The sequence below is a fragment of the Chiloscyllium plagiosum genome, unplaced genomic scaffold (genome assembly GCF_037043375.1).
Source record: "Chiloscyllium plagiosum isolate Xiang-an unplaced genomic scaffold, Cpla_swu_hap1 HiC_scaffold_28, whole genome shotgun sequence".
Classification (NCBI taxonomy): Eukaryota; Metazoa; Chordata; class Chondrichthyes; order Orectolobiformes; family Hemiscylliidae; genus Chiloscyllium; species Chiloscyllium plagiosum.
This window is the reverse complement of record NW_028270166.1, coordinates 1,558,287-1,612,235: the sequence shown is the minus strand read 5'-3', so window position 1 is coordinate 1,612,235 and position 53,949 is coordinate 1,558,287. Positions and strand designations below refer to the sequence as shown.

General features: G+C 45.9%; 2 protein-coding genes across 2 annotated transcripts; one reads left to right on the top strand and one right to left on the bottom strand.

The window, feature by feature from the left end:
* The first annotated feature begins 20,417 nt into the window (after window positions 1-20,417).
* LOC122565065 (proteinase-activated receptor 2-like) lies at window positions 20,418-36,416 on the top strand. Its single transcript, XM_087975871.1, has 2 exons — window positions 20,418-20,553; window positions 32,484-36,416. Exons 1-2 carry the CDS (start codon window positions 20,475-20,477, stop codon window positions 33,518-33,520), a joined length of 1,116 nt encoding a protein of 371 aa, XP_087831997.1. The 5' UTR covers window positions 20,418-20,474; the 3' UTR covers window positions 33,521-36,416.
* Window positions 36,417-36,527: 111 nt separating this feature from the next.
* uba52 (ubiquitin A-52 residue ribosomal protein fusion product 1) lies at window positions 36,528-43,756 on the bottom strand. The gene is made up of 5 exons (XM_087975872.1): window positions 43,715-43,756; window positions 43,275-43,382; window positions 38,380-38,466; window positions 38,163-38,265; window positions 36,528-36,696 (listed from the first exon to the last, which is right to left on the bottom strand). Exons 2-5 carry the CDS (start codon window positions 43,375-43,377, stop codon window positions 36,603-36,605), a joined length of 387 nt encoding a protein of 128 aa, XP_087831998.1. The 5' UTR covers window positions 43,378-43,382; window positions 43,715-43,756; the 3' UTR covers window positions 36,528-36,602.
* Between the last annotated feature and the right edge of the window lie 10,193 nt (window positions 43,757-53,949).

Below are 53,949 nucleotides of genomic sequence, written 5' to 3'. Positions count from 1 at the left end.
TAGAGTGTCTTAAGTCTGTGAGGGGTTGCATATGTGTGTGTCTGTAAGGGTGTGTGTGAGTGTCTGTGTGCATGTCTGTGTATATGTGTGTCCGTGTGTATGGGAATGTGTGTGTATATAGTGCAATGGTGATCACCTGTAGTGTGACATGAACCCAAGGTCCCGGGTGAGGCCCTCCCTATGGGTACTGAACTTAGCTATCAGCCTCTGCTCAGCCACTTTTCGCTGCTGCCTGTCCCGAAGTCCGCCTTGGAGGATGGTCACCCGAAGGTCCGAGATCGAATGTCCTGGACCACTGAAGTGTTCCCTGCCATGTACATGGGGACACCTCCCACCATGTACATGGCAGGTACTCATGTGACTCAGCCAACATCTATCTCACACACTGCAGGCAAGGATGCCCTGAGGCATGGTACATTGGGGAAACCGAGCGGAGGCTACAGCAACGGATGAATGGGCACCGCACAACAATCAACAGACAGGAGGGTTCCCTCCCAGTCAGAGAACACTTCTGTGGTCCAGGACATCCGACCTCGGACCTTCGGACCTTAAATTTATGAAGAACAGTATAGCAGAGAAACAGGCCCTTCAACCCACCAAGACTGTACTGACCATGATGTCATCCTAAACTAATCCAGTCTGCCTGCATATGGTCTATTTCTCGCAATTCTCTGCCTGTTTGTGTGTCTGTATGAATGCCTCAACCTTTGCTGTCGTGTTTGATAGTTTTTGGAAACTTTCCTGAGAAGTGCATAAGTTAAACAGATAATGTTGATGAGAATGTTGATGAGAATTTGCAGACTTCCAGCAGATTCTCATCAGAACTTTGAGTCATTTTTAACATTCTTTCAGGAGACATGGTCATCGCTGGCTGGGCCCAGCATTTATCACCCCGTCCCTAGTTGCCCCTTGAGAAGGTGGAGATGAGCTGCCTTCCAGAACCGTGTGCAGTGGGTAGACCCAGAATGCCCTTAGGGAGGGTATCCCAGGATGCTGACCCAGCAACAATGAAGGTGATGCATTTCGAGGTCAGGACTTTTTGGAGCCTCAATGAGTTATCTCCTGTACTCGGCTGGGTTTGCACTATCATATTGTGGACATTGGAAAGGACACAATTCTGCAACAATACAACCAGCACACTTTTCAATCTCTTATTCAAACGTTTGCTGTGTTTTTCTCCGTGTTCTCTGTGCTCCCCCTCCTGGCCTGGGCAGCAAGTGTTTCTGTAAGTGACAAGGGAGAGATTCCTTCAGGGTCCTGCAGTCTCCAGTTAAAAGGTGTCACTGAGTGAGGGGTGAGCTGTGACCTACACACACTAGGGACAGCTGGAGTCTGGGACATGCTCACTGACAGGGTGAGGGGATGGGCTCCAGAGTCCAATTCTAATTGGGTGAGAGCGCCACCTGGGACTCCAGGATGTGAAATTTCCTTCCCACACCCTCCTCCCCCACCCCCCACTCTCGCTTTCCCCCTTGTCCACACCCCACCCCCTACCGTTGCTTCCCTCCTTGACCAGGCATTTCTGTCAGACTTGATTTGAGGAGATACTGAAGGTGGAGAGACTCCAGGAGAACTGGGAGTGGTTTTGGGAATGAAGCAGGATAGAATGAAGGTGCAATGTTGAGGGGCTGAAGGGCTGTGTGGGGTGATTAGCTATGCTGCAGATATGTTTGACACCATGGAAGGAGGGAAAGGATGTGGAAAGGAGATTGGTGCACTGTGTGTACCTTCCATACCGGGTTTGATTTGGCATCTGGGGACCAAGCAAGGATTTTAAGGACATTTTGAATTGGGGGGTGTAGAAATTCAGGTGAAAAGCCAGTGAGAAAGAAGCAAAGCTCTCTTAGGACAGCACCTTCCGAGATCAAACAACACATTTCCGCAGCAGTTAACCATAAGAGATATGGGCGGCACGGTGGCACAGTGGTTAGCACTGCTGCCTCACAGCACCAGAGACCCGGGTTCAATTCCTGACTCAGGCGACTGACTGTGTGGAGTTTGCACGTTCTCCCCGTGTCTGCGTGGGTTTCCTCCGGGTGCTCCAGTTTCCTCCCACAGTCCAAAGATGTGCGGGTCAGGTGAATTGGCTATGCTAAATTGCCCGTAGTGTTAGGTTAAAGGGGTAAATGTAGGGGTATGGGTGGGTTGCGCTTCGGCGGGTCGGTGTGGACTTGTTGGGCCGAAGGGCCTGTTTCCACACTGTAAGTAATCTAATCTAATAATGAGAGCAAGAACTGGGTCAGTTAATTAACTGATCCTCTCACCTCTATTTCTGTCTGTATTATTCAATGAAAACCACAGCTCACTATGTTTAAATGTGTGAGTCAGTGCTTCACAAGCTCTCATTGTGACCAAAAACTCTATTTGTTGGTAAGAAATCATACAATGAAGAAAGCTATTCATCAGAGTAAATGCCAATAAATTATTAACCAAACCCAACTCAAAGTTAGCTCTTCCTGACTGAGCTGTGGGCACAGATACTCTGCTCCGTGAGAACTTGTCTGTTTTGCCAAAGTGAAATTTGTCTTTCTGTTGTTCCACTTTGGTTTTGTTACTGACACGATTAAAGTAGGCACTTTCCAATTGGAAGTGATGGTTATGGGTGATGTTTTGCAGACTCTCAGTCACTGAGCAGCTCCCCTTGTTCACCGGAGTGAGATTTACTCACTGCTGTAAGATTCCTTTGATGATCATCACCTCAGATTTTCCATTGGATTGGGGATAGTGTGTGGATGATGTGTGGGATTGAATTTCTCAGTCTTTACTATGTGTACATTTGCCTTCATCCCGATTGTTGGAATGCTGGAGCAGCTGAAGTTGTGTTTTCTCAGGCAGCCTACAATCCCATTGGTATTTGCTGAAGTCAGTGAATCTAGCTCCCAGTTCCTCTGGATAGACATCACTGGGACCATGAGAGATTGAAGAGGTTTACTCCCAGCTTCATTTGTGCTCCCTCTCGGTTCGCGTGCACCTCTTTAGTTTCCTGAGCTCAAGTCTTCACAGTCACTGGCTGATGAGATGTTTATTGCTTGTGTTTGGTCAGTAGAGCTTTCCTCAGACTAGACTCAATCCCCAACAGCTCAGTTGGAGATGTTTCAGTATCTCTTCTCATCTCCTTAAGGATAATGACTATTTCCTTTCTCCAGAACATCACCTCAGGATATTACTTCTGCCATGCTGCCCAGTCTACTGGAGTTATCCCTTCCTTGATTATTCTTTTCAGCTCATGTTCAGGCTGAGTAATATTGGAATCTTCCTCAGGTGGTACCATGGTGCTCTCACTCACTCATCGACTTAAAGTCATAGAGTCATAGAGATGTACAGCACGGAAACAGACCCTTCGGTACAACCTGTCCATGCCGCCCAAATATCCCAACCTCATCTAGTCCTATTTGCCAGCACCCGGCCCATATCCCTCCAAACCCTTCCTATTCATATAACCATTCAAATGCCTTTTAAATGCTGTAATTGTACCAGGCTTCTCCACTTCCTCAGGAGAACACAGGGGGCCAACACCTTCAACATATTGTCTAGCTATCACCATTGTTAACAGCTAACCCGAGAATGCAACTTTTTAAAAAAAGGTTGTGTGATTTACACATGAAAGAAGTGAAACTATCATGGTATTCTAACAGATGAAAGACTTAACAGACAATCAATTTTTCAATGTATAATTTCAGCTACATCACACTGTAAATTATTGCTATAAATTCTGTGTGTTAGGATTGAGCCCTCCACTACCACCTGATGAAGGAGCGTCGCTCCGAAAGCTAGTGTGCTTCCAATTAAATCTGTTGGACTATAACCTGGTGTTGTGTGATTTTTAACTTTGTACACCCCAGTCCAACACCGTCTCTTCCAAATCTAAATAAGTCAGCTTCCAGTTGTCCAAAATGGCAGGATTCTGCTATTAGTGCAGACATCTGATCAATAGTCTCCTTCTCCCCTTGTATCCTGACATTGAACACACAACTGCTCATAAGCAAGATTAAAATGGGCTTTAAAGGATGTTTTTAACACTTTCAAAATCTCTCCTGTTTCATTAATTTGATCTGAATTTGAAGCACTCATTCCCTTGCACTGATATGAGGCTCGCTACTCTTGTTTTATTTAATTCTGCAACTAGTTCATAGGTTTGCTATTGAGAGTAGAAAAAATTCTAATTCTGTCTGACACTTTCTTTCTTTTCTACATAAGTAGGGGGTGGAAAGTTCAGACCTATTCTGACATACACAGACACTTACAGTTATAGATTTAGTTCAGATAGTTAGAGTGTGCTGTTACTAACACTAAGGTCATGGGTTCAATCCCCACCCTAAGCAGGTGTGTCATTGGGGCCTACAAGTTGCGTGTTCATACTTGAAGGATGTATGGTTTCTTTACTCAGAGAGTAGTAAGGGCGTGGAACGCCCTGCCTGCAACAGGAGTAGACTCACCAACTTTAAGGGCATTTAAATGGTCATTGGATAAACATATGGATGAGAATGGAATAGTGTAGGATAGATGGGCTTCAGATTGGTGCAACATCAAGGGCCCAAGGGCCTGTACTGCGCTGTAATGTTCTATGTTTATTTTGTTTTCTTTCACAATAGCTGGTTCTGAAGTTTCACACAATCTCAGTTGCACATTTCTGACATCATGTGACATACAATGTGTTTAATGGATTCCACAATGCCAAGTTGCAGACAGGGAGGACTCATGGACTAACAACAAGGCAATGATGTATAAAAGCACCCAGGACAGCAGCTGAGACTCTTCCCAGGTTCAAACCTATCCCAGGGAGAGCTGCCAGCATCTGGATTAGCATGAGATGGGTCCCCAGGCTCTCAGCGACCAGCCGCCAATCAGAGGTCTTTCAGGTTCAGAGAGGGCAGCTGGCTGTGACGGGAGGTAAGTATCAGAGTGGGACTTTAGCAAGGGAGATGCTCCCTCCCAACTCCTTGTAAATGTGATTAAAATAGACAACAAACTACCATTGCTGCCTTGGATTGGAGGCAGCTCTCTACAGAATGGCCTTTAGCTGTACTCAGACCCAAAGAGGCTGGGGGCAGGGGGGTCCCTCTCTGTCCCACACACCCCCACCCAAGGCAGTAAAACCATCCTCTGAAAAGTGGAGAGACTGCAGGCTGATTGGGACATCACACCGAACAGAGATCTTCACGAGTCTGCTTCGTGATTTGTTGAAGTCAATCTGGAATTTCTGAGCTACCGTCACCTTGTCCACACTTTCCACAGTCTGGGTCACTGACTAAATCAGAAACAGTTGTTTCCTGCTGTGACTCACAAAACCATACCAGTCAACAAGAAAGTTCAAATAATCGCCTGGAGGGAAGTGAAGCACTTTTTAAAAAAATCAATGAACCAATTAATATTAATGCTTCAGCATCAGGGCAGATGGTGGTGTCATGACAATGTCACTGGAGTAGTAATGCTGAACCCCAGACTAATATCCTGGGGTACATGGGTTCACCTCTTACCCAGGCAAATTGTGAAATTGGAATTCAGTTAGAAATCTAAAATAAAAAGATAGTCAAATGGTGAACATGAAACCATTATCAATTTTTGTAAAAACTCACCTGGTTCACAAATGTCCTTTAGGGAAGGAAATTACCATCCTCACCCGGTACCATGGGGCTGTGACTCCAGACTCCCAGTAATGTGGTTAGTTCTGAATCTCTCTCTGAGACAGCCCAGAAAATTCAAGGGGCAATTAGGGACAGATAATATACGCTGGCTGAGCCCATATCTAGAACATAGAACATGGAACATAGAACATTACAGCGCAGTACAGGCCCTTCGGCCCTCGATGTTGCACTGCCCTGTCATACCAATCTGAAGCCCATCTAACCTACACTATTCTATGTACGACCATATGCCTGTCCAATGACGACTTAAATGTACTTAAAGTTGGCGAATCTACTACCGTTGCAGGCAAAGCATTCCATACCCTTACTACTCTCTGAATAAAGAAACTACCTCTGACATCTGTTTTATACCTATCGCCCCTCACTTTAAAGTCGTGTCCCCTCGTGTTTGCCGTCCCTATACTTGGAAAAAGGCTCTCCCTGTCCACCCTATCTAACCCTCTGATTATCTTATATGTCTCTATTAAGTCACCTCTCAGCCTTCTTCTCTCCAACGAAAATAGCCTCAAGTCCCTCAGCCTTTCCTCGTCAGACTTCCCTCCATACCAGGCAACATCCGAGTAAATCTCCTCTGCACCCTTTCCAAAGCTTCCACATCCTTCTTATAATGCGGTGACCAGAACTGTACACAATACTCCAAGTGTGGCCGTACCAGAGCTTTGTACAGCTTCAGCGTAACCTCCTGGTGCTGGAACTCAATCCCTCTATTAATAAAAGCCAAAACACTGTATGCCTTCTTAACAACCCTGTCAATCTGGGTGGCAACTTTCAGGGATCTGTGTACATGGACACTGAGATCTCTCTGCTCATCTGTACTCCCAAGAATCTCACCACTAGCTCAGTACTTTGCATTCCGATTACTCCGTCCAAAGTGTATCACCTCACACTTGTCCACATTAAACTCCATTTGCCACCTCTCAGCCCAGCTCCCATCTGTGTCTCTCTCAACCTACTACATCCTTCGTCACTATCCACAACTCCACCGACCTTAGTGTCGTCTGCAAATTTACTAACCCACCCTTCTACACCCTCATCCAGGTCGTTTATAAAAATGACGAACAGCAGTGGACCCAACACCGACCCTTGCGGTACACCACTAGTAACTGGACTCCAGGATGAACATTTCCCATCAACCACCACCCTCTGTCTTCTTTCAGGAAGCCAATTACTGATCCAAACTGCTATATCTCCCACAATCCCATTCCTCTGCATTTTGTACAATAGCCTACTGTGGGGAACCTTATCGAATGCCTTGCTGAAATCCATATACACCACATCAACCGGTTTATTCCCATCTACCTGTTTGGTCACTTTGTCAAAAAACTCAATAAGATTCGTTAGGCACGACCTACCCTTCACAAAACCGTGCTGACTGTCCCTGATCAGATTATTCTTTTCTAGATGGTTATAAATCCTATCTCTTATAACCTTTTCCAACACCTTACCAACAACTGAAGTGAGACTCACTGGTCTGTAATTACCAGGGTTGTCTCTACTACCCTTTTTGAACAGGGGAACCACATTTGCTATCCTCCAGTCCTCAGGCACTATTCCTGTAGACAATGATGATTTGAAGATCAATGCCAAAGGCTCGGCAATCTCTTCCCTTGCTTCCCAGAGAATCCAAGGATAGATCCCATCTGGCCCAGGACACTTGTCTATTTTCACACTCTGCAGTATTTCTAATATATCTTCCTTGTGAACCTCAATCTCTTCTAGTCTAGATGCAAGTATCTCTGTATCTTCTTCGCCAACATTTTCATTTTCTATAGTGAACACTGTCGAAAAATATTTATTTAGTGCTTCCCCATCTCCTCTGACTCCACACACAACTTCCCACTATTATCCTTGATTGGCCCTAATTTAACTCTCGTCATTCTTTTATTCCTGACATACCTATGGAAAGGAGGAGAAAGTGAGGTCTGCAGATGCTGGAGATCAGAGCTGAAAATGTGTTGCTGGAAAAGCGCAGCAGGTCAGGCAGCATCCAGGGAACAGGAGAATCGACGTTTCGGGCATAAGCCCTTCCTTAGGGTTAACCCTGATCCTATCCGCCAACAACTTCTCATGTCCCCTCCTGGCTCTTCTGAGCTCTCTCTTTAGGTCTTTCCTGACTTCCTTGTAACCCTCAAGCGCCCTGAGTTTTCACATTTTGTCCTATCATAAGCCTTCTTCTTCCTCTTGACCAGGGATTCCACTTCCTTAGTAAACCATGGCTCATGCGTTCTATATCTTCCTCCCTGCCTGACAGGTACATACTTATCTAGGACACACAGGAGCTTTTCCTTGAATAAGCTCCACATTTTTAATGTGCTCATCCCCTGCAGTTTCCTTCCCCATTCTACGCTTCCTAAATCTTTCCTAATTGCATCCTAATTTCCCTTCCCCCAGCTGTAACTCTTGCTCGGTGGAGTACACCTATCCCTTTCCATCACTAAAGTAAAACTGACAGAATTGTGATCGCTGTCTCCAAAGTGCTCACCTACTTCCAAATCTAACACCTGGCCAGGCTCGTTACCCAGTACTAAATTTAAAGTGGCTTCGCCCCTTGTAGGCCTGTCCACATACTGTGTCAGGAAGCCCTCCTGCACACACTGGACAAAAACTGACCCATCTATAGTACTCATACTGTAGTGATCCCAGTCAATATTTGGAAAGTTGAAGTCCCCCATGACAACTACCCTGTCTCTCTCACTCCTATCGAGAATCATCTTTGCTATCCTTTCCTCTACATCTCTGGGACTATTCGGAGGCCTATAGAAAACTCCCAGCATGGTGACTTCTCCTTTCCTGTTCCTAACCTCAGCCCATACTACCTCAGTTAACGAGTCCCCAAACATCCTTTCTACAACTGTAATATTCTCCCTGATCAACAATGCCACACCTCCCCCTCTTTTACCGTCTTCTCTGTTCTTACTGAAACATCTGAATCCCAGAACCTGCAACAGCCATTCCTGTCCCTGCTCTATCCATGTCTCCGTAATGGCCACAACATCGAAGTCCCAGGTACCAACCCACCCTGCCAGTTCACCCACCTTACTCCGGATGCTCCTCGCGTTGAAGTACACACACTTCAAACCAGGTTCTCGCTTGCCAGTGTTAGATACTTGATTTGGGAACTCCCTACTCTCAGCCTCTTCTGTACCTGTCGTACAATTTTGGTTCCCATCCCCCTGCTGTATTAGTTTAAATCCACCTTAATAGCTTTAGCGAATTTCCAACCCAGGACATGGGTACCCCTCTGGTTTAGATGAAGACCATCCTGCTTGTAGAGGTCCCACCTACCCCAGAAAGTGCTCCAATTATCCAAAAACCTGAAACCCTCCCTCCGGCACCATCCCTGTAGCCACGTGTTCAACTCCTATCTCTCCCTATTCCTCACCTCACTAGCACGGGGCATGGGCAGGAAACCAGAGAAAACAACTCTGTTTGTCCTAGCTCTAAGCTTCCATCCTAGCTCCCTGAATTTCTGCCTCAAGTCCCCATCTCTCTTCCGACCTATGTCATTGGTGCCAATGTGGACCACGACTTGGGGCTGCTCCCCCTCCCCCCAAAGGATCCCAAAAACACGATCAGAGACATCACGAACTCTGGCACCTGGGAGGCAACACACCAACCGTGAGTCTCTCTCGCCCCCACAGAACCTCCTACCTGTCCCCCTAACTATCGAGTCCCCAATGACTAATGCTCTGCTCCTCTTCCCCCTTCCCTTCTGAGCAACCACGCAATATAAACTGTTCTACTTACCCTTCCCAGAAGTCCTTTGCTCACTCCTCCCTCACTGGCCTGAAGGTAAGAAGTTTAAATATACTTACTGGCCTTCCCAATAATCATCTCGCACCAACCTCACTTCCTCCCGGCTCACGCCTCTCGCTGCTCCTCAAAGATTTTTTGAAAATGCCAGTCTGATCCCTCACTGATACTTTTTGATTGTATTTGTAGTTTCTGTGGGACAGAGTGGGATTGCTGACAGTGTTATCCAGGACAGACTGCATCAGCCATTGCTCTGGAACTGAAACTGGAGCTAGCCAGCTCAGTCAGCACACTGCTCTCTCATTCAGCTGAGCTGGCTTTATTAATCCTTTGGAAGGTTAGCTGAGGGAAGGTCCTCGCCCACTGACCCCATGGTTTCAGTGAATAAACATCAGGCCTGAGCTACCTCAGAGAAACACAAACAACGTGAACAAATAAGACAAGTCTTGGGCACAGCTGCTTAGTGAAGACTCTGTAAGTTGGATCCATTTCAGTGCCTCATTCCTCAGTGTCTGTGAGAGTGTGGTTCACCTTTCACATTTCCTGCTGTATATTATCACTTCTTTTAGTTCACGAGCATTTATTGTCCGTCCCTAGTTGCCCCTTGAGAAAGTGGGGTTCCGCTGCAGTCCGTGGGCTGTGGGTAGACCCATAATGCCCTTAGGGAGGGAATTTCAGGATTCTGACCCAGCGACAGTGAAGGAACAGTGATATATTTCCAAGTCAGGATAGTGAGTGGCTCGGAGGGGAACTTGCAGGGGGTGATGTTCCCATGTATCTGATGCTCTTGTCCTTCAAGATGGAAGTGGTCGTGGGTTTGGAAGATTCTGTCTGAGGAAACTACAAAGTACAGTTTGAGGAGACTTTGAGAAGGAGAAAATATTTCAAAACACTCCACTATATTGTGAACTCAGCATGTACCATCAATGCAGCTGTGTTTGATAGCATTTGTTACTTTTACTTCCCCTATTGCAGTGACTGGGTGATTGTAACTCACCACCAGTGTCATCAGCAGAGATTCCAGTACAGGAATTCAGTGACGGTGTCCTCATTGTCTTCAATACCATTGGCAGTTCCTCAAATACTGAAACAGTCCATGTCCACACCCAGGCTTGGTAAGACAAGTGGCAAATAGAATCCCGACAGTACAGATAGAGGCTGTTCAGACCTTTGGGTCTGCACTGACCTTGCACAGAGCATCCCATCCAGACCCAGACCCAGACCCAGACCCAGACCCAGACCCCTACCCTGACCCTGTAAACCTGCATTTCCCATGGCTGACCCACCCAACCTGCACACCTTTGTATCGTGGGAGGAAATAATTATTGGATAATGGAACTCTTTCAGGGGAAGGTGGGACCTCTACAAACAGGATGGTCTCCACCTGAACCAGAGGGTACCAATATCCTGAGTGGGGGGGGACTTTGCTAATGTTCTTCGGGTGGGGGGGGGAAATGGGAACCTGAATTGCAGTTCCATTGTACAGGAGGTTGAGGATAGTGAGGTCAGGGATAGGTTTACAAGGTCACGAGAGGGCACCAGCAATTAGGATGTTGGTTTGAAATGTGTGTGTGTCAATGCCAGGAGCATCCGGAATAAGGTGGGTGAACCTGCAGCATGAGTTGGTACCTGGGATTTCGATGTTGTGACCATTTCAGAGACATGGCTAGAGGGACAGAAATGGTTGTTGTAGATTCTGGGATTTAGATGTTTCAAGTAAGAACAGAGAAGATGGTAAAAAGAGGTAGGGGTGTGGCATTGTTAATCAAGGGTAGTATTACAGCTGAGAGAACGTTTGAGGACCCATCCACTGAGGGAGTTTGGGCTGAGGTTAGAAACAAGAAAGGAAAGGTCACCCTGTTGGGGGTTTTCTATAGACCTCTGAATTGTTCCAGGGATGTAGAGGAAAGGATAGTAAAGGTGATTCTCGATAAGAGTGAGAGTAACAGGGTAATTGTTATGGGGGTTTTAACTTCCCCAATATCTCCAGCATCTGCAGACCTCACTTTCTCCTCAAAGATTTCAACCTACTGCGAATCCTCTTACAAGGATGCCTTCCTTGAAGAAGCTCTCTTTCTCTCTCTACAAAGGTTTCAGTGAGTCCCTCTCTCACTGCACCCCCCAGGTCATCTCCTCTGCACAGAAGCTCTTCAGCCACATTCTCAAACAGACTCGCTACCACAGCCACATCTTCCTCAGCACCTGCCTACGGAACCGACTGATCCCGCACGGACTCCGGACTATGTTCCGACCAACAAAACTTGGACCTAACCAGGACAACCAGTACCTACAACAAATCCGAAGCCTCCAGCAACAGACGTCCCTCCGGATCCTCCACTCCACGCTTGCAGCCATGCGCCGCTACCTACATTCCCTGCAACTCGACCTGGCCCAGCTCAGGACAACACTCTCACAGACCTGCCCCAGCTCAGAACAACACTGTCACAGACCTGCCCCAGCTCAGAACAACACTGTCACAGACCTGCCCCAGCTCAGAACAACACTGTCACAGACCTGCCCCAGCTCAGGACAACACTCTCACAGACCTACCCCAGCTCAGAACAACACTGTCACAGACCTGCCCCAGCTCAGGACAACACTCTCTCAGACCTGCCCCAGCTCAGGACAACACTCTCACAGACCTGCCCCAGCTCAGGGCAACACTCTCACAGACCTACCCCAGCTCAGGACAACACTCTCACAGACCTACCCCAGCTCAGGACAACGATCTCACAGACCTGCCCCAGCTCAGGACAACGATCTCACAGACCTACCCCAGCTCAGGACAACACTCTCACAGACCTACCCCAGCTCAGGACAACGATCTCACAGACCTGCCCCAGCTCAGGACAACACTCTCACAGACCTGCCCCAGCTCAGGGCAACACTCTCACAGACCTACCCCAGCTCAGAACAACACTGTCACAGACCTGCCCCAGCTCAGGACAACACTCTCTCAGACCTGCCCCAGCTCAGGACAACACTCTCACAGACCTGCCCCAGCTCAGGACAACACTCTCACAGACCTACCCCAGCTCAGAACAACACTGTCACAGACCTGCCCCAGCTCAGGACAACACTCTCTCAGACCTGCCCCAGCTCAGGACAACACTCTCACAGACCTGCCCCAGCTCAGGGCAACACTCTCACAGACCTACCCCAGCTCAGGACAACGATCTCACAGACCTGCCCCAGCTCAGGGCAACACTCTCACAGACCTACCCCAGCTCAGGACAACACTCTCACAGACCTACCCCAGCTCAGGACAACGATCTCACAGACCTGCCCCAGCTCAGGACAACGATCTCACAGACCTACCCCAGCTCAGGACAACACTCTCACAGACCTACCCCAGCTCAGGACAACGATCTCACAGACCTGCCCCAGCTCAGGACAACACTCTCACAGACCTGCCCCAGCTCAGGGCAACACTCTCACAGACCCGCCCCAGCTCAGGGCAACACTCTCACAGACCTGCCCCAGCTCAGGGCAACACTCTCACAGACCTACCCCAGCTCAGGACAACGATCTCACAGACCTGCCCCAGCTCAGGACAACGATCTCACAGACCTACCCCAGCTCAGGACAACGATCTCACAGACCTGCCCCAGCTCAGGACAACACTCTCACAGACCTGCCCCAGCTCAGGGCAACACTCTCACAGACCCGCCCCAGCTCAGGACAACACTCTCACAGACCTGCCCCAGCTCAGGGCAACACTCTCACAGACCCGCCCCAGCTCAGGGCAACGATCTCACAGACCCGCCCCAGCTCAGGACAACACTCTCACAGACCCGGCCCAGCTCAGGACAACACCCTCACAGACCTGCCCCAGCTCAGGACAACACCCTCACAGACCTGCCCCAGCTCAGGGCAACACTCTCACAGACCTGCCCCAGCTCAGGACAACACTCTCACAGACCTGCCCCAGCTCAGGGCAACACTCGCACAGACCTACCCCAGCTCAGGACAACACTGTCACAGACCCACCCCAGCTCAGGACAACACCGTCACAGACCTCCCCCAGCTCAGGACAACACTCTCACAGACCTGCCCCAGCTCAGGACAACGCTGTCACAGATCTGCCCCAGATCAGGACAACACTGTCACAGACCTGCCCCAGCTCAGGACAACACTGTCACAGATCTACCCCAGCTCAGGGCAACACTGTCACAGACCTGCCCCAGCTCAGGACAACACTCTCACAGACCTGCCCCAGCTCAGGACAACACCCTCACAGACCTGCCCCAGCTCAGGACAACACCCTCACAGACCTGCCCCAGCTCAGGACAACACTGTCACAGACCTACCCCAGCTCAGGGCAACACTGTCACAGACCTGCCCCAGCTCAGGGCAACACTCTCACAGACCCGCCCCAGCTCAGGACAACACTGTCACAGACCTTACCCAGCTCAGGGCAACACTGTCACAGACCTGCCCCAGCTCAGGACAACACTCTCACAGACCTGCCCCAGCTCAGGACAACACTCTCACAGACCTACCCCAGCTCAGGACAACACTCTCACAGACCTGCCCCACCTCAGGACAACACTGTCACAGACCCGCCCCAGCTCAGGGCAACACTGTCACAGACCCGCCCCAGCTCAGGACAACACTCTCACAGACCCGCCCCAGCTCAGGACAACACCCTCACAGACCTGCCCCAGCTCAGGACAACACCCTCACAGACCTGCCCCAGCTCAGGACAACACCCTCACAGACCCGCCCCAGCTCAGGACAACACCCTCACAGACCTGCCCCAGCTCAGGACAACACTGTCACAGACCAGTGTTAATTCTAACTAATCAGATCTTATTTGAATTTGACTCACAACCCTGAAGAGAAAGCATGTTTAATTCAAAGGCTAATGAGTCAGTTTAAATGCAACCTTACAATAACATCTCAGCCTCAGGTTCAAAATGATTCAGTGCTTAAAAAGCAGGAGTCTGCTTCTAGCTTAGAAATTATTCTAGGCCAAACATTGAAGAGATTCTGGCACAATGTGTCAGGGAGCCATTTTATGGTCAAATGTTTGCCCTCTTTACTAAGAAGCCATTTTGTAAAATAATTATATCAGATATGTGAGTTGTGCAAGGTTGCATCATGAACTCTCCAATTAGCTCAGACTGGTACCTCTTTATGATAGGAGTTTATCTCGCTAGCAGGCGCCTAACTCGGCTGGGTATGTTTTTCCCACCTGATGAATGGCTTAGGCCTGTAGGAGTGACACAGACCTGTCAATTCACTTTTCTTGTCTTTCACTGTTATCTGTTTAATTAAAAACATTTGTAAACTTTTGTATAAAGGAAGGCACTTTGTATCAGTACATCAGAGTAGCCTGCTGGGGCACCTGAAGAGCTGGTACCCTACTCTCCAAGGTTATCAGAACCTAGTTAGTTTAGCTTATAGGTATCAGTGTTATGTTGTAACAGTGATGCTATTGGTAAATAAAGGGGGTGACTAAAATTAAACTAAACTGTCTGTAAGAGGCTTTTATTCCAGACTTCCAAAGAATATGATCTCAAGATGAACCAAGAGAGAGGTTTTACAAGGGATTCCCTGGGCCATCGCAAATCCTCACTTTAACAAAGGAATGCAGAGTATTGGGCTAATGGTAAAATTCTTGGCCGTGTAGATGAACAGAGAGATCTTGGTGTCCAGGTGCATAAAACCCTGAAAGTTGTCACCCAGGTTGATAGGGTTGTTAATACAGCATATGGAGTTTATTGGTAGGGAGATTGAGTTTCTGAGCCATGAGGTTATGCTTCAGCTGTACAAGACACTGGTTCAGCCACACCTGGAGTATTGTGTACAGTTCTGGTCACCGCATTATAGGAAGGATGTGGAAGCTTTGGCAAGGTTTCAGAGGAGATTTACCAGGATGTTGCCTGGTATGAAGGGAAGGTCTTACGAGGAAAGGCTGAGGGACTGAAGGCTGTTTTATTAGAGAGAAGAAGGTTGAGAGGTGACTCAATCGAGATGTATAAGATAATCAGAGGGTTAGATAGGGTGGACAGGGAGAGCCTTTTTCCTCGGATGGTGATGGCGAGCACGAGGGAACATAGCTTTAAATTGATAGATTTAGGACAGATATCAGAGTTAGTTTCTTCACTCAGAGAGTAGTAAGGGTGTGGAATGGCCTGCCTGCAACAGTAGTAGACTCACTGATATTAAGGGCATTTAAATGGGCATTAGACATACATATGGATAATAATGGAACGGTATAGGTTAGATGGGCATCAGATTATTTTCACAAGTCGGTGCAACATCGAGGGCTGAAGGGCCTGTTCTGCGCTGTAACGTTCTATGAAACTGGTGTACCCGGAGGACATCCACACAGGCAAGAGGAGAATGTGTAAACTCCACACAAACGGTTGTCCGAGGGTGGAGTTGAACCTGAGTCCCTGCGGCTGTGAGGCAATAGTGCTAACCACTGAGCCACCGTGCCACCCAAATGACAAGAAGACAAAGTCATGAGTGAGGAAGGAACAAAAGGAAAAGCCAAGGGGGTGAGATGAGACTGATATCAGCAACAGCCACACAAATGTCAGGCAATGATCATCTCCAGTAAGAGAGAATCTATCATCCCTTGACATTCAATGGTGTTACCATCACTGAATCCCCCACCATTAACATCCTGAGGGTTATTATTGACCAGAAACTGAAACATTTTAGCCCAAGGTCCTCTTACAGAACATAACTCGCACATGTTCTGAAATGCTGGCCTCTGCTTTGGTAGGTGGGTTCACCTTGTACACGACTTTTCAGATGTTTTTCGGATATTGCTGATGACTATGGGAGCTATTGTAAAGTCAGCCACTTGCAGATGTTGCTACCTGTCCACAATCACCTCAAACATATAACCTTCCTCGAGCAGTGGGGCCACCTTTCAGAAAGGCTTGGTCAGTTTAGACACAATGAGCAGTTTCAACAGCTTTTAGTGAAATTAGATTCCCGTCAAATTCCATTCTGTATCTTTGCATCGAGTTCTGCGACTGAACTATTTGGAATTTTCACCTGCTATTGACAGGATGACATCAACTCAAGCCCGAGATTCCTGAAACTCGGGCTAAAACCTGCTCTTCTAGGATTTGGAACATTCCTTCAGAATCTTTACAGCAATCACTGGAAACTTCAAGAGATTTTATTTTTCTTAACCCCTCTTTTCTCAATGGGATCAGCTGTGGCCTCCTTTTATTTAAAGAGAAAGAGTGTGTGAAATCACAACTGTTTCTCTGCCACAACCACTGTGCTTCATCACAGCTTATCAAGGGAAGCCTTCAGGAAGTATTTCAAATATCTCCTTTGTCCTCTTTATCAAGTGCCTTCCTTGAGCCAGGTGAAGAACATCTGCTTTGGAAGTGTTCCTGTGTATGTGGCTGGCCCAGATGATTATAGCCTTGACACTGGTGCTATTACCTGTGATGTCACCTATACCCACAGCTGACATGGAGGATCTGTCCCCAACAGCAATGATGGATTTTCTCAAGGGTCTTGAGGTGGTATCTCTACCTAGTCCATGTTTCTGAGCTATATAGAAGAGTTGGAAGGACAAAGGAATTACACAAGGATTTTGGTGTCAGCACAGATGTCATGGTCGCTGAAGCCTCTCATCGTTAGGTGTCTGAAGGTGGTGCACACAGATTGGATGCCATGTTGAATTAATGTCAGCCTTAGATGAGAGTTACCTTCCCAGGTTAGGGAAAGATTCCATGTTCGGGGCGATTTTGCCATTAATCTTAATGGAGGGATGGACCTGACCTTGACTCGGGACAGATTGGTAAAGATGAGTCTTCTTGAACTTGAAGCTGAGACCAATTCTTCAGTGTGCTTCTGTGTGAAGCCATTGAGCTAGACTTGAAGACTGTCTTCCAAGAGAGCAGTGATGATACTGTCACCTACATACTGAAGTTCCACAAGTAGGGTTGGTGTTGTTTTCTTCTCGGATTTCAACCAGTGGAGATGGAAAACGCTTCTGCCCATCCTGCGGACAATGTTCACAGCATTCAGAAGCCAATTCTTGACAAGATGGGGATGAGGCTGGAGAAAAGGGCAGGGCTGATGGCACATCCCTGCTCGAGTCCAGCCTTGACCTGAGAGGATTGTGTCATATTACTGTTGGTGAGGACCATCACTGACATCTTCTTATGAAGGAAACAAAGAATGTTGATGAATTGCTCCAGACAGCCGGAATTTGACAGGATCTTCCATAGATTCTACTGATTGACTGAGTCAAAGCTTTGGTCAGATCGATGAAGGCCATGTACAGTGGCTGGTGGTGTTCCTATTGTGGCATTTCTCTTGGAGTTGCCTAAGAGTGAAAATCATGTTCATGGTCAGAAGCCATATTGGCTTTCAAGGAAGGAATTCCTCAGAGACTGGGAGAAAGCTCCTACTGAGGATTCAGGCGTTGATCTTGTCAGTGATGGAGAGTAGGAAGACTCCTCGGTAGTTCTCACCATCCACGTTGCCTCCTTTCTTGAAGACAGTAATGATGACAGCATCCCTGGGATTGGCAGGATACTTTATCCCAGATTTTCAGTAATAGTTGGTGGAGATGATGCTTCTCCAAGTTTGAAAATCTCCATTGGAATCCCATCTACTCCTGTCGCTTTTCCATTCTTCATGTGTATAAAGGAGAAGGTAGATGGAGTTTTGTTTGGCAATAGAATCTAAAGTTATCAGGAATTGATGCAATGTGGGATTAGGTATAGAAAGACAATCACAATCTTATCAAATTGTGGAACATGCTCAAGGGTCCAAATGGCCCACTTTTACTTGTAATTCATATGTTTGAGATCTTTACAGAAAACAGAAGTTTGAGAAACTTGCCACCATCCAGGATAAAGCAGTCCATCTGGTTGAAACTGCATCCTCTTCCTCCACCACCAATGCTCAGGAGCAGCAGTGTGCACCATTGACAAGATGCACAGCAGAAATGTGTCAATGCTCCTGTACCATCTCAAAGGGACTTTGGATTTTTCTGCTGCAGAGATGCTCAGTCATTGATTTTTATCTGTCAGAGCTCAGTGGATCAAAACAGAAATTGCTGGAGAAACTCAGCAGGTCTGGAAGCATCTGTGGTGAGAGAAAAACAGTTAATGTTTTGAGTCTGGTGATACTCCTTCAGGATGGATGGTAGCTAGGAAAAGTTTGCTGAAGGTAGGGGGGAGACAGAGAGAAGGAAAGTATAGGTCAAGATAGAGCCCAGAGATAGAATAGCATTTGGATAAACAAAGGAGTGAGTAAAGGTCAGAATGGGGACTATTAGCGGCTGACTATGGATTGATTGTGGGAGCAACCCATGTGATGACAGGGCTTGGTTTGTGGGAGTTGGGCTAACAACATGGAAGAAGGTGCTCAGCCTTAAAATTATTGAAACAAAAACAAACTGATGGAAAGGTTCAGCAGGTCTGGCAGCATTAGATTAGATTACTTACAGTGTGGAAACAGGCCCTTCGACCCAACAAGTCCACACTGACCCTCCGAAGAGCAACCCACCCAGACCCATTCCCCTACATTTAGCATGGCCAATTCACCTAACCCGCACATCTTTGGACTGTGGGAGGAAACCGGAGCACCCGGAGTAAACCCACGCAGACACGGGGAGAATGTGCAAACTCCACACAGACAGTCGCCCGAGGCTGGAATTGAACCCGGGTCCCTGGCGCTGTGAGGCAGCAGTGCTAACCACTGTGCCACCATCACTGGAGAGAAATCAAAGTTAATATTTTCAGATGAGTGACCCTACCTCAGAACTAAAATTATTGAACTTGATATTGGGTGCAGAAGGTTGCAGGGTCTCTAAGCAGAAAACAAGGTGGTGTTCCTCCCACTTGCACTTAGCTTCTCTGGAGCACTGCAGCAACCCTGAGCCAGGGATGTTGGCCTGGGAACAGAGCAGAGTGTTAAAGTAGCAGCAAGTGGACGTGCAGGATCATTTACTGGATCTTTAGTCTCAGGGGAATCAAGGGATGTGGAGCTGAATGGCAAGGTGAAGATCATGTAGAGGATCAGCCATGATTGTAGTGAATATTGGAACAGATTCAAGGTGACAAATGGCTGGCTCCAGCTTCTAAATATTATGGACTTCTGTTCCTGGATTTGAGCCTTTGGCGACTCTCGATAGGCAGAGACTGAGAATTTCTCTACCTGCAGCCATCTTGCTGAAGGCTGTTACAGTCAGACTGCTCCACACATCTCAAAGCCAGACAATCCTTTAATTTGGGGCCAGTCTATTCTTCATAAATTTGCAATGAACACTTTATACTCTGCAATGGCAATGACTCAGAATAATCTTTTTAAATGTAAGCTTCTTGAAATCAAGTTAATTATCCAAAGTTTATAGAAAGAGATGAACTGTATAATTTGAAAAAAGTCCCAAGAGCTATAGGAAGAATATTATTAAATTAGAGAGGATTCAGAAAAGGTTTACCACAATGTTCCCGGAATGGAGGTTTTGAGTTTAAGGAGAGGCTGTATAGGCTGGGGTGTTTTTCCATTGGATGTAGGAGGTTGAGGGGTGATCTTATAGAGGTTTATAAAATCATGAGAGGGTTAGATAAGGTGCATAGCATTTGTCTTTTCCCTACGGTGGGGCATATATCTTTAAGGTAGGAGGAGATTTTAAAAAGACAGGAGAGGCAATTTTTTTTTTACACAAAAAGTAGTTTGTGAGTAGGATGAACTTCCAGAGGAAGTGGTGGATATGAGTACAGTTACAATGTTTAAAAGACATTTGGATAAGTTCATGAAGAGGAAAGGTTTGGAGGGATAGGGACTACGCACAGGGGGGTGGGACTGGTTTAGTTTGGGATTATGGTCGGCATGAACTGGTTGGACCGAAGAGCCTATTTCTGTGATGTATGACTCTAGACTTTATACAAATCGATCTTTTTTGTTTTGGGAATACCCATGACAGCAAATGTTTGTTGAGTTTTGGTCTGACCTCTTTGATGAGTTGCCCAAAAGGCTGTGGTGTGTGCAGAGTTGTGGTTTTGAACTGAGTTACAGACTCATTGCCTCCAGATCTCTGTCACAGACGCAGCCTGAACAACTGGCAGCTGGAGCCTGAAAATGAAGTCTCTACGAATAATCGTATTGTTTGTTCTGGTCAGTTGTTTTACAAACTGCTTTGCCACCAAAGGTACCAAAGGTAAAGAAAAGATTTTTGTTTCAAGAAAGATCTGTGAACTATTCTTGCAACTTCTTAATCAATAAAAGTTACTTTGTGGAGATGTGTAATTCCAACAGTCAAAGTCCAAGTCACTCGATCCAGAAAGTTCCATCTCCAGTATCAATGTTGAGAAATTCTGTACAGATGAATAATTTGATATGAACTATTCTGTTGCTATTTTATTTAGAATATCATATCTAGAGTCTTTTGTCTTCTTATGATGAGGTTTGAATTTATGTCATTACTTTGTGTGAGTCATGGAAACATGAGAGAGCTCGGAAAATAGACATTATTAAAATAATTGATCCACAGAAAGTTCCGAACAGATACTGTCACTTGGTCACTTATATGACAGGAATAGCAATATTAAAAACAGTCCTTTAATTGTCAGTAATATTTCATTCTGAGTAGTTAAATGATCACTGTGGTAAAGGTAGTTGTGGAACTGAAAGTTGTCCCTAGTCTGAGCTCCACATCAGCTCAATGAGGAGCTCTCAGTCCAGGAAGCAGCTGCAGTCCACCATCCCCGGCTTTCTGCGGATGTCAGCAAAGAGGAACTCAGTGCAAATAGGGGCTTGTGACATTCTCCACAAAAACAGTCACTATGTAGCAGCCTTACCAGAATCATATGACCTTTCACTTGGCAACAGGAGATGATTCAGCTCCTCAAATCTGTTCCAGAATTCAATGAGGTTTTTTCATTCACTTATGGGATGTGGGTGTCGCTGACTGGGCCAGCAGTTATTCCCCGTCCCTAATTGCCCTTGAGAAGGTGGGGAATGACCTGCCTCTTGAACCGTGGCAGTCCATGTGCTGTAGGTTGACCTACAACGCCTTTAGGGAGGGAATTCCAGGATTTTGACCCAGCGATACTGAAGGAATGATGATATGTTTCCAAGTCAGAATGGTGAGGGTCTTGGAGGGGAACTTACAGAGGGTGATGTTCCCAGGTGTCTGCTGCCCTTGTCCTTCCAAATGGAAGCGGTCATGGGTTTGGAAGGTGTTATCTGAGCATGTTTGGTGAATGTTTGCAGTACAACTTGTACCATTTACTGCTGCTACTGAGCGTTGGTGGTGAAGGGTGTGGATGTTTGTGGTTTGTAGTAACAGGATAGGACAGAGTCAGCATGGATTTATGAAGGGGAAATCATGCTTGACTAATCTTCTTGAATTTTTTGAGGATATAACTCTGAAGATGGACGAGGGAGATCCAGTAGATGTAGTGTACCTGGACTTTCAGAAAGCTTTTGATAAAATCCCACACAGGAGGTTAGTGAGTAAAGTTAGGGAGCATGGTATTGGGGGCAAAGAACTAGATTGGATTGAAAGTTGGTTGGCTAATAGAAAACAAAGAGTAGTGATAAATGGCTCCATTTCGGAATGGCAGGCAGTGACCAGTGGGGTACCGCAGGGATCAGTGCTGGGACTGCAGCTTTTTACAATATATATTAATGATATAGAAGATGGTATTAGTAATAACATTAGCAAATTTGCTGATGATACAAAGCTGGGTGGCAGGATGAAATGTGATGAGGATGTTAGGAGATTACAGGGTGACCTGGACAAGTTAGGTGAATGGGCAGATGCATGGCAGATGTAGTTTAATGTGGATAAATGTATGGTTATCCACTTTGGTGGCAAGAACAGGAAGGCAGATTACTACCTCAATGGAATCAATTTAGGTAAAGGGGCAGTACAGAGAGATCTGGGTGTTCTTGTACACCAGTCAATAAAGGCAAGCATACAGGTACAGCAGGTAGTGAAGAAGGCTAATAGCATGCTGGCCTTCATAACAAGAGGAATTGAATATAGAAGCAAAGAGGTGCTTCTGCAGCTGTACAGGGCCCTGGTGAGACCACACCTGGAGTACTGCGTGTAGTTCTGGTCTCCAAATTTGAGGAAAGACATTCTGGCTATTGAGGGAGTGCAGCGTAGGTTCACAAGGTCAATTCCTGGAATGGCGGGATTACCTTACATTGAAAGACTGAAGCGACTGGGCTTGTATATCCTTGAGTTTAGAAGATTGAGAGGGGATCTGATTGAGACGTACAAGATTATGAAAGGATTGGACACTCTGGCAGCAGGAAACATGTTTCCGCTAATGGGTGAGTGCCGAACCAGAGGACACAGCTTAAAAATATGGGGCAGGCCATTTAGGACAGAGATGAGGAGAAACTTCTTCACCCAGAGAGGGGTGGCTGTGTGGAATGCTCTGCCCCAGAGGGCAGTGGAGGCCCAGTCTCTGGATTCATTTAAGAAAGAGTTGGATCGAGCTCTCAAAGATAGTGGAATCAAGGGTTATGGAGATAAGGCAGGAAGAGGATACTGATTAAGGATGATCAGCCATGATCATATTGAATGGCGGTGCAGGCTCGAAGGGCTGAATGGCCTACTCCTACACCTATTGTCTATTGGTTGTGGTACCAATCAAGCGGGCTGCTTTATCCTGGATGGCTTCTTGAATGTTGTTGGATCCACACCCATCCAGGCAAGTGGGGAGTATTCCATAACACTCCTGACTTAGAGTCATCAAGATCTACAGCACGGAAACAGACCTTTCAGTCCAACTTGTCCATGCTGACCAGATATCCTAAACTAATCTAGTCCCATTTGCCAGCACTTGGCCCATATCCCTCTAAACCCTTCTTATTCATATACCCATCCAGATGCCTTTCTGTCGGTATAACAGGAATAAAAGGATGACAAGAGTAAGATTAGGGCCAATCAAGGACAGGAATGGGAAGCTGTGCGTGGAGGGGAAGCACTAAATGAATATTTTTCATCAGTATTCACCTTGGGAAAAAACAATGTTATTGAGGAGAATACAGATTTACAGGCGACTAGACTCGATGGGATTCAGATTCACAAGGAGGGGATGTTAGCAATTCTGCAAAGTGTGAAAATAAATAGGTCCCCTGGGCCAGATGGGATTTATCCTCGGATTCTCTGGGAAGCCAGGGAGGAGATTGCAGAGCCTCTGGATTTGATCTTTGTTATCATTGTCTACAGGAACAGTGCCAGGAGACTGGAGGAGAGCAAATGTTCCCTTGTTCAAGAAGGGGAGTAGAGACAACCCTGATAACTCTAGACCCATGAGCTTTACTTCAGTTGTTGGTAAAGTGTTGGAAAAGGTTATAAGAGATAGGGTTTATAATCACCTAGAAAGGAATAAGCTGATTAGGGATAGTCAACATGGTTTTGTGAAGGTAGGTTGTGCCTCACAAACCTTACTGAGTTTTTGAGGAGGTGACCAAACAGGTGGATGAGGGTAAAGCGGTTGATGTGGTGTATATGGATTTCAGTAAGGTGTTTGATAAGGTTCCCCACGGTAGGCTATGGAACAAAATACGGAGGCACGGGATTGAGGGTGATTTAGCAGTTTGAATCAGAAGTTGGCTAGCTGAAAGAAGACAGAGGGTGGTGATTGATAGGAGTTCAAGATTGTTCATCTTGGAGTTCAGTGACTAGTGGTGTACCACAAGGATCTGTTTTGGGAGCACTGCTGTTTGTCATTTTTATAAATGACCTGGATGGGGGCAGGGAAGGGTGGGTTCATAAATTTGCAGATGACACTAAGGTCGATGGAGTTGTGAATACTGCTGAAGGATGTTTTATGTTATAGAGAGACATAGATAAGCTGCAGAGCTGCATATGTGTGCACACACAGACCCACATGCACACATATACATATATGTTTGTGGGGTGAATTTGTACTTGCAGAGTTACATTATACTTTGCTCAAAAACTGCATGAATCCATGTAAGACTCTTATCTCACTTTTTAGATTAGAATCAGTCTAAACATTATGGCATAGACAGGGAACACAGGGGGCTAACACCTCCAACATATTGTCTGGCTAACACCAATTGTTACAGTTAACCTGAGAATGTAACGTTTTAAAAAGGTTTTGTGATTTACACATGAAATAAGTGAAGCTATCATGGTATTCGAACAGATGAGAGACTCAACTGACAACCAAGGTATTTTTCAATATATAATTTCAGTTACATCACACTGTAAACTTTTGCTATAAATTCTGTGTCTTACAATTGTGTCCTCCACAATCACCTGATGATGGAGCGGCGCTCCGAAAGCTAGTGCTTCCAATTAAACCTGTTGGACTATAACTTGGTGATGTGTGATTCTTAACTTTGAACACCCTAGTCCAACACCGGCATCTCTAAATCAAAGCTAGTAGTAAAATCCTTTGTAGTGTGGATGAGCAGAGAGATCTCAGTGTCCATGTATATAGATCCCTGAAAGTTGACACCCAGGTTGATAGGGTTGTTAAGAAGGTGTGCTTTTATTGATAGAGGGATTGAGTTTCAGAGCCATGAGGTCATGCTGCAGCCACAGTTGGAGTATTGCAAACAGTTCTGGTCACTACATTATAGGAAGGATGTGGAAACTTTGGAAAGGGTTCAGAGGAGATTTACTGGATGTTGCCTGATATGGAGGGAAGGTCTTATGAGGAAAAGCCGAGGGATTCAAGGCTGTTTTCATTAGAGAGAAGGTTGAGAGGTGACTTAATAGAGACATATAAGATAATCAGAGGGTTAGATCGGGTGGACAGTGAGAGCCTTTTTCCTTGAAGGTGATGGCTAACATGAGGGGACATAGCTTTAAATTGAGGAGTGATCGATATAGGACAGATGTCACAGGTAGTTTCTTTACTTTGAGAGTAGTAGCGTGGAATGCCCTTCCTGCACCAATAGTAGACTTGCCAACTTTAAGGGCATTTAAATGGGCATTGGATAAAAATATGGATGAAAACGGAATAGTATTGGAGAGTTGGGCTTCAAATTGGTTCCACAGGTTGGTGCAACATTGAGGCCCTGTACTGCACTATAATGTTCTATGTTTTATATGCTCTATGTTCTAAATGTTGTAATTGTACCAGCCTCCACCACTTCCTCTGGCAGCTCATTACATACATGCACCACCCTCTGTGTGAACCTTTTGCCCCTTAGGTCCCTCTTTGATCTTTCCCCTGTCAACATAAACCAATGCTCTCTAGTTTTGGACTCCCCTACCATTTAGGGAAAAGAACTTGACCATTCACACTACTCATGCCCCTCACATTTCCATAAACCTCTGTAATGTCACCACTCAGCCTCTGACTCTCCAGGGAATACAGCCCTAGTCTATTCAGCCTCTCCCTAATGCTCAAATCCTCCAACCCCTGTAAATCCTTGTAAATCATTTCTGAACTCTTTCAAGTTTCACAATATCCTTCCTAAAGCCGGGAGACCAGAATTGCACACAGTATTCCAAAAGTGGCCTAACCCATGTCCAAACTCAATGCATTGACCGGTAAAGGCAAGCATACCAAACACTTCCTTCACTGCACTATCTACCTGCGACACCACTTTCAAAGAACTATGAACCTGCACTCCAAGGTCTCTTTGTTCAGCAACACTCCCGAGGACCTTACCATTAAGTATATAAGTCCTGCCCTGAATGCCTTTCTAAAATGCAGCACCTCGTATTTATCTAAACTAAACTCCATCTGCCACTCCTCATCCCATTGGCCCATCTGATCAGGATCCCGTTATACTCTGAGCTAACCTTCTTTGCTGTCCACTACACATCCAAATTTGGTATCATCAGCAAACTTATTAACTGCACCCCCTATGTTCACAACCAAATCATTTATATAAATGACGAAAAGTACTGGACCCAGCATCGATCCTTATGGCACTCCACTGGTCACAGGCCTCCAGTCTGAAAAACAACCCTGCACCACCGCCCTCTGTCTTCTACCTCTGAGTTAATTTTGTGTCCAGATGGCTAGTTCTCCCTGTATTCCATGAGATCTAACCTTGCTAACCAGTCTCCTATGGGGAACCTTGTTGAATGCCTTACTGAAGTCCATATAGATCACATCTACCACTCTACCCTCATCAATCCTCTTTGTTACTTCCTCAAAAAACTCAATCAAGTCAGTGAGACATGATTTTCCATACACAAAGCCATGCTGACCATCCCTAATCAGTTCTTGCTTTTCCAAATACATGTAAATCCTGTCCCACAGAATCCCCTCCAACAACTTACCCACCAACGACACACTCCCTGGTGGACTTGTGCTTTGTAGATGATGGACAGGCTTTGGGGAGTCAGGAGGGGAGTTACTTGCTGCAGTATTCCTAACCTCTGACCTGCTGTTGTAGCCACTGTGTTTATGTGGCAAATCCAATTAGGTTTCTGGTCAATGTAACTCTCAAGATGTTGATGGTGGGGGATTCAATGACGGTAACACCATTCAAGAGATTTCCTTTATCCTAAGTTAATTTATATGCCACCATCCACTCCAGGGTTTACTGTCCTACATCTGCTAATGGCAGCAATATGCACTGTATAGGGCTAAGTAATCCTATGGATCTGAGTAGAATTTTAGATATAACTTTACAGTACAGAAGGCCATTTGACTCATTGTGTCTGTACCGGCCCCTGAAAGAGTACACAGCTAATCCCATTCTCCAGCACTCTCAATCGCTGTCTAACTTAATCCCTTTCAAATAAAGATGTAACTCTGTTTTGAACCCTCCAGTGGAATCCCCCTCCACCCCTCTCCCAGGCAGTGCATTCCAAATCCTAACAACTCTCTGAGTAAAGATGTTTCTCCTCATCTCACTCCTAGCTTTCTTGCTGACAATCGAAGTTGTGAGCCCTAATTACTGATATACCAACTAGCGGAAACAGAATATCCTTCTTTACCCTGTTAAAATTGTTCATCATTTTGAACACCTCAATAAGGTCACCTCTTCATCTTCTCTGCTCCAAGGAAAATAAGTCCAATCTCTCTAATCTTTTCTCATTCCTGGGATCATTCTAGTAAATCTCTTTTGAACTCTCTCCAGGGCTTTAACAAGCTTTCTTAACTAGAGTGCTCAGAACTGAACACAATGCTCCAAATGTGATCTGACCAATAATTTGTAGAGGTGTAGCATCACTTCCTTTCTTTTATATTCTATGCCCCTATTTATAAACCTAAGGATCCAAAAAGCATTCTTAACAACTGTTTCAATTTGTTGGTCACCTTCGAGAATCATCCACATGAACCCTGAGGTCCCTCTGCTCCTGTACTCCCCTCAGAGTTGTCCCATTGAGGCCTGTATGATCTCTCTGTGTTTCTTCCAACAAAATGCATTCCCTCACATTTCTCTACATTGTTTCATCTGCCAGGTGTCAGTCCATTTGGCCAACCTGTCAATGTCCCTCTGAAGTCACTCAGCATTCTCAACATAATCCACTACTCTCCATAGCTTAGTACCATCTGCACGTTTAAGGATTTTGCCCTAAACACCTGTCTCCAATTAATTTATCTAATTTAGAAAAAGCAGGGGTCCAAACATCAATCCCTGGGGAACACCACTTTCAACTCTGCAAACAAATAAATGGTGATGGGCAACTAAATGATTAACTGCAGGTAGGGGGTCCAAAAATATTCCCATCCCAATGATTATAGATCCTAGTGTCTCAGTGTAAAAGATAAGGCTAAAACATTGCAATAAGGTCCAACCTGAAGTGGTGACGAGATGATCTATCTCGGCCATCTCCAGTGGTCCCCAGCATCACAGACACCACCTTCAGCCAATTCGATTCACTCCACATATCATGAAATGGCTGAAAGCTGAAGCCAGTAGATGTGACAATATTCTGGCAATTGTACTGGATTAGTAAAGACGGTGTGAAGGGAGCTTTAACTTGTGTTTAAAACATGTTGGGGGTTTGTCATTTTCATTTGTGAACAAATTCAACAAGATGATCTCAGTGATATTGCCCTGGGCTGTACATTCCCACCAGCCTCACCCTAAAGTAAAGCCAAATGCTCAGGGACACGGATCACCATTTTATTTTCTCTGTTTCACATTTCCTTATTGTCCGACAGATTCAAACTTGAAATGCTTTGGCTAATCTAGTCAATTTCTAAAATCCTGGAATTCCATTTGTTGGGAAAATTGAACTTTCTATCTTGTGACACAATAACACTTGGTGTTACGGCCACCGTTCCATACACTAACCTTACTCTCTGTAAACATTCCTCTGTCCTTCCTTCTTCCTATCTGTGTTTCATTTATCATTAAACTCTTGATTAGGCAGAGGGACTGTGGGTTGAAAATTCACTCGGGGGACATTGGCATTGTTGGATGGATTAGCAATTACTGCCCGTCCCTAGTTACCCCTTGAGAAGGTGGGGTGAGCAGCCTTCTCGAACCATTGCAGCCCACATGATGTGGGTTAACTCATATTGCCCTGAGGGAGGGAATTCCAGGATTTTGACCCAGTGACGGCGATATATTTCCAAGTCAGGATGGTGAGTGGCTTGGAGGGGAACTTGTAGACGGTGATATTCCCATGTATTTGCTGCCCTTGTCTTTCTGGGCCATATCACAGGAGTCTCGGGGAGTTTCTATGATGTAATCTATGATGTAATCTGTGGATCAAGCTTGTCCAGCCTCTTCACCAAGGGACCGAACACACATAGGGTATAACTCTATGACTATATAGACACAGGGACTGTACTCACACAAGACCTATACTCACACAGGGACTGTATACGCACATGGACTGTACTCACAGAGGGACCGTACACACAGAGGGACTGTTTCTGCGCACAGAGATTGTACGCACACAGGGACTGTATACACACAGGGACTATGTTTTCAGATTTCACTTCAGATGCTGGTTGCAAATTTCAGAAAACTAAGAGTTGCCAAAACAGTGAACATGAATTGTTGGTGAAAAACAATTACAAAAACAATAAATTTATAGCTTAGGGGGATCATTCATAAAAATTGCACATTGAAAAATTCCAGGCATCAGAGCGAACAAGTCAAACTTCTTTCTTCCTTTTCAGGTTAAGGAACAGACTACAATACTGAGGGGACTTGAATATAAAAGCAGGGATGTACTTCTGAGGCTCAATAAGGCTCTGGTCAGTGTTATGCACAGTTTTCAGGCCCATATCTCAGGAAGGATGTACTGGCCCTGGAGTGTGTTCAGAGGAGGTTCATGTGAATGGTGCCAGGAATGAAAAACTTAACATATGAGGAATGTTTGAGGAACTGTGGGTCGAAATTTGATGGAGTTTAGAAAGATGAGGGGGATCATACTTACAGAATATTGAATGGCCTGGACAGAGTAGTTGTTGGAAAGAGAGACTTTGGTAGGAGAGACTTAGAGTAAAGGGAAGACATTTTGGAACACAGATAAGGATAAACGTTTTCACCCAGAGTGGTTAAAAATGGAATTCATTGCCACAGAAGGCTGTGGGGGCCAGGTCATCGAGTATATTTAAGGTGGAGATAGATATGTTCTTGAGTATCAAGGAGATCAAAGGTTACGGGGGGGGGGGGGGGGGGGGGGGGAGTGGGAGAATGAGATTGATAAACTTACCAGACATGATTGAATGGCGGAGCAGATTCGATGGGCTGAATGGCTTAACTTCTGCTCCAAAGTCTAATGGCCTTACAAGGAAGAGACAAATGTGGCCCCAAGTCAAGATCTTGGGGCCTGCTTCTGCCTAGGAACCCTCCAACCACAAGGGATGAACTCAGATTTCTCCAGTTTCCTCATTTCCCCTCCCCCCACCCTGTCTCAGTCCCAACCCTCAAACTCAGCACCACCTTCCTAACCTGCAATCTTCTTCCTGACCTCTCCGCCCCCACCCCCACTCCAGCCCATCACCCTCACCTTAACCTCCTTCCACCTATCGCATTTCCAACGCCCCTTCCCCAAGTCCCTCCTCCCTACCTTTTATCTTAGCCTGCTGGACACACTTTCCTCATTCCTGAAGAAGGGCTTATGCCCGAAACGTCAATTCTCCTGCTCCTTGGATGCTGCGCTTTTCCAGCAACACATTTTCAGCTCTGATCTCCAGCATCTGCAGTCCTCACTTTTTCCCAAGTCAAGATCATCAGGGAAGGGGATGATTGAAGTTTTACCCTCTGGAGGGGCACACACTGCACTGGCAGGCAGGCTTGGACCTGCAGGTGACTGTGTCCTGTTAAGCTGACACTCACCACCACCCACCGCCCCCCCTTCTGACACTCACTCTGCCGGCCCTCCAAGTTAGGAAGAAAATTGTGGGGCCCCTTGTAGAAATATTTGTATCATCTATAACTACGGGTGAGGTGCCAAATGACCGCAGAGTGGCTGACGTTGTGCCTTTGTTCGAAAACAAATGTAAGGAGAAGCCTGGAAAGTATAGACCTGAGTCTGACTTCAGTGGTGGTAGGTTGTTCGAAGTGATTTTGAAAGCTAGGATTTATATGTATTTGGAGAAGTGAGGAATGATTACTGGCATGGTTGTGTGTGAGAAATCGTATCTCACAAACTTGATTCAATTTTTTGAGGAAGTAACCAAGGAGATTGATGGAGGTCAGAGAGGTAGACATTGTATACTTGGACTTTACTAAACCCTTTGACAAGGTTTGGCATGATAAAGTAATTAGTAAAGTTAGATCACATAGGATTCAGGGTGAGTTTGCCAATTGGATACAAAATTGGCTCGTTAGTAGAAGACAAAGGGTGGTGGTGGTGAGGGTGGTGGTGGGGTTGCTTTTCAGACTGGAGGTCTGTGACCAGCAGGATTCCCCAGGGATCAATACTGTGTCCAGTTTTGACTGTAATTTATATAAACAATTTGGATGAGAATGTAAAAAGCATGGTTAATAAGTTTGCAAGTGACACCAAGATTGATGGTATTGTGGGCAGTGAAAAAGGTTATCTATGATTGTAAAGAAAGCTTGGATCAATGGGCTGAAGAGTGGCAGATTGAGTTTAATTTGGAAAAATGTGAGGTGTTGCATTTAGGTAAAACAGACAAAGGCCAGACTTATACAATTAAAAGTATGGCTTTGATAATGGTGTAGTACAGAGAGACCCAGGGGTTCAGATTAATAATTCATTGACATTTGCATCACACATAGGCAGAGTGGTTTAGAAGGCATTTAGCCCACTTGCCTTGAGTACAGGATATTGGTGAGGCCTCTTCAGGAGTAGTGTCCAGTTCTGGTCTCCCTGATACAGGAAGGATATTATTAAGCTGGAGAGGGTTCAGAAGAGATTTACCAGGATGTAGCAGGGAATGGAGGTTTGAGTTATAAGGAGAGGCTGGAACTTTTACCACTGAAGCTTAGGAGGTTGAGAGGTGACAATAGATATTTATAAAATCATGACGAGTATAGATAAGGTGAATGACAGGTCCTTTCCCTAGGATGGGGGATTTCAAGACTAGGAGGCTATTTTTTAAGGTGAGATGAGAAAGATTTACACAAGATACGTGGTTAGCGTGTGAAATGAACTTCCAGAGAAAGTGGCAAAAGTGAGGACTGCAAATGCTGGAAACCAGAGTTTAAATCAGAGTGGTACTGGAAAAGCACAGCAGGTTCCTGCTCCTCGGATGCTGCCTTACCTGCTGTGCCTTTCCAGCACCATGCTGGGCTAAACTTCCAGAGAAAGTGGCAGATGTGAGTACCATGACGGTGCTTAAAAGACATTTAGAGAAGTATATGAGCAAGAAACATTTGGAAGGCTTTGGGCTTAGCACAGGCAGTAGAACTAGTTTAGTTTATGTTCGGCATGGAATGATTGGACCAAAGGGTTTGTTTCCATGCTGTAGGACTCTGACTCCAGCCCTGATGCTCTCTTGTCCAACCTCCCCATCTCATTCCCAAGAGGTTTGCTGATCAGGTGAAACAGTTGAGTTGCTAAAAGCTGCATCCTTTCCACGTCAGTGGGTACGCTCTGCTGCCATTGAGGAGATACTGATCTCATGTCCACATTTTAAACTCTTCCGTCTTATCAATTCTCAATGAAACAAAGTGTCGACCAGGGGCCTGTCAATCTTTCCCCTTGTAATCGATCCTCATTGTTGGTAACATGTTTTCTTGCTTAAATCACAGAATGCATAAGGAAGAAAGATGCAAGTGGCAACCGAAGATTCCCCATCATTCAGAAGCAAAACAAAACAATCAACACCTTCAATGATTCAACTCCAATGTACCTGAAAAGTGCACTGACCACAGTCCTGCTACCCTGCCTTTATCTCTTGGTGCTCAGCATTGGCCTTCCAGCCAATGCCCTGGCTCTCTGGGTCCTGCTCACTCGAATTAAAAAGCTGCCCTCTACCATCTTCCTGTTGAACCTGGCATTGGCTGACCTCCTCCTGACCCTTTCCCTTCCTTTTAGAGTTTCCTACTATCTACTGGGAAACAACTGGCCCTTTGGAGAGCTGCTGTGTCGGGCCTGCACTGTGCTGTTCTATGGGAATGTCTACAGTTCCATTCTGTTCCTAACTTGCATCAGTGTTGACCGGTACCTGGCTGTTGTACATCCCTTCCTCTCAAAGGAAGTCCGGAGGACACGCTCCGCATATTGCGTCAGTGCCACAGTCTGGCTCCTGGTCATTCTTGGTCTGCTGCCTTTTTACATCAACCAGCAGGCTTATCGGATCCACACTCTCAATATCACCACGTGCAATGATGCACTCCCAGACGAGGCACTGTCTGGTTACTACTTCTATTACACTGCTTGTCAGGTGGTTTTAGGTTTTGCAATTCCCTGTTTAATCACTGTCTTTTGCTATGTGTCAGTCATTGCCACACTGGTGTCAAATGGCAAGCAATATGCCCAAGCGATAAAGGTCACACTGTTAGTTCTGCTAGTATTCCTGCTGTGCCTTACTCCATTTCAGGTGATCTTGTTAGCCCAGTCCAACACACGCAACAGTGACACTTATGCTTACACCATGATCTGCCAAGTTCTCAGCACCTTCAATAACTGCATTGATCCATTCATCTACTATTACATCTCTGAGGAGTTCAGAGATAAACTCAGAACTGCAATCTCTACCCTGAGAAATGAAACAAGTTCTGGAAAGTCAGCTCAGAGTCTCATTCAGAGCAACAGCACATCCCAGCCAGGTCACCAGCCAGTGTAGTTTTCCTTCTCAGCTCAAGGAGAAGCTTCCTCAGGGAATTTCACTCTCAAGACTAGTGTGTAGGAATTACCAAGTGCTTTCTAACCAGAAACCATAAGAATTATTGTGGGACATACAGGCTCATCAGATTCAAAACCTTTCTACTCTTTTGAAACTTCAATTGGATGATCTTAAATGCTTCTGCAGTTTTAAGTGCATCATCTGCCAGAGTAACATCAGTCCTTTTGGAAGTTAAACCTGTTGACCCTGCCATTTCAGGGAGACATCCTAGATCACAACCAGTCACTGTTACAGACTTACATAACAGGAAAAAGGCCTTTTAGATTCCATGCCGTTCAAAAGCAATTGTAATCTCATTTCCCAGCATTTGGCCCACAGCCTCATATACCTTGACAGCCAAAGTGCACCATCTAAATACTTAATTGTTGAGGGTTCCAGGCTCTATCACCCTCTGGTGGGGAGAAGCTTTTTCTCATCGTGTCTCTTCTAAACTTCCTACCTCTTACCTCAACATTATGCATCCTGGTCACTGATCCCCTCGACAAGGTCTGTACTGATCAATTTTGTAAATTTCAATCGTATACTACTAATTCTAGACCATAGGACTTCCTTTTCCTTGATTTTTCTTTGCCACTACTCTGCCTCACCATTAAAGAGTCAAGACTTCAATAAAGAAAAGCAGCTTCTGCTGATGGGAATCTACCGAAGGAGAATCACATCAAAATCCAAGCTAGGTCACTCGGGCAATTACCCCACAAAGCTGTGGATAGGGTACGCAACTGAAACTGGAAGGATGGAGGAGATGCTGGGGCAGGGAGCTATCCCCATGATGGATTGGACAATTTTTAACCAGGGAAAGATATGAACAATGTTGATTATGAGAACATTGCTGGGTTTGAGGGGGTTTAATTGCCTTTAATGCTGCAAAGTCTGGCTGTGAAGAGCTGGAGTTTGCGCTGACTGTTAACAAGCAACCCTGACTGGACACATTGTTTCACAAACCCAGGGTATCATGAGAAAGAAAATGTGAGACTGCAATTCTCTTGGTTAAAATATCTGAGAAGCTGATAGTTGCCACATCATTTCTTGCTAATGAATTGTGATATTTTCATAAAACTGGGAACCAATCGGATTTCAATTAAAACTGAATCTTAGATTATCCATCAACTTTGCACTAGGATTAAGGGGAAACAGTCTTCAATCGGTTTACAGGTAGGAGAATAGATAGTGACATCTGGCAAAATATCCAGATTACAGCAGAGGAAGTGGATGCCTTGAAATGGTTAAAGGTGGCTAAATCCCCAGGACCTGATCAGGTGTATCCAAGAACTCTGGGAAGCTACAGAAGTGATTTCTGGGCCTCTTGCTGAGATATTTGTATCATTGATAGTCACAGGTGAGATGCTGGAAGACTGGAGGTTGGCAAACGTGGTGCTACTGTTTAAGAAGGGCGGTAAAGTCAAGCCATGGAACTATAGACCGGTGAGCCTGACCTCAGTGGTGGGCAAGTTGTTGGAGGGAATCCTGAGGGACAGGATGTACATGCATTTGGAAAGGCAAGGACTGATTCAGGATAGTCAACATGGCTTTGTGCATGGGAAATCATGTCTCTCAAACTTGATTGAGTTTTTTGAAGTAACAAAGAAGATTGATGAGGGCAGAGCAGTAGACGTCATCTATATGGACTTCAGTAAGGCGTTCGACAAGGTTCCCCATGGGAGACTGCTTAGCAAGGTTAGATCTCATGGAATACAGGGAGAACTAGCCATTTGGATACAAAACTGGCACAAAGGTAGAAGACAGAGGGTGATGGTGGAGGGTTGTTTTTCAGACTGGAGGCCTGTGACCAGTGGAGTGCCACAAGGATCAGTGCTGGGCCCTCTACTTTTTGTCATTTACATAAATGATTTGGATGCGAGCATAAGAGGTACAGTTAGTAAGTTTGCAGATGACACCAAAATTGGAGGTGTAGTGGACAGTGAAGAGGGTTACCTCAGATTACAACAGGATCTGGACCAGATGGGCCAATGGGCTGAGAAGTGGCAGATGGAGTTTAATTCAGATAAATGCAAAATGCTGCATTTTGGGAAATCAAATCTTAGCAGGACTTATACACTTAATGGTAAGGTCCTAGGGAGTGTTGCTGAACAAAGACCTTGGAGTGCAGGTTCATAGCTCCTTGAAAGTAGAGTTGCGGGTAGATAGGATAGTGAAGGAGGCGTTTGGTATGCTTTCCTTTATTGGTCAGAGTATTGAGTACAGGAGTTGGGAGGTCATGTTGTGGCTGTACAGGACATTAGTTAGGCCACTGTTGGAATATTACATGCAATTCTGGTCTCCTTCCTATCAGAAAAGATGTGAAACTTGAAAGGGTTCAGAAAAGATTTAAAAGGATGTTGCCAGGGTTGGAGGATTTGAGCTACAGGAAGAGGCTGAACAGGCTGGAGCTGTTTTCCCTGGAGCATCAGAAGCTGAGGGTTGACCTTATAGAGGTTTACAAAATTATGAGGGGCATGGATAGGATAAACAGTCTTTTCCCTGGGGTCGGGGAATCCAAAACTAAAGGGCATAGGTTTAGGGTGAGAGGGGAAAGATATGAGAGAGAATTAAAGGGGAAACTTCATGCAGAGGGTGGTACGTGTATGGAATGAGCTGCCAGAGGATGTGGTGAAGGCTGGTACAATTGCAACATTTAAGAGGCATTTGGATGGGTATATGAATAGGAAGGGTTTGGAGGGATATGGACCAGGTGCTGGCAGGTGGGACTGGATTGGGTTGGGATATCTGGTCGGCATGGACAGGTTGGACCAAAGGGTCTGTTTCCATGCTGTACATCTCTGACTCTATATTAACCTAGTTGTCACTTGTCTCAGTTTTGGATTGTAATAAAATCAATTTAGTTAAAACAGATTCATGAAATTTTTATTCTGGATAGCCCAGAGCCCCCACACCACCCTCCTTCCTCACCCTCCCAGTCACACTGATGCACAAAGATACAGCAACTGAGTGTGATGCAACGCACACTTTTATTGGAGATTTCGCTCAAACACAAACATGCCGAGGACACCAACTGCCCCAAAAGTTACTTCAGCTTCTTCTTAGGGCGCAGGTTGTTTGTGTGGCCACATTTCTTTTTACGACAATTTGATGCACGAGGGTGGAGGCGTGCATAGCACCTGTTTGGGATAGGGGGAAAAGCAGACAGTTAAAGATTAAAAGCAGCAAAGCTTAGCCTGTTACATTCCTCACTGAGTGGTCGTTTCTCCCAAACTAAAGCCTACAGCTTTCATTAACTGGCAGCACATCTTTGACTGGTGACTTTGTACTGCTAGATCCTTTCCTTCTGCTACTTCACAGACTTTAGCTTCCACAATCTGTGACCTCTGGTTTTAAAACAAAACAATCCATTTTTCTGTGCAGAAATTCTTTTCCCACTGCCCATTCTGCAACCTTGCTCTGTACTGATCATCAACAGTATATGATTTCCAATTCAAATGTCTGTCAGAAATTATTAAGTGAGATTGGGGAGGGACATTTTTGATCCCCCTCAATTTCAGACTGGGCAAATGAAGGATACTCAAGAAACACAAAAGACAAACTTAGAAATGCAGATACTAAGGTCTGACTGCGCATTTGAAGTTTGTCATATTTGACTAATTAGAGTCATATTGAGCTCAAAACACCAGAGTTACTCTCACACTTCCTGCTGTTTTGTTTCATGATCTCCATATTCAATTGGAAAGGGTGCAGAATAGATGGACAAGCACGTCACCAAGACTGGAGGGTTTGTGTGATAAGGTGAGCTGAATAGGCTGGGACTTTTTCCAGTGGAGCATAAGGGGTTGAGGGGGTGACCTTAAAGAGGTCACCTTATGAGTGATACAAGGTGAACAGTAAAGGTCTTTTCCCCAGGGGCAGGAGAGTTCAAATCTAGGGGGCGCAGGTTTAAGGTGAGGGGGAAGATTTAAAGAAACCTCTGGCAATGTTTTCCATATTGCACGGTTCATATGAATGAACTGCCAGAGAAAGTGATAGATGCAGGTTCAGTTTAAAGACACCTGGACAGGTGCATGAACGGTAAAGGTTTAGGGGGATATGGAACAAACAAGCAAATGGGACTTATTTGGGAAACCTGGCTGGCATGGCAGAGTTGGACTGAAGGGTCTGTTTGTGCTCTAAGACCATTTTTGTTTTTATAATAGGCAGCTGAATATTTTCTGAACAGTGAGAATCGCACAGACCGAATCAGAATTCACCCACAAGTGGAAAACCCAAGGTGTGATCTAAGTCAGGGACTTTAGGGGATTAGTCAGTCAATGAAGTCACCATCTGGATTTTTAGAGGGGGCCCGAGGGATGTAGGAAAGGATGCAAAACAAGGAGGCAGAGCCTTTTCTTAAAAAACCGTCCAGGCTGCTCATAGGCAATGTCAAAAATATCAGCCCTTACAAAAGACAGTGGAAGTCTAAGTGACAGCATGTTAGTGCAGGTTAGGGGCTGTGTGAATCCCCTCCTTTTCCTCTTGCAGCTAGGCAACCACCTCCACTCTTCCCCCCCCCCCCCCCCCCAAAAATCCTGCATAACCTTTTTCTTCAAAGGAAAGAAATGACCACACCACTGAGCAAGTCTCTCCAGCTACTCACTTGCGGCAGATCATCTTGTCACAGTTATATTTCTGAGCGAGAATGCGGAGGGACGGGTCCAAAACACCACCTCTCAGACGCAGCACCAGATGGAGAGTGGACTCTGAATGGAAATTTAAACAATGCAAATGGAGTCAGATAAAGCCAACATTGTGCTGTCAAGCTGAACCCAATAGCCACAGCCCCTAATTGGAGCAAATCTCCCTGGTGAACTTACCTTTCTGGATGTTGTAATCAGACAGGGTGCGGCCATCCTCCAGTTGCTTCCCAGCGAAGATTAAACGCTGCTGATCCGGGGGGATCCCTACACAAACATGGGGTTAATGACCAAATGCACAAACATCCCAATAAAATCCAGGTCATTGACAAATTCACTACCCCTTTAAAACATTCAGGTTCCCCTTTGTTAACCTCAGTTATTCACATCCTGTTCTTCCCTCAGTTTGACATCCTCAATTAACATCTTTAAATCCCAGACAACCTGGCTGTTTATCTTATGGCTGCCAACCAGGCAGGTTTAATTCTGGCTGCGAGAGGGTAATGTCCCTTGAGCTACAGTGTTGCACTGCTCCAATTTTATACACTAATGAGCTCAAATCAACAATCTTGTAAATGTCTGACTCACTGTACACCATCTTCAATTTAACACTTTGCAGCTTCAGTTTTATTCTGGAGAGCGTTTTGCTTCTCCTTCCTGAGGAAGACGATGGAAACCAGTGATCTCAGTCTCCACCCCCCCCAACAATACCCAAATCACCCTCAATAATCGGGGGGGGGGGGGCACATCAGCAGCATGAAGCTGTGATACCTCACCCCCAAAGACAGAACCTCCAGAGGTGCCCCCAACCCACCTGTTCCCCAACCATCCCTCCCCACCCCCACCTGTCACACATCCCATAAGACAGGAGCAGAAATTAGGGCAGACCATTGAATGGTGGAACAGGCTCAATTATGGTTGATGTGTTTCTCAAACCCCATAATCCTTGATCTCCTTGATACTCAAGAACCTATCTCAGTCTTAAATATACTCCATGACCTGGCCTCCACAGCTGTCTGTGGCAATGAATTCCATAGATTCACCACACTTATCGCCATTCTAAAGGATCTTCCCTTTACTCAAAGGCTGTGCCCTTGGGTCCTAGTCTCTCCGACCAATGGGGAGATCTTCCCAACATCCACTCTGTTCAGGCCATTCAGTATTCTGAATGTTTCAATTAGATTCTACACCACCCCACCCCCAAACCCAAATCCTTCAAAACTCAGTACAAACCCAAAGTCCTCAAATGCTCCTAATCGGTCAAGCTTTTCATTCCTGGGACCATCACCATGAACCTCCTCTGAAAACACCTCCTCTGAAAACACATCCTTCCTGAGATACGGGACCCAAAACTGTGCACAATACTCCAAATGTGGTCTGTCCAGAGCCTCAAGTAAATCCTGCTTTTACATTCAAGTCCTCAAATAAATGCCATCATTGCATTTGCCTTCCTAACTACAGGCTCAACCTGCAAGTATACCTGCAGAGAATCCTGGACTAGAACTCACGTCTCTTTGCACATCAGACTTCTGAATTTTCTTCCCATTTAGAAAAATAGTCCATGCCTCTATTCTTCCTACCAAAATGCATGAGCCCCTCACACTTTCCCACATTGTACTCCATCTGCCACTTTGCCCACTCTAACCTGTCCAGAACCTTTTGCAGCCTCTCTGCTTCCTTAATGCTACTTGTCCCTCTACCTATCTTTGTATAATCTGCAAACTTAGCCAGAGGGCCCTCAGTTCCATCTAGATGTTAATGTATAAAGTGAAAAGTTCCAACACTGACCCTTGTGGAACACCACTTGTCACCGGCTGCCATCCTGAGAAGGACCCTTTTATCCCCACTCTGCTTTATGCCAGACAGCCCAGCTTCTGTCCATGTCCAGCACCTTGCCTCTAACACCACGGGCCCTAATCTTACTCAGTCACCGTGACAAAGGCCTTCTTGAAACACAGGTAGATAACATCCATTGGCTCTCGGTCTAACCTGCTTGTTATTTCCTCAAAGAATTCTAGCAGATTTGTCAGACATGACCTCCCCTTGATGAAACCATGCTAACTTTACCCTATTTTACCACACACTTCCAAGTATGGAGAAACACCAGCCTTCAGTGGATTACAGGATCTTACCCAGAGCTTAGGATAATCTGTTTGTAATCTTGTCTTTTGCCTTATCCCCTTTATAAACAGGGTGTCACATTAGGGAATTTCCACTCCTCCAAAACCTTCCCTGATTCGAGCGATTCCTGAGAGATCACCACTAATGCCTCCACTACCTCTTCAGTGATATTCCTTAGAACTCTGGGGTGTAGCTTATCTGGTCCAAGTGATTTATCCACCTTCAGGCCATTCAGCTTTTCTAGTACCGTGTCCTTGGTGATGGCCACCATACTCAGCTTTGTCCTCTCACTCAGGTTTTTGAGATTTACTCGTGTCTCCCACTGAAGACTGAAAGTAATTATTCATTTCTTTGTTCCCCACTACTATCTCCCCAGCCTCATGTTCCAGTGGCCAAATGCCCGCTTTTACTTCTTGCTCTTTATATCTAAAGAAACCCTTAGTCTTCCTTTATATTACAGCTGGCTTACCCTCATTTAATCTTCTCCCTTATTTCTTCTGTTGCCCTCTATTAGTCTTTATAACCTTCCCAATCCTCTGGTTTTCCACTACCCTTGCCATGTTATATGCTACATCTGACATCCCAGTCAGCCATGGTTGCCACATTCTCTTCCCTGGTGATGGACCTTTGTGCCTCCTGCATTACTCCCAGAAACTCCTGCCATTGCTGTTGCACAGTCTTTCCTGCTAGACTCTTCTCCCAGTCAATACTATCCACTCCTCCCTCATGCCTCTGTAGTTGCCTTTATTTAACTCTAATACTGCTACCTCTGACTATCTTCTCCAACTGCAGAATAAACTCAATCATATTACAATCACTAGGAGTGAGTGAGGACTGCAGATGTTGGAGTGTGGTGCTGGAAAAGCACAGCCTGGCAGCAGGGGAGCAGGAGAGTCAACATTTCAAGCATAAGCCTTCCAAGGGAATAAGGCTTATGGGGCCAAGTGGGTGGAGAGAAATGGAAGTGTGTGTGGGGGGGGGGTGGGGTAGGAAGCTAGCTGAAAATGCAATAGGTAGATGAAGGTGAGGGAGAAGGTGATAGGTCAGAGGGGAGGATGGAGCAGATAGATGGGAAAGGTGATCGACAGGTCAGGAGGGCAGTGCAGAGTTGGAGGTTTTGGACCGGGATAATGTGGGGGGAGTAGAATTGAGGAAACTGTTGAAATCCACGTTGTTGGAGGGTCCCAAGGCAGAATGAGGCATCCTTCCTCCAGACGTCAGGTGGTTAGAGTTTGGCAATGGATGAAGCTCAGTACCTGCATGTTTCTGATGGAGTGGGAGGGGGGAGATTAAGTGTTCAGCCACAGGGCAGTGGGGTTGGTTGCTGTAGGAGTCTCGGAGATGTTCTCTGAGACAATGTGCAAGTAGGCATCCTGTCCCCCCAATGAAACAGGAGATCTGGGCGACGGTTTTTGCATAGCAGGGGAAGGTGCTGGAAATCGGACATGGAACTGACAAGGCAGTTGTGGAGGGAATGGTCTCTCCAGAACACTGATACAGGCAGGGAGGGAAAAATATATCCGGTGGTAGGGTCTGTTTGTAGGTGACAGAAACGGCAGAGGATGATGCGATGCCTGCGAAGGTTGGTGGGGTGGAAGGCGAGGGCTGGTTGTGGTGGTGGGAGGGGGGGGGGTTCAAAGGCAGTGGTGTAGGAAGTGGAGATGTGCTGGAGGGCATCGTCAACCATGTGGGAAGGGAAATTGTGATCTTGGAAGGAGACCACCTGGGATTTTCTACAGTGGAATTGGTCATCCTGGGAACAGATGTGGCAGAGTAATTGGGAATAAAGGGTGGCGAAGGTGGTAGTTGGTGGGCTTGCATTAACTGTCTGTGATTAGTCGGTCGCCAGAGATGGAGATGTCCAGGAAGGGAAGGGAGGTGTCCAAAATAGTCCAAGTGAATTTGAGGTCAGGGGAAAAGGTGCTGGTGAAGTTGATGAACTGTTCAACCTTCCTGTGGGAGCACGATATAGCACCAATACAGTCATGTGGCAGAGGAACAGATGGCAGGTGGTGCCAGTGTAACTGCAGAAGATGGACTGTTCCACATACCTGACAGATGCAGATATAACCAGGTACCACAAGGGTGGCCATCACTGCCTGTTAAAGGAGCTTATGGTGAAGGAATCCTGATTAAGTCGGCCTCATTGCGCAACACTAAATCCAGTATTGTTGTTACCTAATGGGCTCCACTACAAGCTGCTCGAGTTTTCCCAGTCCACCTGCATATTGAAATCCCCCATGATCACTAACTTTGCTTTCCCTTCACATTTGTTCATCTCGCGCTCCAGCTCCTAACTACTACTTGGAGGCCCTATATGTAACTCCAACCATAGTTTTTTTTCACCCATGCAGTTCCTCAATTCTACCCACAGATTCTATGCCACCTGAAATTGTTTTTTACTATGATTTAATTTCATTTCTTAAAAAGGCAACCCCACCTCCTCTACCCACCTGCCTTTCTTTTCAATAGGATGTACATCCTTTAATATTCAGCCCCCAATCCTGATCCCCTTGCAATCAAGTCTGAGATGCCCACCATATCATACCTGATGGGCAAATTCAGTCTGCGCCACAAGCTCATTTACCTTATTCCTTATACCGTATGCATTCACATAACGCTTTCAGTCCTGTAGTAACCATCCGTCTTCACATGGTCATTAGTTTGTCCAGTTGTACTTTGTTTGCTAACCCTTTCCCTACACCATTATGTCTGTATTTGAGATTTTAACCACCTCAAATTCTGCACTCCTACCCCTCTTCATTCAGGTTTTCTAACTTCCTCCCACAACAGGAACACCCCCACCCACCTCCAGCCCTACTCATGCACTTCATTAAAGTCTCTGGTCCCAGCACAATTCAGATGAGGATCATTCCATCAAAACAGGTCCTTTCTGGCTCAGTACTGGTGCCAATGTCCCCTCCCAATACACGTCTCCTCCCCAACCCCCTCACCCTCCTTATCCTGGATCTTGGCTTTCACATTCTCGATTGTGTCACTGGGTTCCACCTCCAAAGTGATGGTCTTCCCGGTCAGAGTCTTCACAAAAATCTGCATCGTGCCTGCAACAGGGACACAGGGTCAGAGTCAAAGGGTGAGGGCCAGGGTCAGGCACAGGACAGAGGGGGGGGGGGGGGGAAGACACGGGGCCCGGGTCAGGGGGTGGGGGGGGGGGGGGACACGCGGCGCCGGAAAGGCCCTGATTACGGGCCGCTCCCGCGTGTCCCCCATCGGCCCCGGGAGGGGGGCTATCTATATTCAGAGGGTGTTGTTGTTGTAGTCACCGCCGCGCGCTCTCTCCGTGGGACAAGGGGCGGGTTATTAACGGGGGGAGCGGTTATACTGGGGGATGGGGTGGGGGTTATTTATATTCGGAGGTTGTTGTTGTACTCACCGCCGCGCGAGATGCCGTATCAGAAAAAGAGAAAATGGCGGCCGGGCGGAACCGGAAATATAGGGCAAGAGCACGTGCTATTGTTTCATCATTTCCGGCGGCGTGCGACCCGCCTCCGGGGCCATCTTTGAGACTGGCGCTGCATCCGGGTACTCCCTCCCCAGGGGCGGAGCAAACAAAGGCAGAAAAACCAATAAAACTCTGCACAGGATCAAACATGTAACTTTTATAAAAGGAGCAGTAATGGCCCTTATAATATAATATAATATAATATAATATTACAGATACACCCACAACCCCAGCTCATGGCGGGGGCGGGGGCGGGGCGGGGGCGGGGGCGGGGCGGGGCGGGGGCGGGGGCGGGGCGGGGCGGGGCGGGGGCGGGGCGGGGGTGGGGCGGGGGCGGGGCGGGGGCGGGGCGGGACTAAACCAGAATTTAATGTTTCAGACCCAGGGACCCTCCCTCAGAATTGGAGCCAGGGTTCACAATCACCAGGTTCACAATCACCAGGTTCACAATCACACATCACCAGGTTAACAATCACCAGGTTCACAATCACCAGGTTCACAATCACCAGGTTCACAATCACACATCACCTGGTTAACAATCACCAGGTTAACAATCACCAGGTTAACAATCACACATCACCAGGTTAACAATCACCAGGTTCACAATCACCAGGTTCACAATCACACATCACCAGGTTCACAATCACCAGGTTCACAATCACACATCACCTGGTTAACAATCACCAGGTTAACAATCACCAGGTTAACAATCACACATCACCAGGTTAACAATCACCAGGTTCACAATCACCAGGTTAACAATCACACATCACCAGGTTCACAATCACCAGGTTCACAATCACCAGGTTCACAATCACACATCACCTGGTTAACAATCACCAGGTTAACAATCACCAGGTTAACAATCACACATCACCAGGTTAACAATCACCAGGTTCACAATCACACATCACCAGGTTCACAATCACCAGGTTCACAATCACCAGGTTCACAATCACCAGGTTCACAATCACACATCACCAGGTTAACAATCACCAGGTTCACAATCACCAGGTTCACAATCACACATCACCAGGTTAACAATCACCAGGTTAACAATTACCAGGTTCACAATCACACATCACCAGGTTCACAATCACCAGGTTAACAATCACCAGGTTCACAATCACACATCACCTGGTTAACAATCACCAGGTTCACAATCACCAGGTTCACAATCACACATCACCAGGTTAACAATCACCAGGTTCACAATCACCAGGTTCACAATCACACATCACCAGGTTCACAATCACCAGGTTCACAATCACACATCACCTGGTTAACAATCACCAGGTTAACAATCACCAGGTTCACAATCACACATCACCAGGTTCACAATCACCAGGTTCACAATCACACATCACCTGGTTAACAATCACCAGGTTAACAATCACCAGGTTAACAATCACACATCACCAGGTTAACAATCACCAGGTTCACAATCACACATCACCTGGTTAACAATCACTAGGTTCACAATCACCAGGTTAACAATCACCAGGTTAACAATCACACATCACCAGGTTAACAATCACCTGGTTCACAATCACCAGGTTCACAATCACACATCACCTGGTTAACAATCACCAGGTTAACAATCACCAGGTTAACAATCACACATCACCAGGTTAACAATCACCAGGTTAACAATCACCAGGTTAACAATCACACATCACCAGGTTAACAATCACCAGGTTAACAATCACCAGGTTCACAATCACACATCACCTGGTTAACAATCACCAGGTTCACAATCACCAGGTTAACAATCACCAGGTTAACAATCACACATCACCAGGTTAACAATCACCTGGTTCACAATCACCAGGTTAACAATCACCAGGTTCACAATCACACATCACCTGGTTAACAATCACCAGGTTAACAATCACCAGGTTAACAATCACACATCACCAGGTTAACAATCACCTGGTTCACAATCACCAGGTTAACAATCACCAGGTTAACAATCACACATCACCTGGTTAACAATCACCTGGTTAACAATCACCAGGTTCACAATCACACATCACCTGGTTAACAATCACCTGGTTAACAATCAACTAGTTAACAATCACACATCACCTAGTTAACAATCACTAGGTTAACAATCACACATCACCTGGTTAACAATCACCAGGTTAACAATCACCTGGTTAACAATCACACATCACCTGGTTAACAATCACCTGGTTCACAATCACCAGGTTAACAATCACCAGGTTCTAGTCCCACAGGTTTATTTAGAAACATTAACTTTCAAAGCGCTGCTTCTTCATCGGGTGGTTGTGGAGCAGAATCATAAGACACAGAATTTACAGCAAAAGCTTACAGTGTCATGGAATGAAATGGAATATAATTTTAAACTAATTTAACTTCGGTCTTTCATCTTTTAGAATGATCATATTAGTTTTGGTTCCTTCATATGTAAATTCCAGAACTATTTTAAAGTTACATTCTCAAGATAGCTTTTAACAATAAATGCCATCTCAGCTCAGATAATGCACTGAAGGTGTGAAGTTAAAGTCTGTCTGTGTCCCAATGTTAGGTCAGACTGATTCTATTTCTAAAGTGGGATTTACAGAAGCTTATGTGGATTTATGCAGTTTTTGAGCAAAATAAAATGTAATTATGCAGGTACAAATTCACCCCACAAACTTATATGTGTGTGTGCAAGGGATACCATGTGAGTGTGAGTGTGTGGGTGGTGTGAGTGGTCTGTGTGAGAGTGTGTATCTGTGTGTGAGTGTAATGGAGTATACGTCTGTGAGAGGGTGCGTGTGTGGGTGTGACTATGGGGGAGGGTTTATATGAGAGAGGGTCTGTGTGGGTGTGTGGGTTGGTAAGACTGTGTGTGTCTGTGTGTGTGTATGTATAGTGCAATGGGGTCACCTGTAATGTGACATGAACCCAAGGTCCCGATTGAGACCATCCCCATGGGTACCAAACTTGGCTATCAGCCTCTGCTCGGCTACTTTGCATTGTTGCCGTCCCGAAGTCCACCTTGGAGGTCACCCAAAGGTCCAAGGCCGAATGTTCCAGACTGCTGTAGTGTTCCCTGACTGTGAAGGAACACTCCTGTCTGTTGATTGTCGTGCGGTGTCCATTCATCCATTGCCGCAGACTCTGCTCAGTCACGGCAGAAGCTGCAAGACACGTCAGAGTGTTGACATGGATACCACCATTACACGTGGGGAGACCACCATGTATGCGGCAGGTACTCATGTGACTCGTTAATATTGTCTATCTCAGATGTTGCAGGCAAGGATGCCCTGAGGCATGGTACATTGGCGACACCAAGCCAAATAAGCTCACTCTGTTTTATCACTTGCTGCAAAGTCTCAATAAAGAAATAAAACGGTATGGACCACTTGACATCAATCTAAGCGCCGGAAAAGACAATGACATAAAACAGCCCTGTTGACTCTGCAAAAGTCTCCTTACTAACATCTGGGAGTTAGTGCCAAACTTGGGAAAGCTGTCTCATAGATAACCTGGCACAGTCATACTCATGGAATCAAACCTTAGAGACAATGTCCCAGACACCACCATTCCTGAATATGGCAGGATAGACCCAGCAGAGGTGGCGGCACAGTGGGATACAGTCAGGAGGGAGTTGCCCTGGGTGTCCTCAACATTGACTGCTGACCCCATGAGGGCTTCAGGTTAACATGGGCATGGAAACCTCCTGCTGATCACCCTGTACTGTCCTCCCTCAGCTGATATATCTTTACTCCTCCATGTGCAACAACACTGAGAGGAAACACTGAGGATGGTAAGGCCACAGAATATACTCTATGGGGGATTTCCATGCTCATCATCAAGACTGGCTGGGCAGCAGCGTTACTGATGGAGTTGGTCAGGTCCTAAAGGACATCGCTGCTAGACTGGGTCTGCAGCAGGTGGTGGGGGAACCAAAAGACGGAGAAACATACCTCATCCTCACCAATTGTCCGGCTGCAGATGCATCTGTCCATGACTATATCTGTAAGAGTGACTGCCACACTGCCCTCTTGGAGATGAAGTCCCACTTTCACAGAGAGAATAACCTCCATCATGTTGTATGGCATTATTACAGTGCTAAATGGGGCAGACTTCAAACAGACCTGGGAACTGAAAACTGAAGCGCTGCAAGCCATTGACAGCAGCAAAGTTGTACTGCAGACAACCTGTAACTGACCAGCAGCCCGAAGCGGTGACACCAGTAAACAACAGCCTCGTGCGTTATGGATTGTGACTACAGCCAACTGGTCTGCTGTAGAGAGCCCTTGGACCGAGAGTGTGATGTTTGTCTTTTTAACTTGCTTCTTGTTTTTCTGTCCTATGGTTATACTGTGCTGTATGTTTTTTTCTTCATTTCTCTGTTCTGTAACTAAGGATTGTACCTAGGTACCCCATACCTAGGATGGTGCTGTAAATGGTGACTTATAAACTTGAGTATATGTGACAATAAACTAATTCAATTCAACTTACGCCCAGCATGTCAACCATTGCTATCAAGCCAGGGCATCAACCCTGGTTCAATGGAGACCACAGGAGGGCATGCCAGCAGCAGCACTAGGCATATGTGCAAATGAGGTGTCAGCCTGGTGAAGCCACCAAACAGGACTACTTGTGTGGCAAATAGCATAAGCAGCAAGTGATAGACTGAGCAAAGTGATCCCACAACCAATGGATCAGATCCAAGCTCTGCAATTCTACCACATCCAGTTGTGAATGTCGGTGGAGAATTAGAAAACTCACTGGAAGGTGAGCCTCTACAAATTGCCCAACTCTCAATGATGGAAGGGCCCAGCACATCAGTACAAAAGATAAGGCTGAAGCATTTGTAACAATATTCAGCCAGAAGTGCCAAATGGATGATCCATCTTGGCCGCCTCCAATAGTCCCTAACATTAGTCTTCAGCCAATTTGATTCACTACACGTGATATCCAGTCATGGTTGGAGGCACTGGATACTTCCTGACAATAGTACTGAAGATTTGTGTTCCAGAACATGCTCCTCCTAGCCAAGCTTCGAGTACGGCTACAACACACACGTTATTGGCTGGGCCAGCATGTAAAGGACAATCCAGCACAGGAACAGGCCCTTCAGCCCTCCAAGCCCATGCTGTCACATTTTGCCCTTCCATACTAAAACTATCTTCACCTACTGGATCCGTATCCCTCTATTCCCTTCCTATTCATCCAGGTGCTTCTTGAAAGCTGCTGTTGTGTCTGTTCTCACTACCACCTCCTCTGGCAGCACGTTCCAGACACTCACCACCTTTTGTGTGAAAAACTTACCACACCTCTTTTAAATTTTCCCGCTTGTACCTTGAACATGTGTTCCCTAGTAATTGACCCCTCCACCTTGGGAAAAAGCCTTATATTTTCCACTCTATCTATGTCATCTTTTAAACATCTATCAGGTCCCCCCTCAATCTCCTGTGATCCAATGAAAACAAACCCAGTATATCCAGCCTTTTTTCATTGCTACAATCCCCCATACCAGGCAACATCCTGGTAAACCTTTTCTGTACCCTCTCTAGAGCATCCACATCCTTCTGGGAGTGTGGTGACCAGAACTGTACACAATATTCCAAGTGTGGCCTAACTAAAGTTCTATGAAGCGTAGCTTGTCTATGAAAGCAAGCATATAATAGGCCTTTTTAACTACCTTATTTACCTGAGCTGCCACCTTCAGAGGTCTGTGGACCTGCACATCCAGATCTCTCTGCATATCAATATTCCTAAGGGTTCTACCATTCACTGTATAATTTCCACTACACTTGACTTTCCAAAAATCATCACCTGTCCAAATTAAACTTCACCTACCATTTGTCTGCCCATGCCTCCAACTGAGCTATATGCTGCCTTATCCTCTGACAATCCTCCTCATTGTCCGCAACTCCACAAAACTTTGTATTGTCCACAAACTTACTAATTAGACCAGCCACGTTTTCCTCCAAATCATTTATGTAGACCACGAGCAGCAGAGGTCCCAGCACCGATCCCTGTGGAACACAACCAGTCACAGCCCTCCATTCTGAGAAGCATTCTTCCAGCACTACCCTCTGTCTCCTATGACAAAGCCAGTTCTGTATCCATCTTGCCAGCTCACCTCTGATACCACATGACTTCATCTTTTGTCGCAGTCTGCCATGAGCGACCTTGTCAAAGGTTTTGCTGAAATCCATGTGGACAACATCAACCACTTTTCCCTCATTAATCATCTTCGTCATCTCCTCAAAAACCTAATCAAGTTACTGAGACATGACCTCCCCTGGACAAAACCATGCTGTTTATCACTAATTATTTGCTTCTAAATGCTAATAAATCTTGTCGCTGAGAATGTTTTCCATTAATTTCCCTACCACTGACAGCTCACAGGCCTGTCATTTCCTGGATGATTTTTTGTGGTCAGGATCGGGATTCCTGGAAGGTATGTTGCCTCCCTGGTGCCAGGGTCCGGGACGTCTCCGATCGGGTGTATAAGGTTCTAAAAGGGGAGGGCAAACAGTCAGAAATCTTGTTACATATTGGCACCAATGATATAGCCAGGAAAAGGATCGAAGATATAAAAAGTGATTTCAGGGAGTTTGAATGGAAGCTGCAGAGCAGGACGAACAGAGTAGTGTTCTCTAGTTTACTACCGGTGCCACGAGATAGCGAGGCGAGGAACAGAGAGCGGACGCAGCTTAACACGTGGCTGCGCAGCTGGTGTAGGAGGGAGGGCTTCAGAGATGTAGATAATTGGGATGCCTTCTGGGGAAGGTGGGACCTGTACAAGAAGGACGGGTTGCATCTGAACTGGAAGGAGACCAATGTCCTTGGTGGAAGTTTTGCTCGAGTAGTTCGAGAGGGTTTAAACTAGTATGGCAGGGGGGTGGGAACCTGAGCTGTATACCGGAGGTGAGAGTTGAAGAAGATGAGGCAATAGCAAGAGGTAGACCAGCTAGTGGGAAGGATTTTCCTGGCAAGGAACCAAGGGATCAGTTAAAGTGTGTTTGCTTTAACGCAAGGAGTATCAGGAATAAAAGTGATGAACTTAGAGCATGGATCAGTACCTGGTGCTATGATGTTGTGGCCATAACAGAGACATGGGTTTCTCAGGGGCAGGAATGGTTGCTGGATGTTCTAGGGTTTAGAGCATTTAAAAAGAATAGGGAGGGGAGAAAAAGAGGAGGGGGTGTAGCACTAATAATCAGAGAGGGTATCACGGCTACAAAAGCTTCCATTGTCGAGGAAGATCTGCCTACCGAGTCAGTATGGGTGGAAATTAGGAACAGCAAGGGAGCAGTCACCTCTTTAGGGGTTTACTACAGGCCCCCCAATAGCAGCAGGGAGATGGAAGAAAGCATAGGTCGGCAGATTTTGGAAAAGTGTGGACGTAGTAGGGTTGTTGTAATGGGTGACTTTAACTTTCCCAATATTGATTGGAACCTCCTTCGAGCAGAAGATTTGAATGGAGCTGTTTTTGTAAGGTGTGTTCAGGAGGGTTTCCTAACTCAGTTACGTTGACAGGCCGATGAGGGGAGAGTCCATTCTAGACTTGGTGCTCGGAAACGAGCCGGGGCAGGTATCAGATCTTGTGGTGGGAGAGCACGAGGATAGCAAATGTGGTTCCCTTGTTCAAAAAGGGGAGTAGGGATAACCCTAGTAACTATAGGCCGGTGAGTCTCACTTCTGTTGTGGGCAAAGTCTTAGAGAGAATTGTAAGGGATAGGATTTATGCACATCTGGATAGGAATAATGTGATCAAGGATAGTCAGCATGGTTTTGTGAAGGGCAGGTCGTGCCTCACAAACCTTATTGAATTCTTTGAAAAGGTGACGAAGGAGGTTGATGAGGGGAAAGCGGTAGATGTGGTATATATGGATTTTAGTAAGGCGTTTGATAAGGTTCCCCATGGTAGGCTACTGCAGAAAATACGGAGATATGGTATTGAGGGTGAGTTGGAGGTTTGGATTAGGAATTGGCTGGATGGAAGAAGACAGAGGGTAGTAGTTGATGGCAAAGTTTCTTCATGGAGTGCCGTCACTAGCGGTGTTCCGCAAGGATCTGTTTTGGGACCATTGCTGATTGTCATTTTTATAAATGACCTGGAAGAGGGGTTAGAAGGTTGGGTGAGCAAGTTTGCGGATGATACGAAAGTCGGAGGAGTTGTTGACAGTGAGGAAGGATGTGGCAGGTTATAGCAGGATATAGAGAAGCTGCAGAGCTGGGCAGAAATGTGGCAAATGGAATTCAATGTAGCTAAGTGTGAGGTGATTCACTTTGGGAAGAATAACAAAAAGATGGGGTACTGGGCTAATGGTCGGATACTTGGTAGTGTGGATGAGCAGTGGGATCTTGGTGTCCATGTACACAGATCTCTGAAAGTTGCCACCCAGGTAAATAGTGCAGTGAGGAAGGCATATGGCGTACTGGCTTTTATTGGTAGAGGAATTGAGTTCCGGAGTCCTGAGGTCATGATGCAGTTGTATAAGACTCTGGTGCGGCCGCATCTGGAATATTGTGTGCAGTTTTGGTCGCCATACTATAGGAAGGATGTGGAGGCACTGGAACGGGTGCAGAGGAGGTTTACCAGGATGTTGCCTGGTATGGAAGGAAGATCGTATGAGGAAAGACTGAGACACTTGGGGCTGTTTTCATTAGAGAAAAGAAGGTTTAGGGGTGACTTGATTGAGGTGTACAAGATGATTAGGGGGTTAGATAGGGTTGACAGTGTGAACCTTTTCCCGCGTATGGAATCGGGTATTACAAGGGGGCATAGCTTTAAATTAAGGGGGGGTAGATATAGGACTGAAGTTAGGGATAGGTTCTTCACTCAGCGAGTCGTAAGTTCATGGAATGCCGTGCCTGTAGCAGTGGTGGACTCTCCCTCTTTATGGGCATTTAAGCGGGCATTGGATAGGTATATGGAGGATAGTGGGTTAGTATAGGTTAGGTGGGCTTGGATCGGCGCAACATCGAGGGCCAAAGGGCCTGTACTGCGCTGTATTCTTCTATTCTATTCTATTTTGGTGATAGCGACCACAACTGCCTCACATTCTACATAGCTATGGAGAAGGAGAGGATTAGGCAAAATGGGAGGATATTTAATTGGGGAAGAGAAAACTATGATGCGATTAGACATGAGTTAGGAAGCATGGACTGGGAGCAATTGTTCCATGGTAAAGGCACTATAGACATGTGGAGACTGTTTAAGGAACAGTTGTTGCAAATGATGAATAAAATGTCCCTCTGAGACAGGCAAGAAGTGGTAAGATAAAGGAACCTTGGATGATGAGAGTGGTGGAGCTTCTCGTCAAAAGGAAGAAGGTAGCTTACATAAGGTGGAGGAAGCTAGGGTCAAGCTCAGCTCTACAGGATTACAAGCAGGCGAGGAAGGAGCTCAAAAATAGTCTGAGGAGAGCCAGGAGGGGGCACGAGAAAGGCTTGGCAGAACGGATTAGGGAGAACACAAAGGCATTTTACACTTAAGTGAGGAATAAGAGAATGGTCAAAGAAAGAGTAGGGCCGTTCAGGGATAGCATAGGGGATTTGGTGTGTGGAGTCTGAGGAGGTAGGGGAAGTCCTAAATGAGTTTTTTGCTTCTGTCTTTACGAAAGAAACGAACTTTGTAGTGAATGAAACCTTTGAAGAGCAGATCTGCATGCTGAAATGGATAGAGATTGAGGAAGCTGATGTGCTGAAAATTTTGTCAAACATTAAGATCGCCAGGCCTGGACCAGATTTGTCCTCGGCTGCTTTGGGAAACGAGAAATGCAATTGCTTCGCCACTTGCAAAGATCTTTTCATCCTCGCTCTCCACTGGAGTCGTACCTGAGGACTGGAGAGAGGCAAATGTAATTCCTCTCTTCAAAAAAGGAAATAGGGAAATCCCCGGCAATTACAGACCAGTAAGTCTCATGTCTGTCGTCTGCAAGGTGTTAGAAAGGATTCTGAGGGATAGGATTTATGACCATCTGGAAGAGCATGGCTTGATTAAATGCAGTCAACACGGCTTTGTGAGGGGCAGGTCATGCCTCACAAACCTTATCGAGTTCTTTGAGGATGTGACTAGAAATGTCGATGAGGGTCGAGCTGTGGATGTGGTGTATATGGACTTCAGCAAGGCATTTGATAAGGTTCTCCATGGTAGGCTCATTCAGAAGGTCAGGAGGAATGGGATTCAG

Coding starts and splice junctions, on each gene's coding strand:
- uba52 (XM_087975872.1), bottom strand. CDS start 43,377: ATGCAGATTTTTGTGAAGACTCTGACCGGGAAGACCATCACTTTGGAG. Junction 38,467..43,274: donor CAAGATCCAGGATAAGGAGG/GTGAGGGGGTTG, acceptor ATGTTTGTGTAG/GGATCCCCCCGGATCAGCAG. Junction 36,697..38,162: donor GACAAGATGATCTGCCGCAA/GTGAGTAGCTGG, acceptor TATCCCAAACAG/GTGCTATGCACGCCTCCACC.
- LOC122565065 (XM_087975871.1), top strand. CDS start 20,475: ATGAAGTCTCTACGAATAATCGTATTGTTTGTTCTGGTCAGTTGTTTT. Junction 20,554..32,483: donor TGCCACCAAAGGTACCAAAG/GTAAAGAAAAGA, acceptor CTTAAATCACAG/AATGCATAAGGAAGAAAGAT.